The sequence below is a fragment of the Cherax quadricarinatus genome, chromosome 80 (assembly GCF_038502225.1).
Source record: "Cherax quadricarinatus isolate ZL_2023a chromosome 80, ASM3850222v1, whole genome shotgun sequence".
Classification (NCBI taxonomy): Eukaryota; Metazoa; Arthropoda; class Malacostraca; order Decapoda; family Parastacidae; genus Cherax; species Cherax quadricarinatus.
In genome coordinates this window covers 1,636,865-1,708,953 of record NC_091371.1, presented here as the reverse complement: position 1 = coordinate 1,708,953, position 72,089 = coordinate 1,636,865, and the positions used below count along the sequence as shown (strand labels likewise).

The 72,089-nt window shown below is 41.0% G+C and overlaps 1 protein-coding gene across 3 annotated transcripts; it reads right to left on the bottom strand.

Moving 5' to 3' along the window:
• Positions 1–29,415: 29,415 nt before the first annotated feature.
• On the bottom strand, positions 29,416–61,083 carry LOC128702284 (zinc finger protein 84-like). Of its 3 annotated transcripts, none has more exons than XM_053796455.2 (3): positions 60,948–61,058; positions 55,740–55,783; positions 29,416–33,864 (listed from the first exon to the last, which is right to left on the bottom strand). In XM_053796455.2, the coding sequence occupies exon 3, from the start codon at positions 33,686–33,688 to the stop codon at positions 32,291–32,293; it is 1,398 nt and encodes a 465-aa protein (XP_053652430.2). In that variant the 5' UTR covers positions 33,689–33,864; positions 55,740–55,783; positions 60,948–61,058; the 3' UTR covers positions 29,416–32,290. The 3 variants fall into 3 exon arrangements, with proteins under 3 accessions (XP_053652430.2, XP_053652429.2, XP_053652428.2); XM_053796454.2 differs by having other exon boundaries at positions 55,724–55,783; positions 60,948–61,057; XM_053796453.2 differs by lacking the exon at positions 55,740–55,783 and having other exon boundaries at positions 60,948–61,083.
• Between the last annotated feature and the right edge of the window lie 11,006 nt (positions 61,084–72,089).

Here is a 72,089-nt window from a genome sequence, read left to right as displayed (position 1 = left end):
ATCTTCACCACTATCATGCACTTGCATCATCTTCACCACTCTCATGCACTTGCATCATCTTCACCACTATCATGCACTTGCATCATCTTCACCACCATCATGCACTTGCATCATCTTCACCACTATCATGCACTTGCATCATCTTCACCACTATCATGCACTTGCATCATCTTCACCACTATCATGCACATGCATCATCTTCACCACTATCATGCACATGCATCATCTTCACCACTCTCATGCACTTGCATCATCTTCACCACTATCATGCACTTGCATCATCATCACCACTCTCATGCACTTGCATCATCTTCACCACTATCATGCACATGCATCATCTTCACCACTATCATGCACTTGCATCATCTTCACCACTATCATGCACTTGCATCATCTTCACCACTATCATGCACATGCATCATCTTCACCACTATCATGCACTTGCATCATCTTCACCACTATCATGCACTTGCATCATCTTCACCACAATCATGCACTTGCATCATCTTCACCACTATCATGCACATGCATCATCTTCACCACTATCATGCACATGCATCATCTTCACCACTCTCATGCACTTGCATCATCTTCACCACTATCATGCACTTGCATCATCATCACCACTCTCATGCACTTGCATCATCTTCACCACTATCATGCACATGCATCATCTTCACCACTATCATGCACTTGCATCATCTTCACCACTATCATGCACTTGCATCATCTTCACCACTATCATGCACATGCATCATCTTCACCACTATCATGCACTTGCATCATCTTCACCACTATCATGCACTTGCATCATCTTCACCACTCTCATGCACTTGCATCATCTTCACCACTATCATGCACTTGCATCATCTTCACCACTATCATGCACTTGCATCATCTTCACCACTATCATGCACTTGCATCATCTTCACCACTATCATGCACATGCATCATCTTCACCACTATCATGCACTTGCATCATCTTCACCACTATCATGCACTTGCATCATCTTCACCACTATCATGCACTTGCATCATCTTCACCACTATCATGCACTTGCATCATCTTCACCACTATCATGCACTTGCATCATCTTCACCACTATCATGCACTTGCATCATCATCACCACTCTCATGCACTCGCATCATCTTCACCACTATCATGCACTTGCATCATCTTCACCACTATCATGCTCTTGCATCATCTTCACCACTCTCATGCACTTGCATCATCTTCACCACTATCATGCATATGCATCATCTTCACCACTATCATGCACTTGCATCATCTTCACCACTCTCATGCACTTGCATCATCTTCACCACTATCATGCACTTGCATCATCTTCACCACTATCATGCACTTGCATCATCTTCACCACTATCATGCTCTTGCATCATCTTCACCACTATCATGCACTTGCATCATCTTCACCACTATCATGCATATGCATCATCTTCACCACTATCATGCACTTGCATCATCATCACCACTCTCATGCACTTGCATCATCTTCACCACTATCATGCACTTGCATCATCTTCACCACTATCATGCTCTTGCATCATCTTCACCACTCTCATGCACTTGCATCATCTTCACCACTATCATGCATATGCATCATCTTCACCACTATCATGCACTTGCATCATCTTCACCACTCTCATGCACTTGCATCATCTTCACCACTATCATGCACTTGCATCATCTTCACCACTATCATGCACTTGCATCATCTTCACCACTATCATGCTCTTGCATCATCTTCACCACTATCATGCACTTGCATCATCTTCACCACTATCATGCATATGCATCATCTTCACCACTATCATGCACTTGCATCATCTTCACCACTCTCATGCACTTGCATCATCTTCACCACTATCATGCACATGCATCATCTTCACCACCATCATGCACAAGCATCATCTTCACCACCATCATGCACTTGCATCATCTTCACCACCATCATGCACAAGCATCATCTTCACCACCATCATGCACAAGCATCATCTTCACCACTCTCATGCACTTGCATCATCTTCTGAAAGTCTCACAAGTAATACTCACTCTCTGTCTCTGACTTTTTAAGAGAAACTAACATATTACACCAACTTTAACTTGTAAATTTCCTTCTTTATTGCTCTTCTCTTCACCACTAACCTTCACTCCTTCACACTGCTACCCCATACTTGCTCCTGACCTTCACACTGCTACCCCATACTTGCTCCTGACCTTCACACTGCTACCCCATACTTGCTCCTGACCTTCACACTGCTACCCCATACTTGCTCCTGACCTTCACACTGCTACCCCATACTTGCTCCTGACCTTCACACTGCTACCCCATACTTGCTCCTGACCTTCACACTGCTACCCCATACATGCTCCTGACCTTCACACTGCTACCCCATACTTGCTCCTGACCTTCACACTGCTACCCCATACATGCTCCTGACCTTCACACTGCTACCCCATACTTGCTCCTGACCTTCACACTGCTACCCCATACATGCTCCTGACCTTCACACTGCTACCCCATACTTGCTCCTGACCTTCACACTGCTACCCCATACTTGCTCCTGACCTTCACACTGCTACCCCATACATGCTCCTGACCTTCACACTGCTACCCCATACATGCTCCTGACCTTCACACTGCTACCCCATACTTGCTCCTGACCTTCACACTGCTACCCCATACATGCTCCTGACCTTCACACTGCTACCCCATACATGCTCCTGACCTTCACACTGCTACCCCATACTTGCTCCTGACCTTCACACTGCTACCCCATACATGCTCCTGACCTTCACACTGCTACCCCATACTTGCTCCTGACCTTCACACTGCTACCTCATACTTGCTCCTGACCTTCACACTGCTACCCCATACTTGTTCCTGACCTTCACACTGCTACCCCATACTTGCTCCTGACCTTCACACTGCTACCCCATACTTGCTCCTGACCTTCACACTCCTACCCCATACTTGCTCCTGACCTTCACACTGCTACCCCATACTTGTTCCTGACCTTCACACTGCTACCCCATACTTGCTCCTGACCTTCACACTGCTACCCCATACTTGCTCCTGACCTTCACACTGCTACCCCATACTTGTTCCTGACCTTCACACTGCTACCCCATACTTGTTCCTGACCTTCACACTGCTACCCCATACTTGCTCCTGACCTTCACACTGCTACCTCATACTTGCTCCTGACCTTCACACTGCTACCCCATACTTGCTCCTGACCTTCACACTCCTACCCCATACTTGCTCCTGACCTTCACACTGCTACCCCATACTTGCTCCTGACCTTCACACTCCTACCCCATACTTGCTCCTGACCTTCACACTCCTACCCCATACTTGCTCCTGACCTTCACACTGCTACCCCATACTTGCTCCTGACCTTCACACTGCTACCCCATACTTGCTCCTGACCTTCACACTGCTACCCCATACTTGCTCCTGACCTTCACACTGCTACCCCACACTTGCTCCTGACCTTCACACTCCTACCCCATACTTGCTCCTGACCTTCACACTCCTACCCCATACTTGCTCCTGACCTTCACACTCCTACCCCATACTTGCTCCTGACCTTCACATTGCTACCCCATACTTGCTCCTGACCTTCACACTCCTACCCCATACTTGCTGACCTTCACACTGCTACCCCATACTTGCTCCTGACCTTCACACTGCTACCCCATACTTGCTCCTGACCTTCACACTGCTACCCCATACTTGCTCCTGACCTTCACACTGCTACCCCATACTTGTTCCTGACCTTCACACTGCTACCCCATACTTGTTCCTGACCTTCACACTGCTACCCCATACTTGCTCCTGACCTTCACACTCCTACCCCATACTTGCTCCTGACCTTCACACTGCTACTCCATACTTGCTCCTGGCTTTCACACTCCTACCCCATACTTGCTCCTGACCTTCACACTGCTACTCCATACTTGCTCCTGACCTTCACACTCCTACCCCATACTTGCTCCTGACCTTCACACTGCTACTCCATACTTGCTCCTGACCTTCACACTGCTACCCCATACTTGCTCCTGACCTTCACACTGCTACCCCATACTTGCTCCTGACCTTCACACTGCTACTCCATACTTGCTCCTGACCTTCACACTGCTACTCCATACTTGCTCCTGACCTTCATACTCCTACCCCATACTTTTTCAAATTCAAATTCAAATTCAAAGTTTATTCTCTATAAGGATTACAATGCTGAGTTTACAGAAATTTGGTTATTGTGTGGTTTACATGTAGTAAAATTGAGATTACAGAGTGTACCACTAGAACGCTTAGCATGGCTAGGCATTTCGGGCATACTTAGTTTTATTCTTAAATGTAAAATATTACAAATTATGAGGTAAGTTGGTATTATGGCTAAGTGACTAAATACTAGTTTGTGAGTTTAGCAGTGTGAATGCTTTTGTTTTGGCACAGTATATAGTTTCAGTATTGGAGTATCACAGGATTCATTATATTAAGACTGAGATTAATATTTCTGTTTATGGTCAAATGAGTGAGCGAGTGTAAGTGTGAACCACCAGGTGGTATTCGTGAAGTTAGTTGACAGGGTGTATCAGGGAGATAAGATGTTTTCTAATGGTAGTTTTGAAGGTGATGAATGTGTCTGCAGTTCTAGAGTTCTCAGGTAGGGTATTCCAGATTTTAGGGCCTTTGACATACATTGAATTTTTGTAAAGGTTTAGTCGGACACGGGGAATGTCGTAGAGATGTTTGTTTCTGGTGTTATGCCTGTGGGTTCTGTCACAACTATCAAGAAAGCGTTTAAGGTCAAGGTTGATATTAGAGTTTAAGGCCCTGTAGATATAGATTGCACAGTACTAAGTGTGGATGTACTGAACTGGGAGTAAGTTTAGATCTTTGAAGAGTGGGGGGGGGGTGTGCTGCCAGGGATGGGATTTAGTGATTATTCTTACTGCAGCTTTTTGTTGGGTTATTATTGGCTTTAGGTGTGTTGCTGCAGTTGATCCCCAAGCACAAATAGCATAGGTGAGGTATGGATAAATAAGTGAGTGGTATAGTGTGAGAAGGGCATTTTGCGGCACGTAGTATCGTATCTTGGAGAGGATCCCAACCGTTTTGGATACTTTTTTGGCTATATGCTGGATATGGGTGCTGAAATTCAGGTTATTGTCAAGGTATAAGCCTAAGAATTTTCCCCCATTATTTCTGGTAATTAGAGTGTTGTCAATCTTAATGTTAATTTGTGCATCTCCTGCTCTGCTACCAAACATAATATAGTAAGTTTTGTCAGTGTTAAGCGTAAGTTTGTTGGCTGTCATCCAAGTCAATATTTTAATCAGCTCCTGACCTTCACACTGCTACTCCATACTTGCTCCTGACCTTCACACTCTACTCCATACTTGCTCCTGACCTTCACACTCCTACTCCATACTTGCTTCTGACCTTCACACTGCTACCCCATACTTGCTTCTGATCTTCACATTGCTACCCCATACTTGCTTCTGACCTTCACACTCCTACCCAATACTTGCTCCTGACCTTCACACTAATACTCCATACTTCCTCCTGACCTTCACACTCCTACTCCATACTTGCTCCTGACCTTCACACTCCTACTCCATACTTGCTCCTGACCTTCACACTCCTACCCCATACTTGCTCCTGACCTACACACTCCTACCCAATACTTGCTCCTGACTTTCACACTCCTACCCAATACTTGCTCCTGGCCTTCACACTCCTACCCCAGACTTGCTCCTGACCTTCACACTCCTACCCCATACTTGCTCCTGACCTTCACACTCCTACCCCATACTTGCTCCTGACCTTCACACTCCTACCCAATACTTGCTTCTGACCTTCACACTCCTACCCCATACTTGCTCCTGACCTTCACACTCCTACCCCATACTTGCTCCTGACCTTCACACTCCTACCCCATACTTGCTCCTGACCTTCACACTCCTACCCCATACTTGCTCCTGACCTTCACACTGCTACCCCATACTTGCTCCTGGCCATCACACTCCTACCCCATACTTGCTCCTGACCTTCACACTCCTACCCCATACTTGCTCCTGATGTTCACACTTCTACCCCATACTTGCTCCTGACCTTCACACTCCTATCCCATACTTGCTCCTGACCTTCACACTTCTACCCAATACTTGCTTCTGACCATCACACTCCTACCCCATACTTGCTCCTGACCTTCACACTCCTACCCCATACTTGCTCCTGACCTTCACACTCCTACCCCATACTTGCTCCTGACCTTCACAGTGCTACCCCATACTTGCTACTGACCTTTACACTCCTACCCAATACTTGCTCCTGACCTTCACACTCCTACCCAATACTTGCTCCTGACCTTCACACTGCTACCCCATACTTGCTCCTGACCTTCACAGTGCTACCTCATACTTGCTCCTGACCTTCACACTGCTACCCCATACTTGCTCCTGACCTTCACACTGCTACCCCATACTTGCTTCTGACCTTCACACTCCTACTCCATACTTGCTCCTGACCTTCACACTCCTACCCCATACTTGCTCCTGACCTTCACACTCCTACCCCATACTTGCTCCTGACCTTCACACTCCTACCCCATACTTGCTCCTGACCTTCGCACTCCTACCCAATACTTGCTCCTGACCTTCACACTCCTACCCCATACTTGCTCCTGACCTTCACACTCCTACCCCATACTTGCTCCTGACCTTCACACTCCTACCCCATACTTGCTCCTGACCTTCACACTCCTACCCAATACTTGCTCCTGACCTTCACACTGCTACTCCATACTTGCTCCTGACCTTCACAGTGCTACCCCATACTTGCTCCTGACCTTCACATTGCTACCCCATACTTGCTCCTGACCTTCACAGAGCTACCCCATACTTGCTCCTGACCTTCACAGTGCTATCCCATACTAGCTCCTGACCTTCACACTGCTACCCCATACTTGCTCCTGACCTTCACACTGCTACCCCATACTTGCTCCTGACCTTCACACTCCTACTCCATACTTGCTCCTGACCTTCACACTCCTACTCCATACTTGCTCCTGACCTTCACACTCCTACCCAATACTTGCTCCTGACCTTCACACTCCTACCCAATACTTGCTCCTGACCTTCACACTGCTACCCCATACTTGCTCCTGACCTTCACACTGCTACCCCATACTTGCTCCTGACCTTCACACTGCTACCCCATACTTGCTCCTGACCTTCACACTGCTACCCCATACTTGCTCCTGACCTTCACACTCCTACCCCATACTTGCTCCTGACCTTCACACTCCTACTCCATACTTGCTCCTGACCTTCACACTCCTGCCAAATACTTGCTCCTGACCTTCACACTGCTACCCCATACTTGCTCCTGACCTTCACACTCCTACCCAATACTTGCTCCTGACCTTCACACTGCTACCCCATACTTGCTCCTGACCTTCACACTCCTACCCCATACTTGCTCCTGACCTTCACACTCCTACCCAATACTTGCTCCTGACCTTCACACTCCTACCCAATACTTGCTCCTGACCTTCACACTCCTACCCAATACTTGCTCCTGACCTTCACACTCCTACCCAATACTTGCTCCTGACCTTCACACTCCTACTCCATACTTGCTCCTGACCTTCACACTCCTACCCAATACTTGCTCCTGACCTTCACACTCCTACCCAATACTTGCTCCTGACCTTCACACTCCTACCCAATACTTGCTCCTAACTTCTACATATTCATTCTGTAGAACTTCCCAACCTGCATTGTTATATGACCCTTATGGGTTTAGTGAATATTTTGATTATACTGTTATTATTAGGCCTAATAGTTTAATGTGTCACTTGAGGTTTAGGATCTTTGAGGTATATATGATCATTGCATTAGGTGTAATTAATACAGTAAGCAGTTTGTAGTACAGTCGTGTGTCGCTAACAGCTGGGCTGCATTCTGAGAAATGTGCCATTAGGCGATTTCGTCATTGTGCAAACGTCATAGCATGTACTTACACAAACCTAGGTGGTATGGCCAGCAGTAACAGCCTGGTTGATCACTCCCTGATCCACCATGATCACTCCCTGATCCACCATGAGCTATGCTGTACAATATGTTACTATACTGAATACTGTAGGCAGTTGTTTTTTTCATCATAGAAGACGATACGCACCTTTTGGTGTTGGGGAAGCGTTGAGCTTCCCCCTTTGTAGATTTTCTTCTGCACTCAATTCTTCCTATGGTAAACTGTCCAGATGTAGATATACGTTCGCCTGCGCAGCACTCCGAATATTTTGAAAAATAAAAAAAATTTTTGGTTTTTAATTGAAGAGTGCAGTCAGTAAACGAGATATAAGCTCACGAAGTTGGTGCTAAATGATGAAGTGTTGGCAACATGGAACACTGCCGCTTGCAGAAATAATAAACATTTATCGTTTTTTCCAATTCTTTTCTATTTTTTGTTGTTTTTATGTTATGATAATGTTTTGTTGCAGATCTTTTGATTTCACAGCCAATTCTTGTTGAGACACAAATGTTTGGTACTGAATTACTAATACTGTCACACACATGTTCACACTGATAAATGAATTTGTACAAATGGTTCAATCACATACTATTGTTTACATTATATATATATATATATATATATATATATATATATATATATATATATATATATATATATATATATATATATATATATATGTCATGCCGAATATGTAAAACTGGTCAATGAGCAAGAACTCATTTAAAATTAAGTCCTTTCTAAAATTTTATCTTATATGTTTAAAGATATATTTTTTCATTAACATTAATGTAAAAAATGTAATGTAAAGAATCTTAGAAAACTTACCTAACCTGATAATAACAAGTGCAGTTTATTTTAGCCTAACCCAACTAAATACATTTTAGATTCATTTACAATAATTTAATACTAAACAAACACAGTGAAATATATTTTTTTTCGTTAGGTTAAGAATGATTTTGGCGAAATTATTGCATACACAAATTTTCGCTTGTCCTATATGGCAAGATGAGTGTTGCTATTTAAGCAAAGATCGCAAGTTCTGCCTATTCGGCACGACATATATATATATACATCCACCATCCGACTTACGACCGAGTTTGGTTCCAAGAAACCGGTCGTAAGTCGAAATGGACGTAAGTTGAACTTTACTACTGAATATCAACATAACATTTTTGTAATGACTTTATTTTATTGTTTTATTTTGGTACAGGTCCGCCATCACAAATCTGGCAGTCAGTTATTCGGTTCCTTCAGTTATTTGGCACTAATTTTGGCTAGCATAATTTCAAATTTCCAGGGTCGCCACACCAACCTGCTGCTACTGTTTGGTGGCGCTACTTGCTGCATAAGTCATTCCAATTTCTTTTTCTCCATTTATTGTTATAACCTGCTTACTTTTAGCCCTAGCCATGGTTCCAATAAAACATAAGAACATAAGAATGTAGGAACACTGCAGAAGGCCTACTGGCCCATACGAGGCAGGTCCTTATCAAAACGACATCTACCTAAAGCTACTCAAGAAATAACTCCCGTACCCCTTGACACCAATCAAACCCAGCCCCTCCCACTCATATATTTGTCCAGTCTCTTCTTAAGCTACCCAAGGTCCTAACCTCTATCACCCCACTGGGAAGACTGTTCCACGCATCTACAACTCTGTTAGAAAACCAGTACTTACCTATGTCCTTTCTAAATCTAAATTTATCCAACTTAAATCCATTATTCCTGGTACTTACCTGGTTCGACACCCTCAGTACTTTATTAATGTCTCCCTTGTTTATGCCCGTCATCCACTTATACACTTCAATGATATCTCCCCTCATTCTACGCCTCTCCAGAGAGTGGAGATTTAAGGCTTTAAGTCTATCTTCATACGGGAGGTTCCTTACACAGTAAATCATTTTAGTCATTCTTCTCTGTATGTTCTCTAATGAGTCTATGTCCATCCTGTAGTAAGGGGACCAAAACTGAGCAGCATAATCTAAATGAGGCCTCACTAGTGATGTATATAATGCTTCTCATTCCGTAAAGTACCCACACAGTACATTATCCATTAAAGATAAGGTGGCTTTCAAGCCACTGTCAGTTGCTATGAGCTCAGTCTCATGATGCAGGAGAATATGCTTTATTATTACGCTAATATCAACACTACAGCTTATTTGCCTATCACAATTGATCTAACGTGACATAATAAACAATATACATGTACATAAATAACATAAAGCATGTTAAATACTCCAGAATAAATAATATTTGGCATAACACCGAGCAGTTCGACGGAGGTATGAAGAGGATATGGTATACAAATACCATTCTCCTATCCCTGTCTTGGGGGATTATATTAGAGAAAATGAGTGTAGCACAGGGCTGTGATATACATTCGTACTGCACCATAAACCTGAAACAAAAAAGTTGTTTTCTCTATATAAATTATCACACATAGCAGCATATGTGTAGAGAACCTAGGATAACCCAAAAAGGTCAACATGGCTTGTTTCTAGTACCTGGCTTGGGTTAGCCATATATGATTTTTGGTAAATATTCGATTCCCAGCCAGGGTAGAAACATTAGGCGTGTTTCTTTACACCTGTTGTCTATGTTTACCCATCAGTAAATGGGTACCTGGGTGTTAGTGGACTGGTGTGGGTGTTATCCTGAAATATTGACCTAATTTTCTTGAAATACTCAGCATAACAAGCGGCTTTCTATATAGTAGTGTGTCACTGATGTCAGCTAGGCCTGTATACCTTGTACATGTACGTGTAGTAAAGACATTATTATTATTATTATTTTCTCAGTTGTTTGTTGGGTTATCGTATTGAAACTTGGGCAATGTATGATGAAAAGATACTTCTTAATGTACACCAAAAATGAAAGAAATCAGACCATAAATAGCGGAGTTCACTTCTCAGCCATTAGCAGCCGCTTAGCGGTATATTTTTGTATGGTTATGGTTATATTCTCGTTTTTTTGGTCTCATTTGATAGAATGAAAGATATATTACAGAAATAGATATGATTTTGATTGCTTTCATGATGAAAAGTACCTTGAAATTGCGCTCACAGTAGCGGAAATGTTCTATTCTTTAGCAAAGCTCAAGAGTAAACAAATGACGTCACCGTCCAATACCTGTCCGCCTGTTGAATTAGACACATGTGCAACTCTTGGGTATCTTTATTGAGGAAACGTTTCGCCACACAGTGGCTTCATCAGTCCATACAAAGGAGAAACTTGAAGAACAGGAGGAGAATGAGGTAATCAGTCCCTCAGCCTTGAGTCGATGTGGTCAGTCCATCAATCTTGAATAGAATACAGCATATGAGCGGAGCAGCAGCTTATAAACCGTAGACAGGTGAGGGGCAGCAGTCGTAGGTGGTGTCACATTTGTCCAATGTGGAAGCAGGTCATGCCCAAGGGTTAGGCAAGTGAAGAATTCTCAAGTATTAAGATCCCAAGAAGTTGCAGTGTCTGACAGGATTGTAGATGAATGGTTCAGAGAACCGACATGTTGTTGAATTAGACACATGTTGTTGCACATGTGTCTAATTCAACAACATGTCGGTTCTCTGAACCATTCATCTACAAACCTGTCCGCCTGCCAGTCTAAATTCCAATACGGAGTCAAGAATGGGTTGACATTATTTATACAATTATTACAATAATGCAGCAGTCTGCATAACAGTAAATCTTCTATTTTTTTGTGAATAAAAATTCCAAATGGTAAGCAAGAGTAATATAAGGAGGGCCTGTAGCCATGTCTAATGAACAGAGAAAATGTTATTTTAGTGTCAGGAATGTCTGCATTGTTTATTCTGGATCCTATTTTGAAATTGGCATCTGTTGAAATTTGTGTGAAATCGGCCAAATCGCCAATTTCTGACCACTTTATTGGGTAGTTGAAATAAGTGAATTGGCGGTTTCTTGTACTCAGTTGACAGACTAGAAGTAAATAAGTTTATTCAGGTATACACAAATACAGTTACATAGATTATCATACATAGCAGTGTATGTATAGATAACCTGGGATAGCCCAGAAAAGTCAGACAAAGTGACTTATTTCCAGTACCTGGCTTGGGCTTGCCATATATGATTTTTGGTGAATATTTTTTTTTTTCTCGGTTGTTTGCTGGGCTATCTTATTGAAACTTGGGCAATGTATGATGGAAAGATGCTTCTTAATGTTCAACAAAAATAAAAAAGACAGATGATAAATAAGGGAGTTCACTTCTCAGCCATTAGCAGCCTCTTTGCAGTATATTTTCATATGGTTTTTATGATTGTATTCTCATTTTTTTGGACTCATTTGACAGAATGGAAGATATATTACAGAAATAGACATGATTTTGATTGCTTTCATGACGAAAAGTACCTTGAAATTGAGCTCAAAGTAGCAGAAATGTTGTTTTTTTGCTGATGTTCAATGAACTTTGTATAAGTCAAGTTGGTTAATTTTATTAAGTGTATTCTAACCTAACCACTCTGTAATCCGGCAAACTCAGTAATCCAGCACACTACAGGTCCCAATGATGCCAGATTTGAGATGGAGGACCTGTATTTCATGTTTTACTTTGCTTTGTATGCTGTTAGTACTGTATTCTATACTGTAAGGTTTAAGATAAACACTGTGTACAACACAAACACTTGTTTATTTCCCAGAAATTTGGCATAAAGAACACGGTCGTAAGTCGAGTCAGCATATGTCGAGCAGGTCGTAAGTCGGATGGTAGGTGTATACTACAAGGTTTTTACAAGTCCCATTTATGTTTCTAGAAGTCCACCACTGCATGGTACTCCAAGAAGCATGGATTCATACAGAGTGCCACCCCACATTGCTGACACATGTATCGTGTGTTTTTTTACACGGGGTTGCTGTTTACTGTAAGCACACACAAAACACTTTTTCTGAGAGTACTTCTTCTTTTGGAGTAGGTGGTAATGTTACCAGGCAGTGACAGTTAGGGATTATTCGGTCGGGCACTTTCCCCTCTTCTTGTGGAGTGACAGGTTGCTGTTGTGGGGTGACAGGAAGCTGTGGAGTGACAGGTATAGGTGTGGTACCATTCTTTCTCCCTATGTGCTTGATGACATTGAGAGTGTATTCTGTATGTCGTTGTCACTTCCCAGTCTTTATTTCATACATGTTGAAGGCATTGAGCATTGCAATGTTTACAAGGTGGAAAAACACTTTTATATATCACTTGCAACTCCTATGCACGGTCAACAAATCCTGTCATCATGTCACATTTGTCGACTAGTCGCTTATTGTTCGTATAGCCGATGACAGCAGCTGGCTTTTCAATAGGTTCATTGCTGAACCTGCTCAGTCTGTCTGTACCATCTCGTTTCTGTGGATGGTTGACAGCAACGTCACGTCCCGTTTGCCATGCCTCGTCAGTGCCATAATGTCATTGGCATAAAACACTTCCACTAGACTTCCTCCAGTGAACCTTAGCATGTGTTTTCTACTTCTCACTGTTCCACATGTATCAGTATTGTTCACATGTAGGAAATCAGTGAGCATAGGGCTTGTATACCAGTTGTCTGTGTACAGTGGATGACCTTTGCCAAGGTAAGGCCCCATCATCTTGCGAACAACATCCCCAGAAATGCCCAACATGCGCCTGGTATCACCGAGTGTATTTTTACCTGTGTAGATAATGACATCCAACAAGACCAGACTCACAGTGACACATAAAGAGTTTTATACCAAAGCAATTACATTTGCTTGGTATATATTGTTTGAATGACAGTTGTCCCTTGAACAGAAGCAAGGACTCGTCAACAACAATGTTCTTGAATGGATAAAAGTATGCACTGAATTTTTGCTTCAGATACATAAACAGTTCTCTGATTTTGTATAAGAGGTCATTTCTGTTTAGCGTATTCCAGTCTAAGAAGTGCAACATTCGTAGCAAGAGAGTGAATCTGTTGCAGGGAAGGAGGTCACAGAAGACCAGAGTAGTACTGATGAAATGATCTGTGGACCAGTAGTGTGCTATATTGTTCTTATATGTGTGTGGCATAAGCATGACAGTGCCAAGGAATAAATACATTTCAGCCACAGTTGCATCTTTCCACCTGTGCAGCCGTGAAGACTCTGATACATCTGTGTGGTCCATTGTATACTGGTAGTACATGTTGGTGTGGGTAACAATTAGGTTCATTATTGTCTCATCAAAGTATAGTTGAAAATAGTCTAACTCTGTAGACTCATTTGTGATGGGACAGTGTGGCATGATGCCACTTCCACTAGCATCAAAATTGAAAGGACGTGGCACAGATGGTGTACTTTCTATCCAGTTCCATTTGTGATCAGATGGTGCAGGATGGACTTGTGACATGGGATGTGGGGGAGCAGGAGGGGGGGGGACAGGAGTGGAGGCAGCACATGATTGAGAGGGTGCCAGGTGGTCCTTTGTCTGCCCACCCACTGCACCACGAGGTCCAGGCACCATGCCACCCCCCCCTCTTCCTCCATTCCAGCATATTCACCTTCATTATCACTATATCTACCACTATCAGTGGCTGGGGTTTTGGATCGTGACCTGCCACGACCCTTGCCGCCGACTACATATGGCACACTGCCTGAACGTAGGGTATGACACCTAAAAGTATGTTTCACTGGGGAATAATGAAAATCACTTTCACTTGACGAATTATCTATTGGCATAAAATTGATTTCATCATCATCACTTATATCACTTTCATTATCGTCATCACCCAAATGCAGGGAAAATGATAATTTTCTCTTGCGGAGTTGCCTTTGGGAAGTAACACTAGCAACCCCAGAGGTCATGGGCTGAGGGTCTGTTGTGGCCACACTGGCCACAATAGCCACACTGGCCACCTCAGAAGTGCTGGAGTGAGGGTCTGGTATGGCCACACTGTCCACACTATCCACACTGGCCACCCCAGAGGTCATGGCCTGAGGATCATCTGGGCTATCAACAAAAGTTTCACTAATTCCTTGATCTTTAGTGGCTATATCGGAGTCAAAACCACTAAATTCGCATTCTTTATCACTTTCTGAGAATAGTAGTGTTAATATGACGAGGCGTCAGTGAATCACGGGAGTTTGCCATGTTGTTGACCCAAGATAGAGTTGAAACTAACTGGTGTTACCACGTGGTACCCCAGCATCCCCATTTTTTTTCAATCTGCACACAGTGAGTGCACACACCCATTCTCTCATCCCTAGGCGACTCAGGCCTACCGCGCCAATTTTGAAGGAATGAAAAATAAAACGTTGATCTACATTCGGAGCCTGCCGTACTTCTACATATATCTAAGTGTGGACAGTTTAAGGGTTAAATAAAGCACAGGGGAATATGATGTGATCAAGAGACTCGGTAAACACAAGATGTATGAGGCTGTTGCCGGTGTAACATGGCATACTATTTACATTAAACTTTTTTATAAATAAAAAGAATTCACGTTAGAATAATGATAAACAGTACAATGGACCCTCGGTTAACGATGTCATCGGATAACGTAAAAGTCAGATAACGACATGTTTTTGCGTCAAAATATTGGCTCAGTTAATGAGAAAGAATTTGGTTAAAGTCATTTAAGAACATAAGAAAGAAGGAACACTGCAACAGGCCTACTGACCCATGCAGAGCAGGTCCATGTGTCCCCCTGGATTAGACCAATGACCCTCCCCTGGATTAGCCCAATGACCCACCCAGTCTGGTCACCTCTACTCAAGGATGGAGCACTGCACCAGACCCAGCAGCACAAGCTAGTCAGGTCCAACTCACACCCACCCACACCCACTCATGTATTTATCTAACCTATTTTTAAAACTACACAACATTTTGGCCTGAATAACTGTACTCGGGAGTTTGTTCCACTCATCCACGACTCTATTACCAAACCAGTGCTTTCCTATATCCTTCCTGAATCTGAATTTTTCCAACTTGAAATCATTGCTGCGAATCCTGTCTTGGCTGGAAATTTTCAGCACGTTATTTACATCTCCTTTATTTATTCCTGTTTTCCATTTATACACCTCGATCATATCCCCCCTAATTCTACGCCTTTCGAGAGAGTGCGAGATTCAGGGCCCTCAGTTTATCCTCATAGGGAAGATTTCTGATACATGGGATCATCTTTGTCATCCTCCTCTGTACGTTTTCCAGAGCATTTATATCCATTCTGTAATACGGTGACCAGAACTGAGCAGCATAGTCTAAATGAGGCCTAACCAAGGATATATAGAGTTGAAGAACAACCTGAGGCCTTCTATTATTTACACTTCTAGATATGAAGCCAAGAATTCTGTTAGCTTTATTGCGAACACTAATGCACTGTTGTCTTGGTTTTAGATTACTGCTAACCAGAATTCCTAAATCCTTTTCACAATCAGTAGTATTAAGATCTACATTATTTAGTTTATATGTGGCATGGTTATTTAACTGTCCAACATTTAGAACTTTGCATTTGTCAATATTAAACTGCATCTGCCACTTTTCCGACCATTGCATCAGTCTGTTCAAATCATCCTGGAGTGCTCTAGTGTCCTCATTAGAATGAACTGGATGGCCTATTTTGGTGTCATCAGCAAATTTGCTTATGTCGCTATTTATTCCCTCATCTATGTCGTTTATGTAAATTGTGAACAACAACGGGCCCAACACTGACCCCTGAGGAACACCGCTTGTGATGTGCCCCCATTCTGATTTCTCCCCATTTATACAAACTCTCTGCCGTCTATTTGTCAGCCATGCCTCTACCCAGGAAAAAATTACTCCTCCTATTCCGTGTGCCTTAAGTTTCCTCAATAGCCTCTGGTGTGGAACTCTATCGAAAGCCTTACTGAAGTCCATATACACAATATCATATTCATTACCATGATCTACCTCCTCAAACCCCAAACATGTCCGTGCGGCCTGAGTGGCCCAGCCATTCCATGTACAGCCAGTGTGCCATTGTTGACAAGATACATGCGATACATTTTGTATTATTCCATTGTTTTTAGTGCTTGTAACTGCTAAATAAGCCATCTTGGGCCCAAAGAAAGCTTCTAGTGCCAGCCCTTTGGTAAAGAGGGTGAGAAACACTATAGAATTCAAGAAAAAGTTTGTAGAAAGATACGAAAGTGGTGGTGGTAGAAGGTGGTACACCATCCAGGGTACATACCCACATACCAGCCAGGGTACTTCCCTACACACAAGCCAGGGTACTTCCCCACATACCAGCCAGGGTACTTCCCCACACATCAGCCAGGGTACTTCCCTACACACCAGCCAGGGTACTTCCCCACACACCAGCCAGGGTACTTCCCCACACACCAGCCAGGGTACTTCCCCACACACCAGCCAGGGTACTTCCCCACACACCAGCCAGGGTAATTCCCCACATACCAGCCAGGGTACTTCCCTACACACCAGCCAGGGTACTTCCCCACATACCAGCCAGGGTACTTCCCTACACACCAGCCAGGGTAATTCCCCACATACCAGCCAGGGTACTTCCCTACACACCAGCCAGGGTACTTCCCCACACACCAGCCAGGGTACTTCCCCACACACCAGCCAGGGTACTTCCCCACACACCAGCCAGGGTACTTCTCCACACACCAGCAAGGGTACCTCCCCACACACCAGCCAGGGTACCTCCCCACACACCAGCCAGGGTACTTCCCACATACCAGCCAGGGTATTTCCCCACACACCAGCCAGGGTACTTCCCCACACACCAGCCAGGGTAATTCCCCACATACCAGCCAGGGTACTTCCCTACACACCAGCCAGGGTACTTCCCCACACACCAGCCAGGGTACTTCTCCACACACCAGCCAGGGTACCTCCCCACACACCAGCCAGGGTACCTCCCCACACACCAGCCAGGGTACTTCCCCACATACCAGCCAGGGTACTTCCCCACACACTAGCCAGGGCACTTCCCCACATACCAGCCAGGGTACTTCCCCACATACCAGCCAGGATACTTCCCCACACACCAGTCAGGGTACTTCCCCACATACCAGCCAGGGTACTTCCCCACACACCAGCCAGGGTACTTCCCCACATACCAGCCAGGGCACTTCCCCACACACCAGCCAAGGCACTTCCCCACATAACAGCCAGGGTACTTGTCCACATACCAGCCAGGGTAGTTCCCCACACACATGATTTGATTTGAGTGGGACTTGCGCATGAGTGAATAGAATTATCAAAGCTTATTGCTAGGGAAGTATTGAAAACTGGGTTGGGCAAATACGATTCTGTTAGTGGGATGGTTTGTGAAGAATGTGCTTAGTATGGGCCAACAGGCCTGCTGCAGTGTTCCTGCTTTCTTATGTGCAAACATTTATGGATGAACATCACCCTGATACAGCTGTTGCAGGCCGTGCTGGCAACATCTACAATGGCAATGTTGTGTCCCATTTTAGGGAAATTTTTAAAGAGACACCAGAAACAGAGCTCTCTGGACAGATTTTTGATGCAACAGGGGTCCAGTGACTCTCAAACTGGTCCTAGTGGCATTAAAAAAAAAGAAGGGAGGTAACCCCAGAGAAGGACTTAGTACCTAAAGTCCTTATAGAAGGGGATTCCCTTTCCAAACAATTGTAAACTCCTCCATCTTCTGCCCTCTTCCCATCTCATCACTCATCAAATATGTCTTCAATAAAGGTGTCATTTTATTAATTATTAATGTATTTATTCTGAATGTCTCATTGTTTTCCGTGTAGGAAAATGCATATTTCATGTAAAAAAATGATTTTGTTTAATATTTTGGGTGTCTGGAACTGATTAATTGAATTTCCATTATTTCTTATGGGGAAAATTAATTCAGATGACAGAATCAGTTAAAGACAAGCTCTCTGGAATGGATTGTCATTAACTGAGGGTCCACTGTATAGTAAATACATAATCAAGATTTTAGTGGTTGTCCAGGAGGTTGCAAATAATTTCATATATAAGAACACTGTTACAAGTGTCAATAGAGGAATTTTCATAGAAACTGTACCAATCTTTAACACAAGGGACAAAATTGTTATCCTAGATGGGGGGAAAATGAAAGCGTTTCTGCTTTAATATTCTACCAATAAGTAAAGTATTATAAACCATTGTGGAGATATTTTCTCCAGGAGGGGGGTATCAGCCCCCTTCAGCCCCTTTCAGCCCTGAGGGACCCAGCCCTCTCAGAAGGGGCAAGCATCTTGTTTACTACTACTACAACAAGTAATTGATCCCAGATGCAGTACGAATATGCGACGTGGTCAAGCGACCGAGGCTCCGTGCAAGACTCCAGTGTTGCAAATTGCAGTTTAATAAAAGACAGTCCATCTCTTACCTTAGCAGGATAATTAAGGAAAATCCTGCTCCCACTTTATTACCATGGTAAAGATAGTGTACATTGTTGTCTATGCTTAAGACAGCAAGAATCAAACATTCTACTTTGCTTCATGGAGGAAGTGGCAAGGAAGCAAAAATACTAGGTCAGCTTTTCCTTTATGTGCTAGGGGTAGTGACGAAGGAGGTTGTGGCGTCTTCAGATTACTTTTGACTCTACTGAGAGTCACACTGACGCCAGGATAACCAACAAAGAACATTGATCCGTGCGCTAGTGTGAACAAAGTGTCTCACAAAACACAATAAACACTTACAGAGAAGTGTGATCAGCTTCTTTAGTTATAAGATTGTGAACAATAAAGACAAATCTTGTGGAACATAGTGTACTAGTGTGCGTATTCCTAGACTATGGAAGACGTGGACATCCAAGGACACTTCAGCTTCTATCAAGTCACCGATACCTGTCGAAGGTGTGAAGAACACCATAGCTCACGCTACAAAAGCAAGGTAGGTTATGAATTTCTTGTGGTACGGGGGATTGCGCAGTTCTTGAGTCAAGAGAAGTTTGTAATCAACCTATAGTCGGCAGTGAGGTGCAAACTTTTAAGTCCACACAAGTACATAAGTCAGCCATCAGTGAATGAAATATGCTGACATAACACCCCCCTGCAGGGGCGGCTGTGTGGATGAGAGCTGTCTTTCTAAGCTAGGTTTCCCTATATTTAAACTTTAAACTTAGTTGGTAAACCATTTCTCAACATTTTGGTCGTGCTCGAACCGGATAAAGGCCACACTGTGGTCCAAATATGTCGTACTACAGTGTAGAAATAACTTACGAGCCAAGGTCCTTTGAAAAAAGCTGTAAAACTAGTGTTTTACAATATAATAAGTATAAATGAGTCCCTCCAGATTCAATCACAGAGAATGGGCAGCCAAAAAGAAAATGGGCACTCACCCAGCATTCACACAAAGAAAACGGGAGCTGGGTGACTCACCCAACAAGAAAACGGGGGATGGCACCCAGCATCTACTGCTCCAAGCTCGAGAAATGCTGACGACAGCATCAACCCAACTGATGTTCAGTTTGTCTGAGTGTATATACAAATAGTGTTTATAATGTTTATAGACAGAAATTAAGAGACGAGATTGTGTTTAAGTTTCTTACAGATATACCTATTATATTAAAGGAAACTATATATAAAATTTAAGCATTCATATATATTAACAGTGACATTTATATATGTGTAAGTAATGTTCACATGTGATTTACAGTTATACAGTGACATTTATAGTGTATAGTGAATGAAGTGAATAACATCGTTATTTACGATTAATCATCGTTGTTAGGCTGACACAGCAAACTCAAGCCATAAACACCAGCCATATGTACTTTGTACCCTTCATGGTCATTGACCCTGAGGTTGAGCTTAGTAGGTCAGTAGTGTCTGACTCGATTATTGCTGACTTAGGCATAACAAAAACTCAGCTGTTTATAGCAGTACAGTGTTTTTTAAACACATTAAGTGTGGTGCTAGAATTTTCAGTATACCATTAAAATGGCTTGTTTGAAAACTCAGTTTCAGTCTTTACTGACTAGGATTACACAATTAGAAAATCTAATTTCAGTCTGTATAGGATTAACTCAAGATACAAACATAGATTTTGATGATCTTGAGGTCAAATTTGAATTACTTACACAACGTCTGGAAATAATTAATTCAGACTATACACATTATGAAAATAAGTTTCTTGAATCAGATCCATCTGAGGATGAAATTAAAAATGTTTTGGATACTTTTAGTAATCAACAGTGAAGGTGGACAGGAGTACAGGCTATCTGTCGCAAAACTCTGTCACAGAGACCTACTGTAACTAGTGGTCAATCCCCTGTTACACCTGTAACAACAAGTGTCCCATTACCAAGCTTACCTACCTTGTCATTACCTATTTTCCAAGGTCATAATTATGAAGAATTCATTAGTGGTTTTCAGTCTACAGTAAATTCACGAACTGACATAGATGAGATTGCTAAGTTCAATTATCTTAAATGATTTGTGAAGGGAGAACCCTATGAACTGATTAAGTCATTTCTGGTGGTTAAAGGCAATTATCAAATAGCCTTACATGTCTTAGCAGACAATTACTTTGATGCTGACAAGACCAGAGTTAGACATGCAGTCTTAATATCAAGCTTGAAGCCACCCAAACATTGTTTTTCAGACTTACAAGCATTTAGAATCACATCAGACAATAGTCTCAGATCTCTAGGTGCTAAATATGACCTAAGACAATGTGACTGGTTTATCAGTGGTATTGTACAGGATAAGTTGTCACCACAAACTATTGAACGATTAAATATTATGTTCAATAAAAGCTATTTCACTTGTGAGGAAATTAGCAATGGTTTACAAACAATAGTTTCATGCATGCAAGCAACGAGACAAGATGAAAAATCCACAAATCTCGTGGATAACAAACCTTCAACTCAGTATAAAAAGAGTATACCTACTCCCACTAAACTACAGAATGGGAAATCCCATATAGGCATTTATCAAGCTGTGAATACAACAGACAGTAAACAAACTGTCACACAAATGTACTCCAAAATGTGTACTTTGTGATGGAACACATTGGGCACAGTATTGTATTCAATACACATCAAAGAAGGCACGTAAACAATGTGTTCATCAGCTGAAATGGTGCATCAAGTGTTTAGGTGAACACAAGGGAGGAAAATGCTCACTGAAGAAGTGTTTTAAATGCAAGGGTATGCATCATACAGCATTATGCCCAAATACTTTTGCTGAACAGCAGAAGACTTCCACAGAATCAGGAAGTCAACAAGCAACAGCATTAAATGTGAGGGATAAGTTTAAAGCAATTGCTTTCCCGATAGCTCGAGTTATCTAATAAATCACACAAAACCAATGCGCTAACACTATTTGATCAAGGCTCACAAAGGTCCTTCATAAGAAGAACAGTGTTGCAGAAACTGAATAAACAACCCTATGCCAAAGTACAGTTAGATATAGCTGTTTTTTTCCACAATTCTGGTAAACAGACATATGACCTAGCCAGAATCACTGTTGGTCTAGGAAACAGGAAAAAGACAGTAGAAGCTGTGGTAGTAGATGATTTGCCTAAGTCTGTGCAGATCCAGAGATTAAAAGAAACAGTTGCAGCAGTGAAAGCAGCTAAGGTCAAGTTAGTCTGTCCTGACATACAGACGGACACAATTAGTCCAATTGATTTTATCATTGGAAGTGATTATTATCACTGTTTTGTGCAAAATATAGTAAGTAAACATGATGTTCACTTGCTGCAAACAGCAGGAGGCCACATGATATGTGGTCCAATTCCCTCTCAAAGTGGGAAAGAAGCTAATATTGATTCAGTGGAAAATGGACTAGTTACAAGAATAACCGCTGATCATGTACCACAGCAAAAATTATCATTACTGGAAGAAATGAATGAACCAGTTGATAAGTTGTGGGATTTAGATGCGATAGGCATTGATAAAAATAAACCAAGCCCACAAGTCTCTCAGACTTATAACCAATATTTGGACACTGTCAAATATAAAGATGGACAGTATTGGGTTAGGTTACCAAGGAAATTAAATCCACCACATCTGCCTAGCAATTACTGCATGGCTTTCGGACAAATGAAAGCACAAATACATGAGCTCAGGAAGAATCCAGAGCTACTTACTGTCTATGATAATATCATACAAGAACAGTTGGACAATAAATTCATTGAGGAAGTAGTTGAAGATAAGTTGAAGACAGATACTCATTATCTCCCACACCATGGAGTCAGAAAAGATTCTGAAACCACTCCACTATGTGTTGTATATAATTGCAGCGCACGTGCAAATAAAGATGTAGCAAGTCTTAATGACTGTCTGATGTCCGGACCCTCACTAACTGAGAAGCTTGGACACGTGCTTATGAAATTTCGCACAAACCCATATGCCTACACGGCTGATATTTCCAAAGCGTTCTTAAGAGTAGGACTACAAGAAATAGATAGAGATTATACTCGATTCTTGTGGCCTGAAAATCCACATGATCCTCAAAGTCCTGTGAAAACTTATCATTTCAAATCAGTATTATTTGGTGCAACATCCTCTCCATTCTTACTAGAAGCTACTCTAAATACACATTTGAAGAAATCTGAAAGTCCCTTCAAAGAAATCTTAAAGAAAAGTTTCTATGTGGACAATCTTCAAGGTACTGTGAATAAAGAGGAGGATTTGAAATCCTTATACAGAGAAGCTGACAAGGAGATGAAAGAAGCAAATATGCCTCTAAGGATGTGGAATACTAATTCAAAGCAATTAAGGGAACTTATCAAAGAAGATTTCCCTGAGACTGAAGTTCCTGATTGCAACAATATGCTGGGACTTAATTGGAACACACAGGAAGATACTTCAAGTCTCAAAAGGATAAACAATAAATCATGCAGTACACTCACCAAACGTAGTTTACTGTCAGAGGTATCACAATGTTTTGATCCTCTAGGACTCGTCTCACTAATTACCATAAAAGGCAAAATGCTTATGCAAGATGCATGGAAACTCAAAATTGGATGGGATGAGAACCTGCCTCTAGAAATGAGTCAAGCATGGGATGAAATATCCAAGGAGTTTAAACAACTTCATCAAATTAAATTTCCTAGACAAATAGGTCAAAAGGGAAACAAGTACACAGTACATGTGTTCTGTGATGCGTCAACCAGAGGTTATGGCGCTGTAGCTTACATGAGTAATGCTGAAGGAAGTACACTAATTATTTCAAAGGCCAGGGTAGCACCCTTGAAGGTCAGAACAATACCACAATTGGAACTGACAGCACTATATGTAGGTACAAAATTAGCTGTCTATCTCAACAAAGTACTTGATCATCTCACTATTGAAAAAAACATGATCTGGAGTGATAATGAGGCAGTTCTCCAGTGGTTAAGAAATAATAAGAGTAAGTTGGTCTATGTACAGAACAGAGTAGCAGAAATAAAAGAGATGCAGAGAGATTATCTCTTTCTCCATGTCTCTACCCAAGAGAATCCAGCTGACATGTTGTCACGTGGTGTCCCACTCAAGAAATTTGTGTATAATAAATTATGGCTCCACGGACCGAACTGGCTCTCCAATGAAAATAACTGGCCTCAGCAAAAAGCTCACATTATGCCAGAAGAAACAGTTTGCTTGAACACAGCAGAAATAAGTTGTGTAAATACTGCAGACAACAGAAACAGTCATTGATGGATCTAAATACTCATCTTCGGGTAAACTCTTAAGAGTTACAGCTCTTGTCTTTAAATTCATTAAAGGAATAAAACCTGATTATGAATGTCTTGAACCCATTAAATACTGGGTGAAACTAATACAGAAAGCTGTTTTCTCTACAGAATATAAATTTCTGGAAACACAAGATAAATCCCCAAAGAAACCTGTCATGATTAATTCTTTAGGACTTTATCTCGACTCAGAAAAGATTATAAGATGTCGAGGAAGAATTCATAATTCTTCACTACCTAAAGAAGCCATACATCCAGTATTGATCCCCAAGAATCATTGGCTAACAAAACTGATTGTGCAAAACGCCCACAGTAACATGTTACATGGTGGGGTAGCTGACACACTTTGTCATATACGACAATTCTACTGGATACCTCAAGGTCGACAAATTGTGAAAAAACAAATAAGGGACTGTATTACCTGCCGTCACTACGATATGCAAGTATGTCAGTATCCAGGTCCACCTCCATATCCCTCTGAAAGAGTTTGTCATATCACTCCATTTGAGGTGACAGGTGTAGATTACACTGGACCAATAATTTTAACCAAAACAGTTGACAAAGTTCCCATCAAGGTGTACATCTGTTTGTTCACTTGTGCTACGACTAGAGCAGTACATCTAGAAGTAGCCACTGACATGTCTGCTGAAACCTTTATCAAATTATTCAGAAGGTTTGCAGCCAGAAGGACATGTCCCAGACTGATGATTTCAGATAATGTAACGAACTTTGTTGCTGGTGCTGCTTATATAAGCAAGATCTTTGATCAACCAGAAGTACAACAGATGCTGAATCAACGCAGCTGTCGTTGGAGATACATTTCTCCTAAATGTCCATGGCACGGCGGATTTTATGAAAGAATGATTGGCATTGTAAAACGTCGTTTAAGGAAGACTCTTCATCGTCAGAGAATAGACTTAGAAGAATTCCGTACAGTTGTGACTGAAATAGAAAATAGAGTCAACAACAGACCTCTAACTTATGTTACCGATGATCTGGACAATTTAGAAGTGTAAAGTCCATCTCATTTACTCCATGGCAGAAGGCTTGAACCTGTTCCTTCCATGAATGATAAAGAAATCATAGAGGATCCTACTTACTTTGAACCTGAGCAACTCAGACGTAAATTCAAACACCTTAATAAAGTGATTGAACGTTGGGAGAAAATTTGGCGAGAAGACTATCTCACCTCATTGAGAGAACACTTCTATGGAGCTGGTGTTCCTGAAAATCATAAGTCCTTAACCCTTTGAGGGTTACGACCCAGGGTTTTTGACGTACTAGTACGCCTAAATTCTAGCGCCCTCAAATCTAGTGGGAGAAAGCTGGTAGGCCTCCATATGAAAGAATGGGTCTATGTGGTCAGTGTGCATGGTATAAAAAAAATCCTGCAGCACACAGTGCATGAGAAAAAAAAACTTTAACCGTTTTTTTGGAATAAAACAGCGAATTTGCACTGTATTTTCGTATGGTATTTATTGTTGTATTCTAGTTTTCTTGGTTTCATTTTATAGAATGGAAGGCATATCATAGAAATTGAAATGATTTTGGCTGGTTTTACAATGAAAAATACCTTGAAATTGAGCTCAAAGTAGCAGAAATGTTTGATTTTTACCAAAGTTCAAAAGTAAACAAATCATGCCAAGCGTCCAATACACGTCAACTGGCGAGTCTAATATTCTTTTGCAAGTGCGCCAATATGATTCATACCATTTTTTACATTAATGCAGTAGTCTGCATAACAGTAAATCTTATATTTTTTGTGAGAATAAAAATTCAAAGTGGAAAGCAAAAGAATGTAAGAGGGGCCTTGAGACGTGATTAATGAACAGAGGAAATGTCATTTTAATGCCAGGAATGTATTTCTTGTTTGTTCTGGACCCTATTCGGAAATTGGCATCTTTTGAAATTTGTGTGAAATTGGCAAAATTGCTAAATTCTGATCACTGTACTGGATAGTTGAAATTGGTAAATGGGTGGTTTCTTGCACTCATTCAATAGAAAAAATGGAGTTCTAGTGAAATATTCATGTTTTTTGTCGACTAGTACAGGGGAACTGGCCGAAAATGGGGCTCAAAGTGGGCAAAATTGCCGATCCGTAAACATCGCCGAGACCGCTAACTTCGCGAGAGCATAATTCCATAAGTTTTCCATCAAATTTCATATTTTTGGTGTCATTATGATCGGGAAAAGATTCTCTACCTTTTCATAAGAATTTTTTTTTTTTTTTTTTAAAATTTGGCCGACCCTGAGAACGAGTCTCGGAGAGGGCCTGTCGACCCTCAAAGGGTTAAGAACTGGTGACATAGTGATTATTGACAATGATGGTCCGAGGTCCCAATGGCCACTTGGAAAAATTGTGACTACATATCCTGATGCAAATGGAATCATCAGGACAGTTGATGTTTTAAGCAAAGGTGTAGTGAATAAGCGGACAATAAATAAACTAGTGCCGTTAGAATTATACAGTGTTGAAAATAAAATTAGTGATTCTCCAGAAACCACACAGACTAAAGCTGTTCAGAAAAAATGAGCAGCAGTGGTGGTGAGTGAGAAAATCAAATTAATGTCAAGTGATGAATAGTTCACCTGCAGCGAACCTCCGCCGGCCCCCAGTGTGGAGAAATTTTCTCCAGGAGGGGGGTATCAGCCCCCTTCAGCCCCTTTCAGCCCTGAGGGGCCCAGCCCTCTCAGAAGGGGCAAGCATCTTGTTTACTGCTACAGCAAGTAATTGATCCCAGATGCAGTACGAGTATGCGACGTGGTCAAGCGACCGAGGCTCCGTGCAAGACTCCAGTGTTGCAAATTGTAGTTTAATAAGAGACAGTCCATCTCTTACCTTGGCAGGACAATTAAGGAAAATCCTGCTCCCACTTTATTACCATGGTAAAGATAGTGTACATTGTTGTCTATGCTTAAGACAGCAAGAATCAAACATTCTGCTTTGCTTCATGGAGGAAGTGGCAAGGAAGCAAAAGTACTAGGTCAGCTTTTCCATTATGTGCTAGGGGCAGTGACGTAGGAGGTTGTGGTGTCTTCAGATTACTTTTGACTCTACTGAGAGTCACACTGACGCCAGGATAACCAACAAAGAACATTGATCCGTGCGTTAGTGTGAACAAAGTGTCTCGCAAAACACAATAAACACTTACAGAGAAGTGTGATCAGATTCGTTAGTGATAAGATTGTGAACAATAAAGACAAATCTTGTGGAACATAGTACACCAGTGTGCGTATTCCTAGACTATGGAAGACGTGGACATCCAAGGACACTTCAGCTTCTATCAAGTCACCGATACCTATTGAAGGTGTGAAGAACACCATAGCTCACGCTACAAGAGCAAGGTAGGTTACGAATTTCTTGTAGTACGGGGGACTGCGCAGTTCTCGAGTTGCAAGGAGTTTGTGATCAACCTATAGTCGGCAGTGAGGTGCGGAATTTTAAGCCCACACAAGTACTTAAGTCCATCAGTGAATGAAATATGCCCTACTGTACTAGTATTACAAAGTATTATAGAATACAAAATTATGATAATAGTGAGCAAAAATATATTACTAAAGATGCAATAATTAAATTTATTTTAGCGCAGGAATATTCTAACATAAAGAAATATGTTTTTGAGTGGAAGTTAAACAGATATTAAAATCTAAGTACAGGAATAATATAACAACACAAAGATAATATAAAATTATGGAAAAAAAATATATATCAATCATATTTATATAAAAAAAATTACATTGTTGATCTGTGTCTTGGCTTCAATATAACTTTTACCAGTTGTGAATCTTTCACTGTAACAGTTGTAATATCAGACCACTTCCCATGATTAACTGCAAGCAGTACTGGTAACACCAGCTGTGAGTCTTTCACTGTAACAGTTGTAATATCAGACCACTTCCCAAGATTATCCACAGTACAGGTGTGGTTTTAGAACTCACTCACCATGGGTTCAAACTCCGCACGTACCATGGTTGTTGAGAAATGGTTTACCATCTAAGTTTAAAGTTTAAATATAGGGAAACTTAGCTGGTAAACCATTTCTCAACAACCATGGTATGGGCGGAGTTTGAACCCATGGTGAGTGAGTTCTAAAACCACACCTGTACTGTGGATAATCTTGGGAAGTGGTCTGATATTACAACTGTTACAGTGAAAGATTCACAACTGGTAAAAGTTATATTGAAGCCAAGACACAGATCAACAATGTAATTTTTTTTATATAAATATGATTGATATATATATTTTTTTTCCATAATTTTATATTATCTTTGTTTTGTTATATTATTCCTGTACTTAGATTTTAATATTTGTTTAACTTCCACTCAAAAACATATTTCTTTATGTTAGAATATTCCTGCGCTAAAATAAATTTAATTATTGCATCTTTAGTAATATATTTTTGCTCACTATTATCATAATTTTGTATTCTATAATACTTTGTAATACTAGTACAGTAGGGCCCCTCTTTATGGAGTTTCACTTTACGGTGTTCCGCTAATATGGTCATTTCAAATTATGACCAAAGCTCTCTATACGGCTCCCCCCACCTGACTTTCTAATACGGTCACTGTGCCCCACCTGGACTGAGTCTCTCCATTATGTCTGGAAACTCCAAAATTTCAAGTGTTTTTAAAAGTTATTTTATATTTTATACATACTCTGAAGACATGTCCACAGGGTCCAAGAATTTAAAAAAAAAAAAAAAAAAAATTATTTTTTTTTGTGAAATGGTAGAGAATCTTTTTCTGAAGGTAATAAAACAAAAAAGTACGAAATTTGATGGAAAACTGAAGAAATTGTGCTCTCGAGAATTTTGATGCATCAGCGATATTTACGCATCAGCGATTTTGTCAATTTTGACTCCCATTTTAGGCCAATTACATTATTCCAGTCGACCAAATTCTTAGTCATTTCGCTAGTATTACTTCTATTTTATCGATTGAGCACAAGAAATCACAAAGTCAACTGTTTCAACTACCCAATAAAGTGATCAGAAATTAGTAATTTGGCCAGTTTATCACAAAGTTCAAAATATTCCTATTTCAAAATAGGGTCCAGCATAAACAATGCAGGCATTCCTGACACTAAACTAACATTTTCTCTGTTCATTAGTTACATTTTCAGGCTTTACAAATGAATTCCACTTTGATATTTTATTAAAATAATGAATTTTTATGCAAATAAAAAATGGAAGATTTACTGTTATGCTATATTGTAATAATTGTATAAATAATATCCGTGCATTTGTGAATGCACATAAGACCCATCAGCTGATGTGTATTGGACGAGTGACGTGATCTGTTTACTCTTGATCATCGGCAAAAAATTTAACATTTCTGCTATTTTGAGCTCAGTTTCACACCATTTTCAGTACTAAAACCAATAAAAGTCATCTGTATTTCTGTAATATATCTTCCATTCTATCAAATGAGATCAAGAAATTGCAAATACAACTATAAAACACACATGAAAAAACACTGCAAAGTCGCCGTTTTAATCCAAAATTACGGTCTAAGTTTTTTCTCTCATTATGCACTGTGCGCTGCAGGATTTGTTTTATGTGGTGCACACATACCACATAGATGTATTCTCTCACATCCAGGCCATAATTTACCGCTCACAGCTTATCTGAGTGAGCTGAGCTCATGTCATAGAACTACGGTTTGGACCCTGAAAGGGTTAATACCTTTAATAAACCTTTATGAGCTCAGAGTCTACTCCCAGAAAATAAGTGAATTTAGAAACAAGTTGCTCAAAAATCAAAAAAAAAAAAAATATTACCACCCATTCTTGAAAATTATTCTGACTCTGCCTACTGTAACTCATAACCACTCTAACTTGTCTAAATTCACCTATACCTTGCTAAAAAATTGATTCGTAATCACATATAAATTACACTGTAATGTTAGTGACCCATTTCATGTCTTTATAAACAACTAATTACAACTCTACCCAGATCATAAACTTGCAAATAATTCTATACCACTGTAACTTGGCAAGTTACTATCAAATTGAGGCCCATTTTCTGAAACCATTACGTAACACTGTAATACTATTATGCACCTCACAAGATGACTGAGAGGAAGGCATCCACACCTCTAGTTACTCTCTCTCTCATTTATCTTAGTTTTAATACAATATATTATGCTGAATAAATCCCGAGACCCTGTCCTTCATCCAATATTGTTGCTGTTCTTGTTCTATCCTTCCTTCAATTTTCATTTATTACTAGGCATTTTGGTTTCAATTCAGGCACCTAACTTCGTCCTTAATGTATCTTTGATTAGATTTTTTATTGAATCACTGAATACCTTCAAAATAAAATGCACTAAGCATTTTTCATTCTTATGTGCAATGTGTCTCACTGTCTAGTAATTTAAAGTTTGTTTTAACGTTGCCCAAAATGCCTTGGATAACAAGGGGTTTTCTATAAAGTAGTTTATACATGTCAATTAACATAATTGTATACTGTATAATTACTTATGTACAGCAGACCATTACATTACACAGTAGTTACATTCCTGAAAAACCCGTGTTAGGAAACTCCGTGTTAAATAACTGAAGAATTTATGGGAAAAATAGGGTTACGTTCCTGGGAGCCCCAAAAAAGCCAAACAACTTTTTTTTTTTTTTTTAGACCTCTAGATCTTACAAAAATAAAAGTGAATACATAATTGTTGTTCATTGTCATGAATTATGTTATGCTTAAGACTACAAATGCAACAGAAATAATAATATTGCTTACCTTAAATTGTGGTTGCTGGTATTTGTTGATGATTGTGAAGAAAATGGAAAGTTATGCTGTGGCCCTACTGGGCTGAGGTGGATGTTTGAGGTAAGATAGTCACGTAAGTCAGTCAGTAAGAGGCAAGTCAGTAAGTCAGTAAGTTAGTCAGTCAGTCAATAAAGTCAGTGAGTGAGATGACATCCTGAGTAATTCATTACATAAATGCATATATTTACCTCATTCTTTTTAATTATACAGAGTGACACTTCATTAATGCCATAGACTCTCACTATATCCATCAAACGTTAGCCACTCTTAAGCTTGTCCAATATCTTGCCACTTTCAGTAACACTCGCATGCCTAATGGGTGCCATGGCTGCTTGGTAGAGACAAGATACGGCAATTGAAAGATCAAAACACAATTCACAGACACAGGTAACTCCTAGGAGAGAATCATACTAAAAGCATATGCATGAAGGCCAGGATGAGGTTGGCCGGAGTGTCCGGGATGGCTGTAGATCTCCCCCACCCAGAGACAATGGTCCGACCCACAGTCAGGCAGCGGCCTGAGCTGGCGAAATATCCCACAGGGAACTCTCCAAATTTTTTCCCCGTCCACAAACAGAACTGTGTTAGGTTAATTTTACGAAGTGTATAAAAATATGCCGCAATTTTTCAATAGTATAATAACCAAAATGTGGCCAATAAATCTATGTAATATAACAGTCTACTGTATTGTATAGTACCCCACTCTAAAAATATAGTTGTTTGTTTGGTTTTATTTTACATTTCATAAGTGTCTGTGACACTTTAATCCCAGCATACACAAACTTATATTCAATGACTACTAACATGGATTCTCTCATATACATCAAATATACTCATGCTTTATTATGCTGCCTTTTTCACTAAATATTTCACATTCTTTAAACATTCAACAACTGAATGACTACGCATGTGTGTTCCCAGATTGCAATTTTGGTTAAAACATTTCCCACATTCTGGGCACTGGTATGGTTTATCTCCTGTGTGAATTCGCTTGTGGTTTACAAGACTACTTTTAACACTAAAACATTTCTGACAATCTGAACACTCATATGGTTTAACTCTTGTGTGAATTCTTTCATGTTTTATAAGACTTCCTTTTACAGTAAAATGTTTATGACACTGCAAACATTCAAAAGGTTTTTCACCTGAATGAACTCTCATGTGGGTTTTAAGATTACTTCTTTGTCTGAAAGACTTCAAACATTCGGAACACTTGTATGGTTTATCACCAGTATGAATACGCATGTGTGTCACTAAACTATGTTTATGGCTGAAACATGTAGTACACTCAGAACATTTAAATGGTTTATTTCCTGTATGAATGCGCATATGAGATTCAAGGGCACTTTTCTGTTTAAAACATTTCACACACTCAGAACATTTAAATGGAGAATCACCAGTGTGAACTCTCATGTGAACCACAAGATTGCCCTTTATGGTAAAACACTGTGTACACTCTGGACACTGATAAGGTTTATATCCTGAATGAGTATGCATGTGTTTTATAAGAGTACTTTTGTCACTGAAACATTTCAAACACTCTGTACATGGAAATGGCTTGTCTCCTGTATGGATCCTCATGTGTGTTAACAGGCCATTTTTTTGGGTAAAATATTTCAGACACTTTGTACACTGATAAGGCTTTTCACCAGTGTGAGCCCGCATGTGTTTTACAAGAGTGCATTTTACACTAAAACGCATTAGACACTCTGGACACTGAAAAGGCTTATCTCCAGTGTGAATCCTCATATGTGCTACAAGGGAGCCTTTTTGTCTGAACCTTTTTAGACACACAGAGCACTGAAAAGGCTTATCTCCTGTGTGAAATCGCATGTGTGTTACAAGAGAGCGGTTATGGCCGAAACATTTCCCACACACTGAACACTTGTATGGTTTCTCTCCAGTGTGAACACGCATGTGTGCTATGAGATTCCATTTTGAATTACAGCACTTCTGACAATGTGAACACTGATACGATTTTTCTTTAGTAAGAAATCTTATGTGTGTTTTAAGCTTTTGCTTATATTTAAAACATTTTAAAGACTTGGTACACTGGTATGGCTGACCATCAGAATGAAATCGCATATGCAATACAAGACTGTATTTAAGGCTAAAATTTTTCAGACACTCAGAACACTGATATGGTTTACTGTTAGTGTCAACACTCTCGTGTGTTTCCAAGTTTGAGTTTCCTGGCAAGCCTAAACCACTAATCATTTGGGATTCTCCATAAACTGACATGATTTAACAATGAGAATTCACTACAATAGAGACTAGGCTGTCAACTCAGTATTACTTTGCCAGTTTCAAAACTAAAATCAGGATAAGTTCAGCAACTGCTGAAGATATGTCTATAAAAGGTTCTTAAAGAACTTGAGAACAGAAGTATCCGGATGGCAGGATGATCCATAAACTAGCTGTGGAGTAGAAAAATTAAGCTATCAAACTGTTTTTATTATTATTATTTTTTTTATTAACACATTGGCCATTTTCCACCAAGGCAGGGTGACCCAAAAAAGAAGAAACAATTTCATCATTCACTCCATCACTGTCTTGCCAGAGGCATGCCTATGCTACAGTTAAAAAACTTCAATATCAACACCTCTCCTTCAGAGTGCAAGCACTGTACTTCCCACCTTTAAGACTGAAGTCCGACCTGCCAGTTTTCCTGAATCCCTTCATAAATGTAACCCTGCTCAAATTCTAACAGCACATCAAGTCATAAAAACCATTTGTCTCCACTCACTCCTATCTAACATGCTCATGCATGCTTGCTGGAAGTTCAAGCCCTTACACACAAAACTTCCTTACCCCCTCCCTCCAACTTTTCCTAGGATGACCTCTGCTGAGCCTTCCTTCTACTACAGATTTATATGCTCTCCGAGTCATTCTATTTCATTCCATCCTCTCTAAATATTTGAACCACCTCAACAACCCCTCCTCAGCCCTTTGTATAATACTATTGGTAAGCCTGCACCTCCTTCTAAATTCCAAACTACGGATTCTCGAATTATATTCACACCACACACTGCCCTCAGACACCTCAGAAAACATTAGCTAATGTTTGGAATTTTTTTAATGTAACCATGATATCAACTTGGACTTTGACGGGTCTGGGCCAATTATTTTCATCATACCCTTCAGAGGGCAAAAGAAACAAGCATTATGTAGAAAGTTATGATAGCATAAAAGAAAATGATAAGAATCCTGGTTACCAGACAGTGAATGATGCAGAAATTGCAGAAAGAGAGACTGAGAGGTTACCTGAAATGTCAGTTGTACGAGATGAGATTTATATTCTTGTCACATACACTGACCTTTCAGGCAAAAGAGAAGTGCAGGCCTGTTATCCAAAGGATAACATCATTGTACCAAACAAATGGAGCCAAATACATTCCTTAACTCTTTCACTGTCCAGACCCAAATATTTATATAGATCCCAGTGTCCACTTCCCCCCACCCCTCAAAAATAAAAAATGATAGAGAATCTTTTTCTGAAGATAATGGCACCAAAATATGACACATGATGAAACGCTTACAGAATTACGAAGATGCAAGGTTAGTGGTCTGGGTACAATTAACTAAGTTGGCAATTTTGCCCATATCGAGTCCATACTGAAGTCAATTCCACTGATCCATCCAACCAAGTTCTTAGCTATTTCGCTAATATGTCTTCCCTTTTTTTGACTGAGCACAAGAAACCAACCATTAACGTATTTCAATTACAGTGGAACCTCAATATTCGTATGTCCCTATATTCGTACAGTTCAATATTCGCCCATTTTTTTGAGAAAAATTTGACTAGGTATTCCAAGATTGTCCTGATATTAGAACCAAACAAAACAGTCTATCTGGCTGAAATCTAACAAAAACAAAGCATCACACACTCAGTCTCTTGTCAGCTTTCATTCGTTAAGCATCGTTTGTACAAGCTCCGTGAAACTTTTTGGTACAGTGGACCCCCGCATACCGTACACATCGCATACCGTTCAATCCGCATACCGCTCGCTTTTATTGCAAAAATTTTGCCTCGCATACCGCCCAAAAAACCTGCTCACCGCTCTTCGTCCGAGACGCGTCCAATGTGCGCCCTTAGCCAGCCTCACATGTGCCGCCGGTGGCATTGTTTACCAGCCAGCCTCCGCGGTAACATCCAAGCATACAATCGGAACATTTCGTATTATTACAGTGTTTTTGGTGATTTTATCTGCAAAATAAGTGACCATGGGCCCCAAGAAAGCTTCTAGTGCCAACCCTACAGCAATAAGGGTGAGAATTACTATAGAGATGAAGAAAAAGATCATTGATAATTATGAAAGTGGAGTGCGTGTCTCCGAGCTGGCCAGGTTGTATAATAAACCCCAATCAACCATCGCTACTATTGGTGGTACAGCTGCTGCTGCTGCTGCACTGTCAGCTGCTGCTGCTGCTGTAGCACCGTCAGCTGCTGCTGCTGCTGTACCACCATCAGCAGTACCATCTGCTGCTGCTGTAGCATCGTCTGCTGCTGGTGTAGCACTGTCAGCTGCTGCTGCTGTTGTACCACTGTCAGCTGCTGCTGCTGCTGTAGTACCGTCTGCTGCTGCTGTAGCATCATCTGCTGCTGCTGTAGCATCGTCTGCTGCTGCTGTAGCACTGTCAGCTGCTGCTGCTGCTGCTGTAGCACCATTGTTGGTGTGGCTTATTGAGAATACCAAGAAACAATTAACCCCAGAGGATTTGCCACCCAGGATAACCCAAAAAAGTCAGTGTCATCGAAGACTGTCTAACTTATTTCCATTGGGGTCCTTAATCTTGTCTCCCAGGATGCAACCCACACCAGTCGACTAACACCCAGGTGAACAGGGAAAAATGCCTGGAACTAGTGCTCATATTGGTGAATTTAAAGCCAGCAAAGGTTGGTTTGAGAGATTTAAGAATCGTAGTGACATACACAGTGTGATAAGGCCTGTTCTGGAAGAAAATGCCAAACAGGACCTACAGTACTCAGGAGGAAAAGGCACTCCCAGGACACAGTGTCTCATCAGTCATTGCTGCATCTTCAATAAAGGTAAGTGTCATTTATTCTTCATTTAGTAGAGTAGTACATGCGCAATATATACTGTGCATGTACTACTCTACTATTGTGCAAGTATCCTTCTCTTTGTGTGTAGGAAAATGTATATTTCATGTGGTAAAATTTTTTTTTTTCATACTTTTGGGTGTCTTGCACGGATGAATTTGATTTCCATTATTTCTTATGGGGAAAATTCATTCGCATACCGATCATTTCGCATAACAATCAGCCCTCTTGCACGGATTAAAGTCACTATGCGGGGATCCACTGTATTTCCTTGTTATTCTGTGGTGCTCTTTAACCCTTTGACTGTTTCAGGCCCCTTTCTGAAACTGTCATTCTATGTCGCCAAATATTAGAAAAAAAAAAAATATTTTTTCTTATGAAAATGTTAGGAATATTTTTCTGAGTGTTTTAAGCCTAAAAAAATTTTTTTGCCATCAGTACTTACCGAGATATAGAGCTGCAAAGTTTGCAGAAAGTGATGTGCGTATGGCAACAGCGGCGACTGCCGCCCACCCGGTATTCTTTTATTTACTCTAATTCAAAGGTTTCTTGCATTTTTCAATATTTTTCTTTTCCAAGTAACTTATGTGGCCTGTGAGACCAATGTAAGGTGCATTGTTCAAATATACACTCATTGTTTACAACACAATAACTGAACAAACTTTATCACTATTAGTTTGTGTATACACTTTGTTTACACAAACAATACAAAACAATGTTTATTACTATTGTTCCATAATATATATACATATGTACAGTCACTGAACACGTTCCTAGAACCGCTGCAGCTTGTGGAACTCTTTGAAACATGGGTATATGCAGAGGGGCACTTGACACTCCTCACACATAAAACGAGCGTCTCTGCGTGTTTGTGGGCGTTTTGTGGTATGTGTACATACATAACACCTCTTAGGAGCATTTTTCTTGGCAGTAGTAGGAGGCAGTTGTATGGGGTAGTGATCACCAGGCCTGAAACGAGATGGCGTGTGTGGGTAATTTCGTGGGCGCTGGTCTATTGCAGGTGTTGCTCCTTGGTACTTTGCGATTATTTGTCTGATTACTGACAAACAAAATTCACCATATTTTGGTGTTTTGTTGGTCTTCAACTTGTATATGTTATAAGCATTTAGCATAGAGATATCAACAAGATGGAAAAAAGTTTTATATACCACTTATAACTCTTGCGTACACAGTCTGCAAACCCAATCTGCATGTCACATTTGTCCACTAAGCGTATATTGAGGTTGTAGTCCATGACAGCTGCAGGCTTTAGAATGGGTTCATTGGTCTCTCTGTTGTGCCTGCCACTGTGTGCCATTTCATTTCGGTGAACTGATGTCAACAATGTGACATCACGTTTGTCATGCCACTGAAATGCCATGATGTCATTGGCAGCAAAGGCTTGCACCTCACCTCTGCGAGTGCCAGCGTCGAACCTTGGCATATGTTTACGATTACCACGCACTGTGCCACACACGTCTGTCAAGTTCACTCGCAAGAAATCACTGAGTAAGGGGCTTGTGTACCAGTTATCAGTAAATAACATATGCCCCTTACCAAGATATGGTTCCATCATTGTTCGAACCACATCACCAGAGATACCCAATAACTTCATGGTACAGTGGTCCCTCGTTTTTCGTAATTAATCCGTTCCTGGAGGAGCTACTATAAACGAAATTTACGAATTGTGAATCAATTTTCCCTATAAGAAATAATGTAAATACAATTAATCCGTTCCTGACACCCAGAAGTATTAAAACAAAAAATTTTTTTACATGAAATATACATGTAGTACATAAACAATACAATGGGAAATGATGAATGAAACATTAACAGCATAACACTTACCTTTATTGGAGATTCTTCTTAATGTATGGGAGACTGGAGGAAGAGAGATTGGATTATTTACAGTTTGGAAGGGGAATCCCCTTCCAGCAACACCTCAGGTACCAATTGCTTCTCTGGGGTTGCTTCTCTTCTCTGTTTCTTAATGCCACTAGGACCACCTTGAGAGTCACTCTAGTCCTGTCTCGCAAAGTAACTGTGGAGAGAGCTCTGTTTCTGGCATCTCTTTAACACTTCCCTAAAATGGCCCAAGACTTTGTCACTGTACATATTTCTCACCTTCTTTACCACAGGCTTGGCACTAGGAGCTTTCTTTGGAGCCATGGAAGCTTATTTAGTACTTGCAAGCACTAAAATGAGTGGAATATTATGAAATATTTCGTAGGAGCACTTGAGGGGACCTTCACTCGCTGGTAAACAATGCCAGACTGGCTGGGTAGGGAGGCCGCCCCGGTTCACACCGTGTGTACGCGACCAGGACGAACTACTATTCGCGAGTCAACCTATGAAAAGCGAGTCCATGTTTATACGAAAATACCCCTATGATTGGCGAAATTTACGATTGCTGAGAACTACGAAAAGCGAGGGACCATTGTATGTCTCAAAGTATTACTGCCAGTGTACACAATGATATCCAAAACTAGACCACTTCTGCAATCACACAGTACAAATAGCTTTATACCAAAGCGTTTCCTCTTGCTTGGTATATATTGCTTGAATGAGTCTTCCTTTGAATAAAATCAAGGACTCATCAATAACAAGCTTCCTGAAGGGATAAAAATACATGCAGCACTTTTGTTTCAGGTACATAAACACATTTCTGATCTTATATAACCTGTCGCTTCTGTCAGGCCTGGTTTTGTCCGAAAAGTGTAACATACGTAACAGTATCAGGAAACGATTGACACCTATAATGTCACTAAAACCTGGAGTTGAAATCAGGCGTTCTGTTGCCCAGTATGTGGTGACAGTGTGCTTATACACATGTGGCATAAGCATTATTGTAGCAAAAAACAGGTACATCTCTGCCACAGTTGTCTCCTTCCACTTGTGTAGCCGTGATTTTGGTGAGAGAATTGTATTTGCCATGGTGTAATCATAGTATGTGTTTGTTTCCCTGACAATGATGTCCATCAGGGGTTCATCAAAGAATAGCTCAAAGCAGTCCAGTTCACTAGCATTGTTCCCAAGTGGACATGATGGCTTTATTCCACTTTGTGTTTCATCAAAGTCATGGGGACTGGGAACAAACTCGTCACCGTCCTGCCAATCCCAGATGCGGTCTGCTGGTGGGTTCTGGATATTGTACCATGGTTGTGGTTGTGCAGGTTGTGGGAGTGTGGGGTCGGGTGAGGCTGGTTGTTGTGCAGAGTCAGCAGCGTGGGTAGTAGCGTGGCCCGCTGATGGTGCCACATGGGCCGTGCCACCCTCACTATCACCACCACTGCCTGCTCCCTCACTCACATCAATCATACCCATCGTAACAATATCGTCATCTTCACTATCAGGTCGTGGTGTAGGGCCACGAGATGTGCTCCCAGAGTTTCTCCTTCCCCTTGGAACAACATATGAAACACTACCAGACCGCATGCTACGTCGTACATACTGCCGCTTCACTGGGGAATATTCACCCTCACTGTCACTAGAACTGCTTTCAATGACCTTGAAATCACTATCGCTATCACTATCACATTCACTGCTAACATCTGGGTGTTGTACACGACCAAATAGTTTCCTCTTTCGTCCTGGTACAGGCGAACGTGAACGTGAACAAGCCGGCCCAGCACCAGAGGTTGAAGGTTGTGGGTCATCTGGGTTTTCATCACTAATTACGTTATCCTGGGCACTTTTTCCGGTAACACTCACTTTAAAACCCTGGAATTCAGTGTCACTGACATTTTCATCGCTGTTAGAGCTATCACTTGGGAACAAAAGACCTCCAATCCGCCGAGGAGTGAGGAACTTCTTACCGAGAGGCATGGTGAAAATGGACTAACAAGATGGCGTTCCCACAATGCACTGCTGGGTCCCAGATTTTTTTCACAGGGTGCACACCGACCACTGAGACCCATTCTCTCTCATGTAGGCCTACCAGGCCTTTCCCGCTTGATCTGAAGCCGCTAGAATTTGTGCGTATAAATACGTCAGAAACATTGGCTCGTAAGACGTATATATACGGCATAAACAGTCAAAGGGTTAAATATTTTCATTGAAAATAAGTAATCATGGCCCCCCAAAAAAAAGAGTAGTGATCCAAACAAGCCTAAAAAGAAAGCAGTGAGAACAATTAAAATGAAAAAAAATTAATTGCAAAGTGGGAAAATGGAACACTCAAAATGGCCACTAAATATGGTATGGCAAAATCCACTACACCATCCAGATTGAAAAAAGAGGCAATAAAAGAGGATGATGTGCTAAAAAAGAGTAAAAATACTTGTTGTGAAAGATCACAGATAATTAAAGAAATGGAAAAGCTTTTGTAAATGTGGATTAACAAAAAACAATCATCCAATGACAGTGTTTTGGAAACAACAAGGTAGTTATATAGTGATCTTAGGCAAGACACCTCAAAAAACAGCAGTGAAAATGATGAATTTAACCCTTAAACTGTCCAAACGTAGATCTACCTTTGCACACTTAGTGCTCCAAACATAGATCTATGTTTTTTTTTACATAAGAAACAATGTAAAATCGAATGTAGATCTATGTTCGGAGTGCTACGTGTGCGAACGTAGATCTACATTTGGACAGTTTAAGGGTTAAGGAATGTAGGGTCTGGTTTGATAGGTTTATAAAGAGAAGCGGGATTCATAGTGTTGTAAGGCATGGGGAGGCTGCCAGTGTTAACAGAGATGAGGCTGAAAAGTGTTAGGAATTTTAAACCTATGTAGACATTGAGGGATTTATTCCTCAAGTTTTTAATTATGATGAAACTAGCCTCTTTTAGAAAAGAATGCCTAAGAGAACGTACATCACACAAGAAGAAAAATCATTACCAGGACACAAGCCTATGAAAGACAGGCTAATACTCATGTTGTGTGGTAATGCTAGTGGAGACAGCAAAATTAAACAGCTGCTAGTCTACCAATGAAAATTAAAGGAGGATTTAACAAGCTGCTAGTCTACCAATGAAAATCCAAGGAGGATACTTTAGACGGCTAATAGTAAAGCTTGGGAAAGAAGAGAGTTCTTCACTGATGGGATACACATGAAGTGTTTGCCCAAGTGTGAAGCAGTACCATGTAGAAAAAAGTTACCATTAAGGTCACTTCTGGTAATGGACAATGCACCTCATCTTCCAGTTTGGAAAAGAATTTAGTGGATGAATACAGCTTCATTAAAGTGAAGTTCTTGCCCCCCCCCCCCCCAACACCAATCCTCTTATCCAACCCATGGACCAGTAGGTAATTACAAATATTAAGAAAATTTACACAATAGCACTGTTCAAAAGGTGTTGTGAAGTGACCTCTGAAACAGAACTTACCCTTGGGAAATTTTGGAAAAACTATTTTAATATACTCCAGCATTTCAGGATAATACACAAAACCTGGGGAAAGTTTCTTTCAGGACACTGAACTCTGCCTGGAAGAAACTGTGGCCAGACAGTGTGTCAGATTTTGAAGGCTTTGAGACAGAGCCTGTAGTGAAGGATATTGTTTCTCTGGGTCAGTCCATGGGTTTGGAAATGAATGATGAGGATGTAGAGGAGTTAGTGGAGGATCACAAAAATAAACTCACCACAGAAGAACTTCAAGACCTGCACAAAGAGCAACAAGAAGTGGATGAAGAAATTTCTTCTTCAGAGGAAGAAAGCAGTAAGGGCAACATTTCCACTGCAGAAATAAGGAATTGGGTTACCATTGGGCTCAAGCACAGAGCCTGGTGGAAAAATGGCATCTTAACATTACTGTTGTGAACAGGAGCATCAACCTATTCGCTGACAATGTTGTTGACCACTTTACAAAAATTCTGAAAAGTCATCAAGAGCAGACAACACTGGACAGCTTCTTTAGCAAAGGAAAACATCAAATGCTAGTGAATCCCCATAATCTTCAAGTGCTACTGCACAGAGACAAAAAAGAGAAGAAACACCAGATGGGCAGTTACCTGATGTTTTTATGGAAGGTGACAATCTTTCCAAGCAATAACATCTCTCCACCTTCCTATTAGGTCATCACCACTCCTCAGTAAAGTGCAGTTAAATTTTCATTTACCATGTTTTTATTTATGTTATAGTTTTCATGCATGATATGCATTCAAATATTATTGTACAGGTTTAACCCCAAAACGGTCAATGTGAAACAGTATATACAGTATTGGAGTCACAGGATTCATTATTTTAAGACTGAGATTAATATTTCTGTTTATGGTCAAATGAGTGACAGTATCGATGTGTCTGCAGTTCCAGGTCAGATTTTAGGGCCTTTGACTACATTGGTGTTTAGTATGTCGTAGAGAGTTATGCCTGTGGGTTCTGTCACAACTATCAAGAAAGCATTTTAGGCAGTAGTAAGTGTGGATGTAATGAACGATCTTTGAAACGATTACTTACTGCAGCTTTTTGTTGGGCTTTAGGTGTGTTGCTGCAGTTGATCCCCAAGCACAAATAGCATAGGTGAGGTATGGATAAATAAGTGAGTGGTATAGTGTGAGAAGGGCATTTTGCGGCACGTACAAAAAATGCCTTAACCAACAGTGAAAAACTTAACCAATGATGTTCATCCGGAACATGTCCCCAGCCACAGACCGGGCCGCGGGGGCGTTGACCCCCGGAACTCTCTCCAGGTAAACTCCAGGTAAACTCCAGCCACTCCAAGACTCAGTGTGCCATTGTTTACAAGCTGTTGTGGTTGGTTTCCATGTGTGCCTCCCATACATTTTGGATTATTCTAGTGTTTCTAGTGCTTGTAACTGCTAATTAAGCCACCATGGGCCCCAAGAAAGCTTCTAGAGCCAGCCCTTTGGTAAAGGATGTGGGAAACACGATAGAATTCAAGAAAAAGTTTGTAAAAAAATACGAAAGTGGTGGTGGTAGAGGGTGGTACTGGTTGTGATGGTGGTAGAGGGTGGTACTGGTTGTGATGGTAGTAGAGGGTGGTAGTGATGGTGGTAGAGGGTGGTACTGGTTGTGATGGTGGTAGAGGGTGGTAGTGATGGTGGTAGAAGGTGGTACTGGTTGTGATGGTGGTAGAGGGTGGTAGTGATGGTGGTAGAAGGTGGTCCGGTGATTCTCAAGCTGGTCCTAGTGGCATTAAAAAACCAAGAAGGGAGGTAACCCCACCAAAGGACTTGGTACCTGAAGTGTTTATGGAAGGGGATTCTCCTTCCAAGCAATAGACAGTCCTGAATATCCCCTAATGCTGGCACATCACTCATCAACTCCACAATAAAGGTAGGTGGCATTTAATTACTGTTTATTTTGCATGTCCCATTCCTTTCCATATAAGGAAATGTATATTTCATGTAAAAAAAAAAATCAGACTTTGGGGTGTCAGGCACGGATTAATTCTATTTCCATTATTTCTTATGGGGAAAATTAACTTGATCAACGGCAATTTCGACCAACGGCAAGCCCTCTGGAACGGATTAATGCCATTGGTTGAGGGTCCACTGTATATACATTCTCTCGCCCAGTGCCCCAAATATTTTGAAAAAAAAAAAAAAAAATTGCATTTTTTTATAGAAATAAAGTGCATTTTTCTACGTGTTATAGGAAAAATAAAATTTTAGGGTCAGTACTTATGAAGATATGAGGCCGCGAAGTTGGCACTGGATGCTCACCTGACGGCAACATCGAGTCCTGCCGCTTTCTTAAGCGTTGCCATTATACCTTTTGTTTCTCATATTTATATTATTTTATATAATTTTTATGTTTTGATAATTACAATTTATAGTACTTGTGATTTTATAGCCAAATTATGTTCTGACACTAATATTAGGTACTGAAATTGTACTCAAATTGTCACAAACACACTGACAGGTGAACATTTACACCTGCCTTGGTCATTTACTATTGTCTAGGAATATATACAAAGTATTGATAGGTTCAAGCAATGTTTTAGATACGTGGGAGTATATAATAAGTTTCCTCGAAGCATGATGTAAGACAAGTGTCAGTCCACTGCTGACAGTGCAGTGGTGACATATGATGAGCGCCCATGGCCCTGCCTTTATTTGTTTTCACTGTTACACATAAACATGTGTCTGTTAAACTATCTGTTTGTCAAGCTCTCAGTGTGTCTAGCTCTCAGTCTGTCTAGCTCTCTGTCTAGCTCTCCATCTATCTGTCTGTCTAGCTCTCTGTTTATCTCTGTCTCTGCCTATCTGTCTCTCTGCTTCTCTTCCTTTCTGTCTCTGCTTCTCTCTCTCTCTCTCTCTCTCTGTCTCAGAGAGAACCACTTGTGAACCAACAGGTATTACACACGACTGCATCATCACGTCTGGTTCCTGAGGAAGTGTAAATACTGTATGTATTTGCCAGTCATGTTTATGCATTATATCTACAAGCACAGTATAGCACTTTGTCTGGATTTTTTGGGTATTCCTAGGTAATTTACACTATATACAATTGTATTTGTGTACCGGTGAGACAGACGTAGACAGAGACAGACACAGATACAGACGGAGATAGAGCCAGCCAGCAAGCCTGCCGAACACATATTACACGTTCCAGAATTGTTTCTCTTTACTTAGGGCATAGGTTATAAGACATTCTGAAAGGGTGTTGTACAAATGTTGCACATGGGTTATTATCAAAATTTTTTGATATTTCCTTGACCAGTTATGGCCACATTCACCTCAAAGCCACTAAACTTGGGGTCAACATCACTTTTCTCTTAAAATGGGAGTGTTAATACTACATGAAATCAGTGAATCCCAGATGTTTGCCATGCTGTTTGCTCTAGCTGGTGCTCATTTGAACTGGTGCTCCCACAAGGTACTAAGTGGTCACAGATTTTTTTAATATTGCGCACACCGAGTGTTAAGACTGACTCTATACTGAACAGGCATTTCAGGCCAATTGTGCCAAATTTGGAGGCAGGAAAAATAAAACACTGATCTACATTTGTGGCGCTAGAGGTAAGAATGTATATATACGTTAGGACTGTTTAGAGTTTAAATAAGCAATATTTCCACTTAAAATGTTTTACAAAAAAACTGGTAATTTTTTGGAGTCTGGAATGGATTAACCCAATTTACATAATTTTTCATGCGAACAATTGATTCAAAATTCGTACAACTCACTATTCAAACAGCCTCCTTGAACAGATTAAGTCTATAATTTTTTTTTTTTTTTTAACACACTGGCCGATTCCCACCAAGGCAGGGTGGCCCGAAAAAGAAAAACTTTCACCATCATTCACTCCATCACTGTCTTGCCAGAAGGGTGCTTTACACTACAGTTTTTAAACTGCAACATTAACACCCCTCCTTCAGAGTGCAGGCACTGTACTTCCCATCTCCAGGACTCAAGTCCGGCCTGCCGGTTTCCCTGAACCCCTTCATAAATATTACTTTGCTCACACTCCAACAGCATTAATATTTGACGTGCTGTTGGAGTGTGAGCAAAGTAACATTTATGAAGGGGTTCAGGGAAGCCGGCAGGCCGGACTTGAGTCCTGGAGATGGGAAGTACAGTGCCTGCACTCTGAAGGAGGGGTGTTAATGTTGCAGTTTGGAAACTGTAGCGTAAAGCACCCTTCTGGCAAGACAGTGATGGAGTGAATGATGGTGAAAGTTTTTCTTTTTCGGGACACCCTGCCTTGGTGGGAATCGGCCAGTGTGATAAAAAAAAAAAAATTATAGGGTACAGTGGTACATTGATATTCAGACTTAATCTGTTCAAGGAGGCTGTTTGAATAGTGAGTTGTACGAATTTTGAATCAATTGTTCACATGAAAAATAATGTAAATTGGGTTAATCCATTCCAGACCCCAAAAAATTACCAGTTATAAAACATTTTAAGTGGAAATATTGCTTATTTAACCTCTAAACAGTCCTACCACAATAATAGGTAATTTTGCCAATTTTACAAAAAATAAAAAAAATCCAATTTAAAAGAGAGTGCAAAATAAACAATGTAGAAATTCCAAGTACTAAAACATTTCCTTTGTTCATTAATTACGTCGCCAGGCCTCTTCTATATTACAACTGCTTTCCATTTTTAATTCATAATCCAACAAAAATATATTTACTCAATTTCCCAGATATTAAAATATATGCAGCCAGGAATGACTGCTCATGGTTTACTGTATCCTAATAACCAAATTGGGCCTATCAAAACCAATAAAACAAACCAAGGGATATAGGGAGGTTTCACCTGCCCTCATGATAACTGGCAAAAATCAAATATTTCTGCTACTTTGGGCCCTGTTTCAAGGTACTTCTGATCCTGAAACCAATATAAATCATCTCTATTTCAATAGTATGTATTCATTCTCTCAAATGATACCAAGAAACACCCAATGAAACCATAAAAGCAATCCTAGAAAACATCTCAAACTTGCTATTTTAACTCTGACTGTTTTGGTCATATATATACGTCTTACGAGCCACCATGTTTGATGTATATATACTAAAAATTCTAACGGCTTCAAATCAAGCAGGAGAAAGCTGGTAGGCCCACATGTGAGAGAATGGGTCTGTGTGGTCAGTGTGCACCATATAAAAAAAAATCCTGCAGCATGCAGTGCATAATAAGAAAAAAAAATGCCGACTTTGTGGTGTATTTTTGCATAGTATTTATGGTTGTAGTCTCGTTTTCTTGGTCTCGTTTGATAGAATGGAAACCATATTATAGAAATAGAGGTGATTTTGATTGGTTTTACTATGAAAAGAACCTTGAAATGGAGCTCAAAATAGGGGAAATGTTTGATTTTTGCCTATGTTCAAAAGTAAACAAATGATGTCATTGTCCAATAAATGTCCAACTAGCCATTCTGATATGCAGTCATGAATGGGTTAACTATATTTGTACAATTATTTTAATATATTCCAATAGTCTGCATAACAGTAAATCTTCTATTTTTTGTTTGAATAAAAATTCAAAACAGAAAGCAAGAGTAATATCACAGGAGCCTGGAGACATGACTGATGAACAAGGAAAATGTTATTTTAGAGCCAGGAATGTCTGCACTGTTCATTCTAGACCCTATTTTGAAATTGGCATAATTTTTAATTTGCATGAAATTGGCCAAGTTGCAAATTTCTGACCACGTTAATGGGTAGTTGAAATTGGTAAATGGGCAGTTTCTTGTACTCAATCGATAGAACAAACTGAGTTCTAAAGAAATAGCTATGAGTTTGGTCAACTGGAGCAATGGAATTAGCCAAAAATAGGGCTCAAAGAGGGCAAAATTGCTGATTCATAAATATCGCCAAGGTTGCTAACTTCGCGAGAGCGTAATTCCGTAAGTATTCCATCAAATTTCGTTCTTTTGGTGTCATTACCACCAGGAAAAGATTCTCTATCATTTCATGAGAATTTTTTTTTTTTTTTTTTTCAAAAATTTTTCTACACCAGGAGACACCCCAGGATTTGGAGTTTCGACAGTCAAGGGGTTACACTAAACATATGATCAGAGTTTTGCTTTTCCCAGCATGCATTGTTTGGGTGTAGGATTTCATTGTATACAGTGCATACTCACCATACAGACCCTTTCTCTTATATCTAGGCCAAAATTTACCACTCATAGTTTGTGAGCTCATCTTATGAAGTACAACTATGTGAGGGGCGCTGGCCTCAAAGACAAAGTTCTACGTGACAGCCACTGAAAGAGTCAAACTTGATTTTTAATCTATGTTTCCTCAATTGTTTATATCTCCTCATACATCTATGTCTCAATCCTCTACACTGTTATCTGTGGATCTTTGTATCTCCTCTGATTGAGAATAAAATATATTCTGAGTCACCACTACTTATCATAGCACCACAAAAAATTAAGTAAAATTACTGTAAATTACAGTAAAATTAATGTACAGTGGTCCCTCGCTTTTCGTAGTTCTCGGGAATCATAGATTTCGGAAATCATATGGATATTTTCGTATAAACATGGGCTCGCTAATCATAGGTTGGCTCGCGAATAGTAGTTCGTCCGGGACGCGTACGCATGGTGTGAGCCGGGGCGGCCTTCCTACCCAGCCAATCTGGCATTGTTTACCAGTGAGCAAAGGTCCCCTCACGTGCTCCTACGAAATATTTCATAATATTCCACTCATTTTAGTGCTTGCAAGTACTAAATAAGCTACCATGGCTCCAAAGAAAGCTCCTAGTGCCAAGCCTGTGGTAAAGAAGGTGAGAAATACACCAAAGCAATGTTTCACAGGTGCTTGACTGTGACCACAGACACTCACTTGACCCTAAGGGAATTTTGGAGAGAACACTTCAGCATCCTCCATTGCATAACCCTTATAGGTATGGCTTGGGAGGGAGTGACTACCAGGACTTTGAACTCTGCTTGGAGAAAATTGTGGCCAGATTGTGTCGACAAGAGGGATTTTGAAGGGTTTGGAACTGACCCTGATGAGCCTATATCTGTTGTTAAATCAATTGTGGCACTGGGGAGTTCCATGGGACTGGATGTGAGTTTGGAGGATGTGGAAGAGTTGGTGGAAGACCACAACGAAGAGCTCACCACTGAGGAGCTGCAAGAGCTTCAGCAGGAACAGCAACAGATCGCAGCTCAGAATCTTGCTGCAGAGGAGGAGGAAGAGAGATGGAAGAAGGTGCCTTCTTCAGAAATTAGAGAGATTTTTGCTATGTGGGGTAAGATGGAAAGCTTTATGGAGAAACATCACCCTGACAAGGTTGTTGCAAGCCATGTTGGCAACATGTACAGTGACAAAGTCTTGGGCCATTTTAGGGAAGTGTTAAAGAGACGCCAGAAACAGCTCTCTCCACAGTTACTTTGCGAGACAGGACTCCAGTGACTCTCAGGTGGTCCTAGTGGCATTAAGAAACAGACAAGAGAAGCAACCCCAGAAAAGCAATTGATACCTGAGGTGTTGCTGGAAGGGGATTCCCCTTCCAAACTGTAAACAATCCAATCTCTCTCCTCCTCCAGTCTCCCATACACTAAGAAGAATCTCCAATAAAGGTAAGTGTTATGCTGTTAATATGTTTCATTCATCATTTCCCATTGTATTGTTTATGTACTACATCTACATTTCATGTAAAAGTTTTTTTGTTTTAATACTTCTTATGGGGAAAACTGATTCGCAAATCATAGATTTCGATAATAGTAGCAACTCCAGGAATGGATTAACTACGAAAAATGAGGGACCACTGTACATGTACTCTCCTGTACATGCATAGTACTATTGTACTTTTAACTTCGTTTATATTTATAATACAGTAATGTACTGTTTTACAGGTTACAATAATAATAATATCTTAATTTACTACAAGTACATGTGTACATGGTATACAGGCCTAGCTGACATCAATGACATACTACTATATAGAGAGCTTGTTGTTACGCCAAGCATTTTGGGCAAATTAGGTCAGTTTTGTCCCAGGATGCAACCCACACCAGCTGACTAACTTCCAGGTACCCATTTTACTGATGGGTGAACATAGACAACCTGTGTAAAGAGACTAGCCCAATGTTTCTACTCTCACTGGGAATCAAACCCAGACCATCGCCATGTGAAGCGAGAGCTTTAGCCACCAGGCCACGGTGTCCCGTAGTCTCCAGAACCAACAGACTAAGTCTACTGCTTCCAGCCTTAGTGGGAGGTGTCAGGAAGTCTCCAGATGAATGTCCAGATCAGCAGACATAGTCCTCTGGATCTGGACATTGTTTATTTTACAATCATGAAAAATAAATTTCAAAATTCAGAATGAAGTGACAACATTCACTCTTACTATTAGTCCATTAAATTGAGGATCCACTGAGAAAATACAGGCAGAATGAAAAGCTGTTACAAAAGCAAGGAATTCACTTAGCAAAGGATATCTGTGTAACATTCTTGGCAAAGGAGACTCTTTGTCAGTAATATTATGTTAGGTAAGACACATATGCAACAGTTAGGTATCTTTATTTCAAAACGTTTTGCCTACACAGTAGGCTTCTTCAGTCGAGTACAGAAAAGTCGATAGAAGCAGAAGATGCTTCAAGTACAGTGGACCCCCGCATAACGATGGCATCGCATAGCGATTTTTCCGCATAACGATTACTTTTATCGGAAAATTTTTGCCCCGCATACCGATTAAAAACCCGCATACCGATTTTCGTCCGAGACGCGTCCAATGTGCCCTCAGCCAGCCTCACATGTGCCGCTCCGTCCCATTGTTTACCAGCCAGCCTCCGCGGTAACATCCAAGCATACACTCGGAATATTTCGTATTATTACAGTATTTTCGGTGCTGTTTCTGGAAAATAAGTGACCATGGGCCCCAAGAAAGCTTCTAGTGCCAACCCTACACCTCAAAGGGTAAGAATTACTATAGAGATGAAGAAAGAGATAATTGATAAGTATGAAAGTGGAGTGCGTATAGCCGACCTAGTCAAGCTGTACAAGAAACCCCAATCAACCATCGCTACTATTGTGGGCACCAGAAAGACAATCAAGGAAGCTGTTCTTGCCAAAGGTTCAACTGTGTTTTCGAAACAAAGATCGCAATTGATGGAAGATGTTGAGAGACTCTTATTGGTGTGGATAAATGAAAAACAGATAGCAGGAGATAGCGTCTCTCAAGCGATCATATGTGAAAAGGCTAGGAAGTTGCATGACGATTTAATTAAAAAAATGCCTGCAACTAGTGATGATGTGAGTGAATTTAAGGCCAGCAAAGGTTGGTTTGAGAGATTTAAGAAGCGTAGTGGCATCCATAGTGTGATAAGGCATGGTGAGGCTGCCAGTTCGGACCACAAAGCGGCTGAAAAATATGTGCAGGAATTCAAGGAGTACATAGAAACTGAAGGACTGAAACCTGAACAAGTGTTTAATTGTGATGAAACAGGCCTGTTCTGGAAGAAAATGCCAAGCAGGACCTACATTACTCAGGAGGAAAAGGCACTCCCAGGACATAAGCCTATGAAAGACAGGCTTACTTTGTTGATGTGTGCCAATGCTACTGGTGATTGCAAAGTGAAGCCTTTATTAGTGTATCACTCTGAAACTCCCAGAGCGTTCAGGCAAAAGAATGTCCTCAAGGATAATTTGTGTGTGCTGTGGAGGGCAAACAGTAAGGCATGGGTCACTAGGGAATTTTTCTATAACTGGTTACACCATGCATTTGCCCCCAATGTGAAAAATTACCTAACTGAAAAGAAATTAGAACTTAAGTGCCTCCTGGTGTTAGACAATGCCCCTGGTCATCCTACAGACGTGTCAGAGCGACTTTATGGGGACATGAGCTTCATTAAGGTGAAGTTTTTGCCTCCTAATACCACTCCTCTCCTGCAGCCCATGGACCAGCAGGTTATTTCCAACTTCAAGAAACTGTACACAAAAGCTCTGTTTGAAAGGTGCTTTGTAATGACCTCAGAAACTCAACTGACTCTAAGAGAGTTTTGGAGAGATCACTTTAATATCCTCAATTGTGTAAACCTTATAGGTAAGGCTTGGGAGGAAGTGACAAAGAGGACCTTGAACTCTGCTTGGAAGAAACTGTGGCCAGAATGTGTAGACAAAAGGGATTTTGAAGGGTTTGAGGCTAACCCTGAGAATCCTGTGCCAGTTGAGGAATCCATTGTGGCATTGGGAAAGTCCTTGGGGTTGGAGGTTAGTGGGGAGGATGTGGAAGAGTTGGTGGAGGAGGACAATGAAGAACTAACCACTGATGAGCTGCTAGATCAACTTCAACAGCAAGAGGCCACACCTGAGGAAATTGCTTCGGAGGAGGGGAGAGAGAAATTGAAGAAGTTGCCTACTTCAAAGATTAAGGAAATCTGTGCTAAGTGGCTTGAAGTGCAAACCTTCATGGATGAAAATCACCCTCACACAGCTATTGCAAGCCGTGCTGGTGATTATTACACTGACAATGTTGTGAAACACTTTAGGCAAGTCATAAAGGAACGAGAGGTACAGGCCACTATGGACAGATATCTTGTGCGAAAGAAGTCCAGTGACTCTGAAGCTGGCCCTAGTGGCATTAAAAGAAGAAGGGAAGTAACCCCAGAAAAGGACTTACTACCTCAAGTCCTAATGGAAGGGGATTCCCCTTCTAAACAGTAAGAAGATATTGCTCTCCCCTCCTCCCATCCCATCAATCATCACCAGATCTTCAATAAAAGTAAGTGTCATTTAATTGTGCATGCCTTTTTCAGTTTGTGTGTATTAAAATTAACATTTCATGTGGTAAAAAAAATTTTTTTTCATACTTTTGGGCGTCTTGCACGGATTAATTTTATTTCCATTATTTCTTATGGGGAAAATTGATTCGCATAACGATTATTTCGCATAACGATGAGCCCTCTTGCACGGATTAAAATCGTTAACCGGGGGTCCACTGTATCTTCTGCTTCTATCAACTTTTCTGTACTTGACTGAAGAAGCCTACTGTGTAAGCGAAACGTTTTGAAATAAAGATACCTAACTGTTGCATGTGTGTCTTACCTAACAACCTGTCGGTATTTTATACTATTTTAATGTTCAATAATATTATGGTTGGCTTTGCAGCAATGGGGATGCTTTCTGTCAACCATGACAACAAGACTGCACAGTAAGTAAAGTAAAAGGACACAAGTGTAACTAATGTGACATTTTATTGTGGCAACGTTTCGCTCTCCTTTTACTTTACATATTGTCGGTAATTCTACCAACTTTATTACAAGACTGCACAGTAAAACAAGGTAAAGCTTGCCAGTTACCAATGCTAGGTGTTGCATAAGGTTAGTCAAAAGACAATGAGCAGTATCCACCACAAGATGTTAGTCATGAAAGCAACAAAGCAACTGTTCAATGCAAAAATTCAATGCACATAAAGGGCCTGAAGATCTGGAACTCTTTGCCCAAAGCAGTAAAAGGTCCCCTGCCCACAAATCAATTTAGGACTATATTTAAATATCATCTCATCTCTCAATATTAACTCTTAAACTGTCCAAACGTAGATCTACGTTCACGTGTGTAGCGCTCCCACCTTTATTTTCATCATTTGAAAGCACGCAAAAAAAACGTAGATCTACGTTCAGAGCCCCCTGCACATGAATGTAGATCTACGTTTGGACAGTTTAAGGGTTAACCATACCCATATTATGCTAATCTCTAACCAAATTTGAAGCAACTCTCCCAAATATTTTATTATCCCTTATTTATTAAACCATTATTACAAATCTAAACATGTATGTCTGTATCATAAATTGTACTACCTCATTAATAATTAGGTATAATATTGAAAATTTGAAGTTTGTTTTGACTTAAGCAGTCTTTAAGTATAAGCACTGTAACCTTTGCAAAGACACAATTTTTGATTTTGATTTTGATTTGAACCTATCCTACTCCTGGTACCCCCACAGCTATTGAAGGCCAAGTAAGTAAAATACTTTCACCACTAACAAGAGGTCTGGTAGTAACATCATAGTTTCTTGGGGGAGTCATACTGCTTCAACCAGAAACATGTTGCTGATCGAACAAGAAGTCAAGGCTCCTGAGGAAATGTGGTAACTCTTGAGCTAAAGACAATAATCAAAGACAATCTTTAAGACAGTGATGAAATTACAAGACCATCCAAGTCAGTCTGCTCTTCCTGTGAAGAAAAATTGTATCAGCATGTACAAGTGTTCCTCAACTTACAATGATTCGACTTACAATATTACGACTTTATGATGGTGCAAAAGTAATTACTTCAGAGACGAAACTTAAGATAATTACCCAGCATGAAGGTGGCAAGTCTATAACTTGCATTCAAAACAGTAGGCATCCTCTCTAAGATACAGTACTATGTACCCCAAACAGCACTTTTTGCTCTTTACCATTCATCTACCCTTACCTCACTTATGGAATTTATGTATGGGCAAATCACCTTAAACCTTTAATAATCCAATAAAAAGCTGCCGTGAGATTGATTACAAACTCCTCCACCAGGCAACACACCCCACCGCTATTTAAGAGCTTAAACCTGCTTAACATACAAAATACTCACTCATATTATTGTGCCTACTACATACACAGAACATTATTCTCCAATATTAATGCTCCTCTCAAACTCCTTGAGAACTACAACATAATGCACTTGTATAACACGAGACACAAAACACTCATTGATATCTCTCGTGTCCATCTCTCCCTATGCAAAAATGTTATGCATATAAAGGGCCCTATGATCTGGAATTCATTACATGAAACATACAAAAGAGCCTCTGCCTGTGCACCAATTCAAGGCTCTGCTTAGAAATCACCTAATCTCCAAAAACTAACCACACAAATACTATGTATTATTGCCACCAACAACTGAAAAGTTTCCAAATATATTATAAGATTATTTCAAAACTAAAATGGTCTCAATCTCATTATGTAAAATGAGCCAAAATATAATATAGCCTCTCCTCACTTAACAATGGAGTTTCGTTCCTGAGACCTCGTCAGTAAATGAATTCGTCGCTAAGTAAGGAGCATACTATAATGGTAGTAGGTTTGTGTCAACCATTTTCGATATTGTTTTAATGTCACCTCTGCACCATTTATAACATTTCTGATATATTTTTAAAAGTTTATAGTGTACTGTATACTGTAATAAACAAAACAGAGGAAATCAGCTCCATTATACATTATTTAGGTATGCATACTGGTCAGAGAGCCCGTCGTAAGTCTGAGTTGTTGGTAAACGAGTACATCAGTAAGTGAGGAGAGGCTGTGCTTTAACTTGTTAATCAATTACTTGTTAATTCAATTACTGCTAAACCACCAACTACATCTGCTGAAATATAAAAAAGATGTGCAATTTGAACCAACTATGATGTATATGCTTAATATTAAATAATCTGTTAAGCATTAGGTTTAGTCAGCCTGAAATGCCCCAGCATGATAGTGGCTTTCTTCGTACTTAGCAAATCAAAATTGTAATTACACATTGTCAACTATGCAAAGAATAAAATCCTGAAACGTTAATTTATTTTGTTTTCAATACTAGTAATTAGTTACAGTAAATACAGTGGACCCCCGCTTAACGATCACCTCCCAATGCAACCAATTATGTAAGTGTAGTTATGTAAGTGCGTTTGTACGTGTATGTTTGGGGGTCTGAAATGGACTAATCTACTTCACAATATTCCTTATGGGAACAAATTCAGTCAGTACTGGCACCTGAACATACTTCTGGAATGAAAAAATATCGTTAACCGGGGGTCCACTGTATTTGTTTATTCAATGACAGTAGTTATTTATTTATTTATTTATTTAGTATGTCATATTCATATTCAACTTACGATATTTTTGACTTACGATGGGTTCATCAGAACATTACTCTGTCATCAGTCGAGGCACACCTGTAATGTCAAGTGGGGTGAGCCAGGCTATCAAAAGGGAATATCACAATAATTAGTGTGTGAAATTGCTTATTAAACTAGGACAACCAATTCTAGATACTGATACAGTTATACCTTGACTTACGAGTTTCCCAATTTACGAGTTTTCCGAGTTACGAGCCGTCGCTCGGTCGATTTTTTGCTTTGAGTTGAGAGCCAAAATTGAGTAACAAGCGAGCTTCAGATATGCCGCCACTCGGAGAGAGGAAATATCAAAACCCTCGATAATAACCAATGTGTAACATCCTTTCAATTTTGATACCACTGGTAGTGTCATCCTGCCAGAATGTTCTATAACTTATGCCCTAAGTAAACAGAAGCAATTCTGGAACATGTGTAATACATGTTCGGGAGGCCGGCTGGTTGTGTGGCTGGCTGGCCAGCTGATTTGCTTTGGCTGTGTCTATCTCCTTCTGTCTGTCTGTATCTATCTCTGTCTCTATCTCTGGATCTCTGTCTCTGTAACTCTCTCTCTATCTCTATCTATCCCTGTCTCTCTACTGCTATCTATGTCTATCTCTATGTCTATCTCTATATCTCTCTCTATATCTATCTCTCTATATCTGTACATCTCTATGTCTCTATATCTCTCTATCTCTATCTCTATCTTTCTCTATCTCTGTATCTCACAGGTACACATAAATACAGTTATACATAGTACAAATTACCTAGGATAACCCAAAAAATCCAAAGTGCTATACTATACTTGTAGATAAGGCATAATAAGCATGACTGGCAAGTAATACACATTTTCACTTGTTTAGGAATCAGACGTGACCAACTGTGCATCGTGTGTAATACCTGCTGGTTCATGAGCAGCTCTCTCTCAGAGAGAGAGAGAGAGAGAAAGTAGAGATAGGAAGACAGAAACACAGGCAGACAGAAAGACAGATAAGCAGAGAGAGAGATAAACAAACAGAACTAGACAGACAGACAAATAGACAGACAGAAACAGATAGACATGTTTGTAGGAATGAAAAATAAATCCAAGACAGTGCACGATCATCAAATGTCACTCCACGAGTGACACTCCACTAGCAATGGAGTGTCACTCATCTTACACCATGCTTCAAGGAGTTTCATATATACTCCAGCATTTCTAAAATATTGCTGGAACCTGGCAGAAAGGGCAAAAATCATTTCTTAATTATAAATACATTTTTCTTATTTAAAACCCCGTAATAAAAAAAATGGGGTGGTTTTTTGGGGGGCTGGAATGGATTAATGGTATTTCAGTTAAGTTCAATGAGGAAAACTGATTTGACATACGTACAAGCAAACTGAGTTACGAGCTGGGTCACGGAACAAATTAAACTTGCAAGTCAAGGTACCACTGTATTAGGAAAATGGTTTTATTTGAAAAAGGAAAGTAAAGCAGAAAGAATTAGAATTCTGTACAGTGTAAGGTATTTCTACAGTTAAAAAAATAGAGAAGGAATGTCACAGGTAGAAAAGTGATGACCTGGTGGTTAAGGTGTTGCAACAGTGTAAACATATTGTAAATAAGATAAAATTTTGTTAGGATTTTTAACCTGGATGGTTAAACACCCAGTCTTATTTCCATCGAGGTATTTTAATCTTATTCCCCAGTATACAACCCACAACAGTTGGCTAAAACCCATGTACCTACTTGCTGCTACGTGGCCAGGGACAGCAGGTGTAAGGAAACATGCCCAACCAAAAGCCGCTGTGTGGACTATCGCTCATTCCAGTGTCAGACAACACACTCCCCTACTCTTCAAAAGCTTTAACTTACTATACAAAATAAGCACTCATACAACTGTGCCTACTATAAAACATTACACTCCAACATAAACCCTCGTCTGAAACTATTCCTTGACAGCTGCAAGAGAACACAAAGTCATAATACTAGACAAAACTCACTTTGACAGCCACTGTGTCTGTCTCAACCTATTCAAAAGCTCAATGTACACGAAAAGCCCTGAAATATCAAAAGATCCAGTATTTGCCAATCAATTCTGAACTATTGTTAAAAAGCACCTTATCTCCCTAATTTAATTGTAACAGCAATATGACATGTCAAACAAAACCAGTTTATCCAACTCAGTCACAGTTCTTCTTCCAGTCTTCCTTCAAGCCCCATGGAAAATTAATTGCTCATCTTATCCCCCTAATATTTCTACAGTAACTTCCTGTATTTTCACCATCTCTTTCAATCACTCCACAAAGCTGATGATCACCGGATCAGTTTGAAACAATAAATCATACTTTTAAAATTGTTCCTATTGTACATTGGCAATTTTTCTTGTGTATTTAATAGTTAACTGCTAAAAAATCCAAACTAACTGAAGATCACTAAATCAGTTTGAATTATTAATGCAGAATGTTAGTATTGTACTGTTGTTCATTTAACTACCTTTCATTTTTGTATATTTTAGGACTCCTACTAAATAATTCAAGGACCCCAATGGATATAAGTCACTTTGACCTTTTTTTGGGTCATATAAGATAAAAATTTGTTTGGATCTTTAAGCCCGAGTGAGGGGTCAGCCACCCAGGAAAACCCAAGAAAGTCAGTGCGTCATCCAGGACTGTGTTTATTATTTCCATTGTGGTCTTTTACTCTTGTTCCCCAGGATGCCACCCACATTAGTGGGTACCTACTTACTACTAGGTGAAGGAGGACAGCAGGTGTGAGAAAACACATCCAATGTTTCTACCCGGCCAGGGACTGAACCCCGGACACTCAGTATGTGAGGTAAGAGCTTTGTCTACCAGGCCACGGGACACCCCAGAGGGTAAGTTACACTTATTATATATGATAATTGTACCTTAAATAAACTTACTTATATCCATTAATATTGGTAGAATTACCAATAATATGTAAAGTAAAAGGACACAAATGTAACTAATATGACATTTTATTGTGGCAACGTTTTGCTGGAGAGAGAAACGTTGCCAAAATAAAATGTCACATTAGTTGTATTTGTGTCCTTTTTACTTTACATACTTATATTTAGTTCTTAACCCTTTGACTGTTTTCGACGTATAAATACGTCTTACGAGCCAATGTTTCTGACGTATATATACTCAATAATTCTAGCGGCTTCAAATCAAGTGGGAGAAAGCTGGTAGGCCCACATGTGAGAGAATGGGTCTGTGTGGTCAGTGTGCACCACATAAAAAAAATCCTGCAGCACACATTGCGTAATGAGAAAAAAAAACTCTGATCGTTTTTTTGGAATAAAACGCCGACTTTGAGGTGTATTTTCGTATAGTATTTATCGTTGTATTCGCGTTTTCATGGTCTTAGGTGATAAAATGGAAAACATATTACAGAAATAGAGATGATTTTCATTACTTTTACGATGAAAACGACCTTGAAACTGAGCTCAAAGTAGCGGAAATGTTCGATTTTTACCAATGTTCAAGAGTACATAAATCACACCACACGTCCAATACACGCCAACTGGGGAGTCTAATATTCTTTCACTAGTGCACTGATATTATTTATACCATTTTTACAATAATGCAGTCATCTGCATAACAGTACATTTTGTATTTTTTTGTATGAATAAAAAATCAAAATAGAAAGCAATAATAATATAAGAGGGGCCTAGAGATGTGACTAATGAACAGAGCATATGTTATTTTAGTGCCACGAATGTCTACCTTGTTTATTCTGGACCCTATTTTGAAATTGGCATCTTTTTTATTTTGCGTGAAATTGGCCAAATTGCCAATTTCTGACCACCATATTGGGTAGTCCAAATTAGTAAATGGGAGGTTTCTTGTACTCAGCTGATAGATAAAATGGAGTTCTAAAGAAATAGCTATGAGTTTGGTCAACTGGAACAATGGAATTGGCTGAAAATTGGGCTCAAAGTCGGCGAAATCGCCGATACGCATATGTTGCCGAGACCGCTAACTTCGCGGGAGCATAATTCCACGAGTTTTCGACCAAATTTCGAACTTTTGGTGTCATTACCATCGGGAAAAGATTCTCTATCATTTCATAAGAAAAAATAATTTTTTTTTTTTCAAAAATTGAGCGACATAGAATGACAGTTTCAGAGAGGGGCCTGAAACAGTCAAAGGGTTAAGTAATCTTTAAGCATGAGTGGAACAAAACTCCCAAGCAACATCACTGAAGCTAAAATGTTGTGTACTATTAAGCTAGGTGAGACAAATACACAAATGGGTGTGAGTTGAACCTGCCTAGCATGGGCCAGGACTCCAGCAGTTTTTTTTTTACATTCTTATTAGTATTAGTTTGGCTGAAATTTAATTTCTTCAAGGCTGGGAGGGGGTAGGGGGGGTTGATGCTAGTGAGGGGGGGGGGGTCAGGGGGTGAGGACCTGGACCAATATTTTCTTTCTTTACACACAACTAGATTACTTGTGCTGCCCCTGCGGGTTTAGCACTTCCCGCAAACACAATAATCACCCCTTAACTTCAAACGAAGGAACCAACCCATTAAATAAGCCTTATTTCTCTCTTAATATGGGATGCTGCCTTGAGGTAAGGAGTGGAGAGGTATACTGTTTGATCCAAGGAAGAGGAGTAGCAACTCTAATTTCTGTGATCAAGAGCAGCAGCAGGATGAAGGGAGGGTAGACCCTGCATGGGGTGCTGCCTTACCTACCCTCTCTCCTGCCCAATCTTCCTACCCCACACTCGCCCATCCCCATAGACCTACCATGCACCCACCCTAGGCCTACCCTAGGCCAAGCCTAGACCTACCCTAGGCCAAGCCTAGACCTACCCTAGGCCAAGCCTAGACCTACCCTAGGCCAAGCCTAGACCTATCCTAGGCCAAGCCTAGACCTACCCTAGGCCAAGCCTAGACCTACCCTAGGCCAAGCCTAGACCTACCCTAGGCCAAGCCTAGACCTATCCTAGGCCAAGCCTAGGCCTACCCTAGGCCAAGCCTAGAACTACCCTAGGCCAAGCCTAGGCCTACCCTAGACCAACCCTAGGCCAAGCCTAGGCCTACCCTAACCCAGAAGGAAGAAAATCTGAGGTAGGAGCACCAGGCAGGTTAGGTATTGATCTTAACCTACCCGGCGACCTCTGCCTTATATTACCCAATTTCTGCCTTATATCCACCCCGACGCCCACGCCCACCATCCTGCCGCCCACTTCAGCCTCGCCCACTACCCACCTTGCCTCACACTGCTCACTTCCACCTCAATTAGTGGAGAAATACATGGAAAAATTGATCTTGGATAAATATCTTCCCATTGTTGGGGGTTTATAGGGCCAGAAGATTGTTTACCGTCTTCTTGTTGGGTTAAGAGGCTGAGTTCCCCTCTCTCAGTGAGTAAATAAGAGTTCCCCTCTCTCAGTGAGTAAATAAGAGTTCCCCTCTCTCAGTGAGTAAATAAGAGTTCCCCTCTCTCAGTAAGTAAATAAGAGTTCCCCTCTCTCAGTGAGTAAATAAGAGTTCCCCTCTCTCAGTGAGTAAATAAGAGTTCCCCTCTCTCAGTAAGTAAATAAGAGTTCCCCTCTCTCAGTAAGTAAATAAGAGTTCCCCTCTCTCAGTGAGTAAATAAGAGTTCCCCTCTCTCAGTGAGTAAATAAGAGTTCCCCTCTCTCAGTAAGTAAATAAGAGTTCCCCTCTCTCAGTAAATAAGAGGCGTCAGAGTTCCCCTCTCTCAGTAAGTAAATAAGAGTTCCCCTCTCTCAGTAAGTAAATAAGAGTTCCCCTCTCTCAGTGAGTAAATAAGAGTTCCCCTCTCTCAGTGAGTAAATAAGAGTTCCCCTCTCTCAGTAAATAAGAGTTCCCCTCTCTCAGTAAGTAAATAAGAGTTCCCCTCTCTCAGTAAGTAAATAAGAGTTCCCCTCTCTCAGTAAATAAGAGGCATCAGAGTTCCCCTCTCTCAGTAAGTAAATAAGAGTTCCCCTCTCTCAGTAAGTAAATAAAAGTTCTGTGGAAAATTTTTAATTTTCCGAAACTATAGCGCCTAATAGGTGTTTTATGTGCCGATATGAGTCAAAAATGTATTTGAAAATAGAGTAGAACCAAGATTTCCCTTTACGCATGCGCGGATGTGGGGGGGAAAGTGGCGGGTTTGTTTTGAAGGTGGAGAGGAAGCGGGGAAAGCATGGAACCACGAAATTGGCATTCACGGCGGCTATGGAAAATTTCCTAGGGTGCTTAACTGTATGTTTACCGTAGTCACCCCGTGTAGACATGTGAGAAAACTTAACCACCCCTGGTCGCGGCAAGTGATTCCTTCGGCCTCACAATCTTATCCATATCTATCCGAGACCAGTATAGATTGGATAGCACCCACAAGTACGGTGCTACAATTTAATTGTGGACTGTATAGATTATATTAGTTTAGCTGAATGAGGGGGGGGTAAGATACACCTGGATACATCCATCAAGGAAAAGCATTTATACATAATCCCACCACTTACCAGCTGTTCTCCGGTGGTCACTTGATGTAGCTGGATCACTCATAACCTATCTAATTATAACATACCACAACTGGCCAGCCTAAGGTTGCTATAACTAGAAGGGTTACTTAACTGTGGGTGATTGATACTCCTTATTTCTTCCATTCACTACCTCAGTTTCGATGTCCTGCTACACTGACACGGTTCTCATTCCGGCAGGACGAGGTATCCGTCGGATCGTCCCGGTTAGAAGTCGTGATTCTATAAATCTCCACTATCCCCGTTACGAGAGTCACGCGTTCACTCGGAGCAGGGCGCTCTATTTCACATCCCGCTTTCTCTTAACTCAATGTTATTATCACTGATTACATTACTATTCACAAGACGATTTAACGTCTCATAACTATTATACAAACTAGAGGTCACTCCATTAAGATCTGAGACCGATGAGTGATGATTAAACCAAGGGTAATTTTCCCCAGGACACAGTCCATTGTGACGCGTCAGTCACCCGGTCCTACTCTTATCACACTTTTACCACTCTATTACCGTAGTCCCGTAAATCACGTTCCCTCACTCTCCACCAGGAACAGTTACGACACTTCTTATTATGAAATGAGGCCTATATTAATCCTTAGGCCACCGTGAATGTCAATTTCGTGGTTCCATGTTTTCCCCGCTTCCTCACCACCATTCAAAACAATCCGCCTCTGCCTCCCCCGCACATCCGCGCATGCGCCAAGGGAACTCTTGGTTCTACTCCATTTTCAAATACATTTTGACTCCTATCGGCACATACAACACCTATTAGGCGCTATAGTCTCGGAAAATTAAAAATTTTCCACACTGCGGCCGGGCGGAAGTCGTTGTTAGACGACTTAAATTGCGTCTTCCTCCAGGAGACGGTTCCAGCCCTCTCTAGATTGCGCTGCTGTTTTCCTAGTGGGTCTTACTACGGTTTCTTCTTGCATTACCCGGTCAGTGTCTTCAATATCACTCGTGTCACTGTCCCTTAGGTTTCCATCTGCACTGGATTGAACACCATTTAATTCCAAGGGAATTAATTTATTAATGGTACGCAAACTTTCTTGACCACGACACAACACTTTGACATTTCTGACAACACCTTGTGCATCTGGGTATAATGTAACTACCTTGCCCAGAGGCCACAGTGTTCGATGTTGTTCAGTATCAATTAACACAATGTCACCTGGTTGAATGTTCTGTCGGTTTACTGCCTCTGGCGCACCATAAAAGTGTTCACGTAGTGTAAGAAGATATTCTTTACGCCACACATCAGACCAATGAATAATTACCTTATTTAACATTTTGAACTTGTCACTCAACACAGTCACGTTATTATAATCCTCATCACTTCCCTCGGGATTATCTCTATAGATAGGCGCAGCTTCTAACCTTTGTCCACATATTAGGTGAGAGGGAGTCAGTATCTCCGCGTCAGGAGTGTCGCTCATGTATGACAGAGGGCGATTGTTCACTCGATTTTCTGCCTCCACCAACACTGCCCGGAACTCCTCCAAATCAATTCTCTTCCTGTGTAGCACCTTACGAAGACATCTTTTCACTGTACCTATCATTCTTTCGTACAGTCCTCCCTGCCAGGGGGCTCTGGGAGTAATAAATTTCCAGACACACCCTCGCTGGGTCAACAAAGACTGTACATCATCACTCTTATTTAATTTCATCAAGTGTTGAGCACCCGCTACAAAATTGGGGGCATTATCTGAGATCATCAATCTTGGACAGGATCGTCTAGCTGCAAATTTCCGGAACAGCTGTATGAACTGTTCTGCAGACAAGTCCTGAGCCACTTCTAGATGAACAGCCCTAGTAGCTGTACAAGTAAATAGACATACATACACCTTCAAGGGGACACCATCTGAAGTACCTGTCAAAATGATTGGCCCACTATAGTCCACTCCGGTCACATCAAATGGTTTTACCAACTGCACGCGTTCCTTGGGCAATGGTGGAGGACCTGGGTACATGTAGGTTCTGGCATCCACCCGGCGACATATTACACACGACTTGATAACCCCCTTTACACTTTGCCGTCCTTGTGGAATCCAGAAGGTTTCCCGAATACAGTTTAAGGTATCCTGTACCCCACCGTGCATCACGTTATTATGGGCATTAAAGACAATCAAGGTTGTCAGGTGATGAGTTTTGGGCAGCAAGATAGGGTGCTTAGCATATTCCCCCAATTCAGCATTCTGTAACCTGCCTCTGCACCTAATTACATCATCCTCTAAATACAGCCCCAGCTTTTCTATTATTGAGCCTTTCACAATTTTTCCGTCCATCATGAATTTAATCTCATCCCTGTAGGTTTCTTCTTGTACCCTCTGTAGCCAGTATTTCAGGGGATGGGGAAAATTATGTGAGATATTCATCTTACTTATAAATTTAAACACTAACCTGGTCACACTAATCAGCTTAGGTAAGGAAGAATACCTGTTCATATCAATGGCTAAGGAGGGACTACTGACCGGAGCGGTGCTCACCGTAATTTCGACAGGAGCAATATGTGCCTTTTGCACCGGCCAGTTAATTTTGTCCACCAGCCAACTTGGCCCTTTAAACCACGATAAAGCACTCACAAATTTTCCATAAGTCAAGCCTCGAGACAAGAAGTCAGCTGGGTTCTCGTCACCAGGAATGTGATTAAAGGTTAACATATGCTGACCCAAACTGTTGTGTTTCTCCTGCATTTGATGGATTTCAGCGACTCTGTTTTGTACATACACAATCTTACTGTTACCATTACGAATCCATTGTAAGGATACCTCGTTATCAGACCAAATTACGGTGTCGCTGATATTTATCTCTCGCAATTTATTTCTTATATAATTGGCTAATTTGACACCTACATAAATGGCCGTTAATTCCAACTGAGGTAAGGTGCGTGATTTGATTGGAGCCACCTTAGCCTTAGACATAACAAGAGAAATGGCACTATTACATTGAAGGTAAGCGACTGCTCCATATGCTAATTTCGAAGCATCGCAAAAAATGTGGAGTACATTTTCTCCCTCTTGACTGGCCACATTACGGGGGAACTTCAACATTGGTAATTTTACATATTCCCCTATTAGTTCTTCCCACCTTTCAACAAATTCCTCAGGTAGGGTTTCATCCCAAGCACACTTAAGCTTCCATGCTTCTTGTATCAACAATTTTCCTCTTATGGTAAGTGGGGACACTAAGCCTAGTGGATCGAAGCATTTTGAAACTTCTGCAAGCAAGACTCTCTTGGTTAATTTATTGGGCATGCTGTAGTCATTAGACTTTAACGATAACAAGTCTCCCTCTGTGTCCCAAGTCAGTCCCAGCACATTACTATATTTGGACACTTCAACTCCAGGGTTGTCTTTATTTATTTGAGCTCTTAAGCTGGACGAATTACTGTTCCATTCCCTCAGGGGCATATTTGCACCTTGCATTATTTCATTAGCCCCTGCGTATATGCTCATTAGTTCCTCTTCAGTAGACGTCACCCCCAGGAAATTGTCCACATAAAATTGTTTACCCATTACTCCACTCAGTGGACCACCCGTACGCTTAAGGTGTGCATTTATCGTTGCCTGGAGTAGGAACGGACTGGAGGTAGCACCAAACAATACACTCCTGAAGCGAAAAGTCTTCAGGGGACTAAGTGGGTCACTAGGATTCTCGGGCCATAAGAACCTAGTGCAATCCCGGTCAGCCTCCTGCAGACCCACTCTCAGGAAAGCTTTACTTATGTCTGCCGTAAAGGCATAATTCTTAACCCTGAAGTTTAGTAGTATGTCTCCCAGTTTTTCCGTCAACGACGGACCTGTCATCAAACAGTCATTCAAACTAGGTACACTTTTATTACTCCTGGCACTACAATTAAACACAATCCTCAGAGGAGTGGTCTTAGAATCCTTCTTCACTCCGTGGTGTGGCAAATAGTGACCATAAATCTGGGTTTGCTCGGGAGGTACCTCCTCTATGAATTTATTATTTAACTGCTCATTAATTATATCATCGTAAGCAGTCAACAGTTCTGGTGTCTTGCTCAATTCGTGGAGCTGGGCCTTTAATTGTCCATACGCCATCCGGTAATTAGTTGGTAGGTCTGGATGGTTCAGCTTCCACGGAAGTCTCACCCAGTATTGTCCAGATTCAAATTTAACATCCTTCTGGTATTGTTCTTGAGTAAAGGAATCATCTGGACTTTCTTCATTTACATTGATCCCTATGCTGTCCAATTCCCATAATTTATACACAGGTTCAACTTCATCCTCTATTGAAGTATATTTATACTGGGGTGATACTTCATGAGTAAGACACACCGTAACTGTATTTATGGATTCCTCCAGTCATTCATTATCGGTACGAGGAAGCCTGCCATACATCACGTGACCTCCGGCGGTCCTTAGAAGGGTGACTCCGCATTTCTTTGTCATACCCTTTACAAAGGTGGCATAATGGTCACTACCTATCAAAATATCTATTGGCCCCACCGAATCATTATTTATACCCGAAGGTGCCAAATCTACCTTGCTCGAAAGCCTTTCAGTAGCGTTACCAAGCCCTATTGTAGATATTTTCTCTGGGAGCCTATCCACAATTACGGCATTAATACGTTTTCTCTCATTGCCCAGCCGGACAGTTACATAAACAGTGTCGTATGACTGATCCTTCTTATTCGAGAGAAAGCCAGATAGCTTGAGTATAGCAGGATCTCCCATTTGTACCTTCATCCCATTAAGGCAGTTACGTTTTATGAAGGTACGTTGTGATCCCTGATCCAGTAATGCTGTTACAGTTTTGGATTTACGCCGTTTATCATTAATCACCACATCCAACACAGGCAAAGCTACCTCAGCTAGGCCATCATTACCGACGTTAGCTGCAATCTTTACGTGGGCTACTGTTGTGTCTGGGTTATTATCACTATCAGTACTATTGTTACCATCATTACGATTAGATCTGCCCTTACACATAGCTATGTGGTGTCTTCCCTTGTTACACTGATAACAATAGTGCAAGTTAGCACGGCAATCCCTTACATTATGATTTCCTAGACACCTGATACATCTAGCAAGCTCTTCCAATCTTTCCACTTTAACATCCCATGAATTATAGGCATTATAGTTCTTAGAGAAATGAGTACCGTTGCAGAAGATACAATCTCTCCTTTCCTTGCCTGACCTCTTATCAACTGGGCTACCCTTATTGTGGTACTTCCTCCTCTTGCTTGGAGGTGGAGAACCACTATAACTGGCACCTGTCACTTGATACGTGCCTACGTAACCCCGTGTAGTAGGTGGCTTAGGATTATTGATATTAGGATAAGGTTTCCCTTTGTGGAACTTGGCAGGTGCACTGGGGTCTGTAGACGTGGTATTCCTAGAGGTAATGGGTTGGCTGGTCTGCAGTTGGACAATTAGCTCTTGCAGTCCCACTCTCATTTCTTCCAACCTGAAGTAACCCTTGTGATATCTGTTAGATAACCACTCTATGGTCTTGTGGTTCAATTTATTCTGAATCAAGGCACTCAACAACCACTCTGCTCCCTCCAGATCATATTTATTACTCAAGGTCTTAAGAGTGCTTTCTAGTTTGATCCTAAATTGCTGTAAACTGTTGCGGTTGTGATCTGGAGTCTTCAAATTAGCCAAATTAGCTACTAGGTCCAGCCTACTTTGCTCCAAGTTGCCGTAAGTGACCTCCAACAAGTCAACTGCCTCACTATAGGAGTCATCTACATTTGGGAATGCTTGTATGAGAACATGCGCATCTCCCCTTACCTGTCCCTTTAAATAGCATAATTTGGTAACACTTGCAAGATCACTCCTATCATGTACGACTGCTTTGAAGATAGACCAAAACTCCTCCCAGTGTTCTCCCGGATTAAACACAGGCATACATAATTCTGGGAGTTTTGGTAGATGCCTCTGACTTTCCTTACTAGGTTGACCAACAACATTGTTTACACCCTTTACCTTCTCCAAAGCCTTAGTTTTGCAGGACACAATGTTGTCCTCCACTTCATAATGTTGATCTAGCAGTCGCTCCCTTTCAGCATCATCTGCACAGTTCTCTAGCAGCTCTTTTTCATAGTCTTTAAACCACAATCTATATGACTCATGCCTATTTCCTAAGGCTTCTAGGTGTAGCTTTAATTCATCAGGGTTTACCGTTTCTTACCTGGAGTTTACCTGGAGAGAGTTTCGGGGGTCAACGCCCCCGCGGCCCGGTCTGTGACCAGGCCTCCTGGTGGATCAGCGCCTGATCAACCAGGCTGTTGCTGCTGGCTGCACGCAAACCAACGTACGAGCCACAGCCCGGCTGATCAGGAACTGCCTTTAGGTGCTTGTCCAGTGCCAGCTTGAAGACTGCCAGGGGTCTGTTGGTAATCCCCCTTATGTGTGCTGGGAGGCAGTTGAACAGTCTCGGTCCCCTGACACTTATTGTATGGTCTCTTAACGTGCTAGTGACACCCCTGCTTTTCATTGGGGGGATGGTGCATCGTCTGCCAAGTCTTTTGCTTTCGTAGTGAGTGATTTTCGTGTGCAAGTTCGGTACTAGTCCCTCTAGGATTTTCCAGGTGTATATAATCATGTATCTCTCCCTCCTGCGTTCCAGGGAATACAGGTTTAGAAACCTCAAGCGCTCCCAGTAATTGAGGTGTTTTATCTCCGTTATGCGCGCCGTGAAAGTTCTCTGTACATTTTCTAGGTCGGCAATTTCACCTGCCTTGAAAGGTGCTGTTAGAGTGCAGCAATATTCCAGCCTAGATAGAACAAGTGACCTGAAGAGTGTCATCATGGGCTTGGCCTCCCTAGTTTTGAAGGTTCTCATTATCCATCCTGTCATTTTTCTAGCAGATGCGATTGATACAATGTTATGGTCCTTGAAGGTGAGATCCTCCGACATAATCACTCCCAGGTCTTTGACGTTGGTGTTTCGCTCTATTTTGTGGCCAGAATTTGTTTTGTACTCTGATGAAGATTTAATTTCCTCATGTTTACCATATCTGAGTAATTGAAATTTCTCATCGTTGAACTTCATATTGTTTTCTGCAGCCCACTGAAAGATTTGGTTGATGTCCGCCTGGAGCCTTGCAGTGTCTGCAATGGAAGACACTGTCATGCAGATTCGGGTGTCATCTGCAAAGGAAGACACGGTGCTGTGGCTGACATCCTTGTCTATGTCGGATATGAGGATGAGGAACAAGATGGGAGCTAGTACTGTGCCTTGTGGAACAGAGCTTTTCACCGTAGCTGCCTCGGACTTTACTCTGTTGACGACTACTCTCTGTGTTCTGTTAGTGAGGAAATTATAGATCCATCGACCAATTTTTCCTGTTATTCCTTTAGCGCGCATTTTGTGCGCTATTACGCCATGGTCACACTTGTCGAAGGCTTTTGCAAAGTCTGTATATATTACATCTGCATTCTTTTTGTCTTCTAGTGCATTTAGGACCTTGTCGTAGTGATCCAGTAGTTGAGACAGACAGGAGCGACCTGTTCTAAACCCATGTTGCCCTGGGTTGTGTAACTGATGGGTTTCTAGATGGGTGGTGATCTTGCTTCTTAGGACCCTTTCAAAGATTTTTATGATATGGGATGTTAGTGCTATTGGTCTGTAGTTCTTTGCTGTTGCTTTACTGCCCCCTTTGTTTCATTAACTCCATACACTTCTTGTATGATTTAGTAACATGACCCTTCCGAGCTTGTAGTGACGCTTTCTTTGCTTTGGCATCCATGGACTTGCCAGTCGCACTAACTTCCTCAGACCCAGCCATGGTTAGGGAATTAATAATCACCCATTATACTACTTAAGTAGACGCTTTATAAGAGTAATTCTTGCACTTTACTCTTGTATAAATCCTAGCCACCCATGTGCTAGCAATTTATTGGGCTAATTATCATCCACCACACGATCGATTAAACTTGTGTACCCTATACCCACTTCCTTCAATCAGTCACTTAATTATTAAGTAATTAATTCAGTTAATTTTTTCACTGATTGCATCCGGTTCAGGAAGGACCAGCGGGCAGATATGGAAAATTTCCTAGGGTGCTTAACTGTATGTTTACCGTAGTCACCCCGTGTAGACATGTGAGAAAACTTAACCACCCCTGGTCGCGGCAAGTGATTCCTTCGGCCTCACAATCTTATCCATATCTATCCGAGACCAGTATAGATTGGATAGCACCCACAAGTACGGTGCTACAATTTAATTGTGGACTGTATAGATTATATTAGTTTAGCTGAATGAGGGGGGGGGGGTAAGATACACCTGGATACATCCATCAAGGAAAAGCATTTATACATAATCCCACCACTTACCAGCTGTTCTCCGGTGGTCACTTGATGTAGCTGGATCACTCATAACCTATCTAATTATAACATACCACAACTGGCCAGCCTAAGGTTGCTATAACTAGAAGGGTTACTTAACTGTGGGTGATTGATACTCCTTATTTCTTCCATTCACTACCTCAGTTTCGATGTCCTGCTACACCGACACGGTTCTCATTCCGGCAGGACGAGGTATCCGTCGGATCGTCCCGGTTAGAAGTCGTGATTCTATAAATCTCCACTATCCCCGTTACGAGAGTCACGCGTTCACTCGGAGCAGGGCGCTCTATTTCACATCCCGCTTTCTCTTAACTCAATGTTATTATCACTGATTACATTACTATTCACAAGACGATTTAACGTCTCATAACTATTATACAAACTAGAGGTCACTCCATTAAGATCTGAGACCGATGAGTGATGATTAAACCAAGGGTAATTTTCCCCAGGACACAGTCCATTGTGACGCGTCAGTCACCCGGTCCTACTCTTATCACACTTTTACCACTCTATTACCGTAGTCCCGTAAATCACGTTCCCTCACTCTCCACCAGGAACAGTTACGACACTTCTTATTATGAAATGAGGCCTATATTAATCCTTAGGCCACCGTGAATGTCAATTTCGTGGTTCCATGTTTTCCCCGCTTCCTCACCACCATTCAAAACAATCCGCCTCTGCCTCCCCCGCACATCCGCGCATGCGCCAAGGGAACTCTTGGTTCTACTCCATTTTCAAATACATTTTGACTCCTATCGGCACATAAAACACCTATTAGGCGCTATAGTCTCGGAAAATTAAAAATTTTCCACAGCGGCCTAAGGATTAATATAGGCCTAAATTCGTAATAGGAAGTGTCGTAACTGTTCCTAGTGGAGAGTGAGGGAACGTGATTTACGGGACCTCGGTAATAGAGTGGTAAAATGAGTGAATAAGGGTAGGACCGATGGTGACTAGCGCGTCGTCATGGACTGTGTCCCGGGGAAAATTACCCTTGGTTTAATCATCACTCATCGGTCTCAGATCTTAATGGAGTGATCTCTGATGTGTATAATAATTATGAGCCATTAAATCGTCTTGTGAATTGTAATGTAATTAATGATAATAACGCTAAGTTAAGAGAATGCGTGAAGTGAAATAAGTCGTTTTGCTCCGAGTGAACACGTTAGACCTCGCTGTTCCCGAGACGAGGAAAGTGAAGCTCCTTGAGTCACGACCTTTAAAGCGGGACAAACCAACGGATACCTCGTCCTGCTGGAATGAGAACCGTGTCGGTGTAGCAGGACATCGAAATGAGATGGTGAATGGAGGAAATAAGGAGTATCAATCACCCACAGTTAAGTAACCCTTCTAGTTATAACAGACTTATGCTGGCCAGTTGTGTTATGTTGTAATTAGATAGGTTATGAGTGATCCAGCTACATCAAGTGACCGCCAGAGAACATCTGGTAAGTGGTGGGATTATGTACAAATGTTTTCCTTGATGGATGTATCCAGGTGTATCCTACCCCCCCCTTCATTCAGCTAAATTAATATAATC

Coding starts and splice junctions, on each gene's coding strand:
- LOC128702284 (XM_053796453.2), bottom strand. CDS start 33,688: ATGTCAGTTTATGGAGAATCCCAAATGATTAGTGGTTTAGGCTTGCCA.